The sequence below is a fragment of the Pterocles gutturalis genome, unplaced genomic scaffold, assembly GCF_000699245.1.
Source record: "Pterocles gutturalis isolate BGI_N339 unplaced genomic scaffold, ASM69924v1 scaffold21113, whole genome shotgun sequence".
Taxonomy (NCBI): Eukaryota; Metazoa; Chordata; class Aves; order Pterocliformes; family Pteroclidae; genus Pterocles; species Pterocles gutturalis.
The window spans coordinates 1-56,466 of NW_010123571.1; the positions used below are offsets into that span (position 1 = coordinate 1).

Below are 56,466 nucleotides of genomic sequence, written 5' to 3' on the forward strand. Positions count from 1 at the left end.
TGTGAGGGGAAATGGCGCCTCCGGGGTCCGGGGGAGCCCCGCGTCCTGTCACAGCCCGGCCCCGGGGAGCCCCGAGCCCTTCTCGGGGGTCTGCTCCCCGCTGGGTGCGGAGGTTAAACCCTTCGGGGCTTCCCTCAGCTTAAAGGTCCCAGCTGGGAGGGGAGAGTGTGTTTTAAAGCACTCTGAAGGGGAAAGTCCGCTGTAAGGCTCCGCTAAGGACGCGTTCAGAAGCCGGGTTTAAGTTGTTCACAGGGTTAGGGAGAAAAATGGTGAAATATTTACAGTTTCTGAGGTGGGTTTTTTTGCACCAAGTGGCTGAGGAAATGGGAGTTATCCAGCCCCGGTCCCAGCGCCGACAGAAACTTCTTGTGAGGGTAAAAAACTCAAAAATATTTTAAAAAAATCTATAAATACAGTGCAGTAGAAACACATCTTGGAGACTTGCCCGAGACGAGAAAGATTTGTTTGAAAATAAGAGATTTTTACATGAGGAGAAAAAACTTCATCGGACTTTGACTGCAAATACAAAGACAAAAAGTAACGATATGAACGGAGGGAAGGCCAGTGCCAGATAAATAAAAATAAAGGGATAAATATAATACTTTAAAATATCGATGAGTGCTCCAGGTGAAGATCGGTATGGGACAGTCTGGATGATGTTTGGTGTTGAGAAGAGAGGGATCAGGACAGTTTTAGTGATGCTTGGTGCTGCAAGGAATGGGATTAATATGCAAACATTTAATTTATTCAAATATCACCCAGATAAGTTTAAAAAAGCAACAAAAACAGACGCACGTTGGTCTGTAATTGGGATTAAGGGATAAAGAGCCCGGATCTTTTGTGCCAAATTGCATAACGCCTCTCTGGTTCGTGTCTTATTATATAATAAAACAGAAGTAAAAGGAGAGAAAAAGGGGTGCTTGATGCTGCAAACTCTCCTGAACACGCAGCACTAACAACAGCATGACATCTCGTTACCATCAGTGGTTTCCTTCCCTGCTCTTCCCTGTCCCATCTATTTAGATTTTCTATATTTTTGAGGGTTGGGACAGTCTCCTCAGTGAGTATTTCTACTTGGCAGTGTAAGATATGTTATAATAATTACTAAGAGTCCCCAGGGCAATTTGCTGGATTGTAGTCTTACAAAGTAATTACAGATGCAATTAAAACGGAGGACATTTTTGGCCTCTGTGCTCTGGTTTTGGCCTAAAATTGATTACACCTCACATTGCAAATAATCCCATTAAGGCTGAACGCGTGTGAAATAAATTGTAATTCAGCGCGAATGCAGAGGTGGAAATGGAGCCCGAATTTGAGCGGCCGAGTACAACTGGGTACAACTGCTGGGCAGATTGTGCAGGGCCAGTTCCATTTTTCTTGGCCAGAGTTAATTTATCTTGCCTTTGTGGTTTTTATTGCCATAATGAGTAAGTTGCAGTAGGGTGAATGGTTACAAACAGATGTGCTATGCAGAGGATTCCTGACCCACTGAATTCTCATGGCCCGAGGCGGTGTTTGCTTTGCCTCGGCTATGCTGTTTGTCTGCACTTTTTACCACCAGTTCTTCATTCACTGGAATTTTAAGGCAGTGGCAGGAACATGGGTCTTCAGTTATTTACAGTAGCATCTAGAATGTGTTTAAAACAGCATGTGCAATTTTACTTTATAATGGTTGGCTTAAAATTGTGGGTTTTTATCTGCAGGAGAAGGTCTGGCTTTCCCTTGTCTTTTATCTTCGTGCAGAGCTTTTGAACACTTCTAGGTATGATGATATAAATTCAATTGGTGGAGGGGATATGAAATTGAGGGTAAAGCATTGGTCTAACTCCTTTATCCCTTTCCATATGAATGCTGGTATTTTTCGAGAGGTGAGAAGTGCAGCAGGGTAACGAGATCAGATTCTCCCAGGGTAGTGATGGAGACGTAGATGGAGGTGTGTGGAGTGTCGTCTGTTCAACCTTCCTGTGCCAATCCGTGCCTCCCCTCTGTGCAGGAAAGGGTTTCGGAGGCCTGCGTCCCATCATCAGAATTGCACGATATGGATATCAGGAAAAGGTGGTTAAACTGGATCAAAACCAGACTGAACCACAGCAGCAGTTACTCTGGACCTTGCTAGTCTTCCTGTGGAATATCAAGGTGATTCCTGAGTTGCCATGTCTGTTCTTCTTCCCCAGCCAAACAGTGTTCTCTCTCTCCCATGGTTCATAATTTTTAATCTGTTTCACCCTTTCCTCAATCCCTGCAGCAGCAGCGTGTTGTCTTGAGGTAGAGGAGAGGGAAGAAGGTATCACAGAGGGTTGAAAAATTAGATCAGAAACTGGAAGGAAAAATGACCAAATGTTAATGAAGGCTGGCAGCCGAAAGCTGCGGCACGTGGAATCAATTAGCAGTCGAAGCAAACGGAGATCCGACCAAACCCTGTCCTTCCTAATTAGTAGCACTAACTGTGCTCCACAGGTGAGGTACACGTGCAGATGTGCTTCGCTTTTGTTACAGGAAGACACTGGGAATATTTAATGGGCAGACTGGTAGACTCCAACGTTAAGCATCATTTTGAGGGGAAGCGACGTACCAGTTACAGTCCATCTGCCGACAGCCCGCCCAGGATTCGATCTCTGTGTCTGTTTTGCAAACATATCAGTTGTGCTTCCGTAGTGATATTTAGGCTTGTCTTTAAAGTTGAATTCCTTCTGCAATTTGATTTCTAAATTTGTCAGGTTACTTGCCAGAGGATGGTTCGACTTATTGGCAAAATACTTTCCCTCCAAGGAATGGATGTTTTATTATTAGGTTTAGCATCTTTTGGCTCATCTGCTTTTTTCTTTTTTTTTTTTAATGTCTGATTGAATCCAGCTAAATGATGGGATAAAAGCATGGTAGATCTGAGCAAACAGAGGTATTCATGAACCACACAGGATTTGTTTTGATAACCCTATTTATGCTGTAGCTTTTAAACCAAACAAAAGATGTGATTTAAGCAAGAAACCTGAACATAAGCAGCAGCAGAGTTCATTCTTGACAGGTGTGAGGCAGATCAAAGCTCCCTCGTGTGCTGCTGTTCGGCTGGTGGCAGGACGGTGCAGCGCTGAGGTCCTGTTGGCACATCAGACGATCCCAGGCATGGAAAAAGTCGTGTGGCTCGTCTGTCTCTTTGCAGTGTCCTCAGTGGAGACAGGAGTTTCAGAAGGCTTGCGGCACATCAAACGATCCCAGGCATGGAAACAGTCACTGCTGTTAAAAGTCGTGTGGCTCGTCTGTCTCTTTGCAGTGTCCTCAGTGGAGACAGGAGTTTCAGAAGGCTTGCAGCGTTGTGCCGTGTCTTCCAACCTGCATCAGAATGGCTGTCAAACAGCATGTGGCAGCTCCTCTTGTGCTCCCGCTGCTCCATGTCTGTGTGTGACCCTTTCTTTTCTCTTTGCACGTAGTTTGCTGGGTTGTTATTTGGGTTTTTTTTGACTGCTTCCCTGTATTTAGTCCCCACAGTGGCACTTACGGTGTCGCGAGAAGCTGGAACGTGAATGGTGAGAATGCTGGAGCAGGGAGAAAATAACTGCAGTGAATTCACAGGACGAGCTGCAGTAGTTTCAGACTTCCCTTCCCTTGTTAATGCTAAACTAACAGGCTCTGAGGAGATACCTTGTTCCCTGTGCTGTGTTTGGAGGATGTCTTTATGGCTAGAGAGGGATGGCAGCGTGATGCAGGACTTGGGAACTTGCGCTCCATCCTGTCTGGTCCCACGGACGGGAGCCTGGGCTTCAGTTTCGCCATTGTGTTCACTTTGGGGGCGGGATATATGTAAGTTTGGTATAACACAGCTTTTCAAATGAGATAGCAGAGGACTGGGATGACCTGAGGTGTTTTGTTTGGTTTTTTTTAAGTGAAGTAAATACATAGGAAAAACGTCAGTCCCATAAAGGTGTATTTTAAAAATTTATTTATTTCAGACATTGCAAGGCCCTTGCCTGCTCAGCAGTCCTTTTCGTTGAAACCAAGTGCAGCTTTCTGTACTTCAGGCGGGTCACCCTTGGCTACAGATGGATTACGGAGAAGGAATTGCCTCTGAAATGCCTGGGGAGGGTCTAGGGCTGCCCTTGCTCACCCAACTGAGAGAGCACGCATGGCAAGATTGGGACAGTACTGGGTTGTTGGAGAAAAATAGTGTATCAACTGTGGTTTGTAACTCCGACTGTACTAAAGCTGACACAGGGATAGCAAAGCCCAAGGTATCGTTTATTTATCCTTGTTTTATAAATCCCATTTGGAAAATGCTGGTACTGCTGTGTGGATTGTGGGTGAGGTTTTTTTTCTCTCTTTTTTTTATTTAAGAGCTGGAAATTTAGGTTGTAATTTTTCAAGGTGAAAAGTTGAGTGATGTAGACAAAGTAGAGAAAGTGTGGGGTTCTGGGCATGTGTCGATGCTCTCAGTGAAGGTCTGAAGAGAGCACAAAATCCTTTAGGAAATCAAATAGGACTAAGCGTATACTTAAGTACATTATTGGATCAATAACAGCAATATTGCTCACGAAATCTGCACTTTTTTTCTTTCACCCGCTCCCCTTTCATGACTGTGATATCAGTCCATCTGGACTTGCTGAAATTTCTGATGGGAAAGGAGGGATGGAAAGTGGCTTATGTATGTGTGCAAGCTGTGCTTTTTCTCATGTTACCAGAAAAAGTTCTTCTCTACGTTTTTGTTTAATCAGTTCCTTGACTAAACACTTTTCATACTCGAGTGATTTTCTAAGAAGAGTCATTTTTGACCTGAACTTTTTCTGCAAAAGGGACAGCAGTATTTTTGCAATTTCTCATTGTATTTAACACAAAGGAGGCATGTGATGCTTAATTGAAAGAAGTTTGGATGTTTTTATATGGCCATCTGTGCCAGATTTTACTTTAATTCTTTCATTCTGTAGTAATGCTAAATCTGCAAATAACAATCTGACTGCATGCTATACCAAGCTATTTAGAAAACAAATACCAGAAGAAAAATCTGTTTGGTAATTTTTGTTGCGCAATTATGTACACAGAATACAGGCGCTCTGGCTGGTTCTGCCTCTTGACTTCAGCATCGAGTAGATCTGAAAGACAAGCCTGCACTTATTTGTAGTTTTTAAGCTTGCTTTGACAATTCCATGCACTTTTTTTTTTCCCTTTTGAAATACTTGACATGCGTTATTCAACATGGAACAAGGGCTGCTGGTCTCAGTGTGACACATGAAAAACTTACGGAGTAGGTCCTGGGGGTTCTGGAGTTAAGACTAGTCCTCTTAACATCAGTCTTCTGGAATTTAGATAACCAACCTTAGTTACTCCCCAGAAAATTGTGAATATTCAGAAAAGTATGATGTAGTCAAGTGGCTTCAGAACAGAAGCAAATTAAATAGTGCAGAGCTTTGGCATCCCTTCACAACATCTATCTGGGAGCCTACACCCAATGTGCAGCCCTTAGAGATGTCATCAATGTTGGAGGACAACAGAACGTTATGGGTAATGGAGTGCTCCTCTTCATTGTTTTCATTAACCACTTCTACTTTACGAGCATGTTTTAATGCAAAATTAATTCTTTGTGTCTTAGTTAAACATGTAAGTGGTATGACTGAACTTTTAGTTCTCCATTAGAAGAATCACTGCTTCTTCCCCAGCACTGCAATTTTTATGTTGTCACAAAATTGACTTTATGTTGAATCGCAAATCCTACAGCTTCCTTACAGGTTATTAGGTTTTGAGTGAAAATAGTAAATAGTTCTGATTACGAGTGATGGAAAGTATTTCTGTCTTGCATCTGTTGTTGTAGAAATCGTATCAGATTTAGAAATGGCAGAAGTTCCAACGTCTTGCTAGGGAACTCTTTGGGTCACTCAGCACCAAGCACTTTCATTAAAACTATAAAAATAAAGTTAAGATGTGCTTCTGTTCCTTGCTGTCAGTAAACGAACAGAAAGCGTTAACTCTGTGGATGTGGAGGTAGATTTTGTACCTTATTTTGAGTCCCTTTGTGTTGGGAATAGGTCGGAATGCTCTCTGAGTGCCTCGTTCAGCTCCCGCAGCAGAAGGGACAGGGGAAAGGCTGCTTTCCTGCTGGCTTCACCATGTCACATAACTAAAGAGAAGGGTAGCAAAGTGAGTATGATCACAGACGGGGACAGTGGGACTGGAAGCGAGGCAGCACCGCCCTCAGCCCTCACCATCAGCCGTGCTGCCGCTGCCTTGCCGAGCGCTGGCTGTTCCATGTGCTCCGTGGAGCTGCGCAGGGAGTGGGCTCGCGTGTAGAGCAGGTGCTTTGCAGAAGCCACAGCAAAGTGTTTTTCTTTCGACAGCTGAAATAAATATGTGCACGCGTGTGTGTGTGTTTGACACAACTGTGTCAAGACACCAAAAGGTAGCAGGTTGTGAGCTACAGTGCTGCTTTGGGCTTAGTACTAGGATCAGCTGCTGGGTTTAAACTCACAATTTTGCTGTCTGATCTTATCAATGGATTTCAGTCGCATTGCCGTGATGCCTGTTTATTTGTCTCCCTGCACAATACCACCTAAGCATAATCCATACATTAATGTGTACTTAGGGCAACACTGGAAGGGCTATATTGTACAAATGAACATTGCAAACTCCTGAAAACCAAAGTAGTTTATCTTAGTGGTCCTGCGGCAGAGCTAAGACAAAGTGTTTGCTTCTCCGCTGTTCCAGCCCATGCTGCAAGCCCAAGGCATCCTCTCCTTTCCTACCCCATTTCCCCCCTCTAATCTTTCAGAGCGATATTCTCCTTGCTTTGTAGTTACAATTTTTCTTTCTTGTCATTAGAAACAAAAATTAGTAGGAAGTACAATGGGTGGAGCCTGGGATTCCTCAATTCTGAATTTTATCTTTTTTTTCCCTTCACTGACATAGTGAAAGCACTTAAGGCTCCTTCATGTCATTAAATGCTTGCTGGTGGCTACAAACACTTTCTTTTGAGGCATTGGCTCCTTCGTGTCATTAAATGCTTGCCAGTGGCTACAAACACTTTCTTTTGAGGCATTGGTACAGTTCCATTGCAGTCTCTGAAAGTTCATTTCAGTCCCTGACTGATGAGGTTCCTGGAGGTGAGGCTGGTTTTTTTTGGTAATGGTGTTAGTTCAGCCTTGCAAAGTATTACTTGCCCGAGGTGAGTAATAGGCTTTGATGGGTAAGTGTCATTAAATGCTTGCCAGTGGCTACAAACACTTTCTTTTGAGGCATTGGTACAGTTCCATTGCAGTCTCTGAAAGTTCATTTCAGTCCCTGACTGATGAGGTTCCTGGAGGTGAGGCTGGTTTTTTTTGGTAATGGTGTTAGTTCAGCCTTGCAAAGTATTACTTGCCCGAGGTGAGTAATAGGCTTTGATGGGTAAGTAAAGTATCATCAGTCATCATCATAGCAAAGGACAGGCAAATGATTTTTGTGCCTGAACTTGTAAGTGTTCGAGGCAGTTCCTGAGACCAGATTAGTGGTGCCCTGCGGGAAGTCATGAAGTTGTTTTTTTTTTTTTAGTTTCTGTTTTAAATTGCAGTTCAGTTCTCCACTAACGTCATAAGAGTGGCTGGCAGATCTAACGCGTTGGGTGTCAGACACCGCTGCCAAATCTTCGAAGAAACTGGGGATGGACAGAGCTCTGAATGCCAACTCGCTTTGAGTGCGTATATGTTACACTGAATTAAATGACCGGCTTTGCTAGGGTCCCCGCTCAGTTTCGGGGAAGAAAGGTGATTTGTAAGACGGTTATTCCCAGAACAGCACGGTGTCAGATGGTTTTCTTGATGCCAGCTGCTTCTCAAATGGAATTTTGCTGCCTGGAACATGGAGGCTTAGCCAGAAGGGCTGCGAACTTCAGCGTTGTTACTTGATTTACAGTCTTTGGGTTTATTGCACCGTTGTGTTTCTCACATTTACCCTCATATAAAGACGCTAAAATCCTCATGTCACTGGAAATCAATCTGGCAGCATCTGAAATGGGATTTCTGGTGAAATGTTTCTCTTCCTGTTAGGTCTGATGGTGCACAGAGAAATACAGTGAACCCCCATCCACCCATTTAGCCTTCACGCTTTTATTTGTTTGTATGAACTTGCGCCATTTTTCTTTCTCTCTTTCTTTTTTTTTTTTTTTTTTTTGCCTTCTCTCTAAGGCAAGATGGATGTTAAAAGCCAAAGCTGGTTTTCTGTAGTAATGTTGAAGCAGTTTCCCAAGGCTGCACTGTGGTTCAGTGGCAGAAACAAGATCAAAACTTGAATCTTTCTGACCTCCTCTGCCTGTGGATTCCCGAGCTAAAGATAAAGCACACAGGTCTGGGTGGCAGCATATTGATTATGAACCATTATCTCTGCCAGTGATGGGAGTCATTTGTCATTTCATAAATCTGAATCTATGTCTTGGGACCGAATGACTCATCTCAGTTTTGCTAGATCTTCTTTTGTGTTAATATTTCTGAGTCTTAAAATGTTAGGATGAAAAGTAATCACAAGTAGGGACAAATGGGCAACATTCGTGCTTGACTGTGGCTCTCCAGAATACTTCAAGTTAGTTTCTGCCGTCTTTTTAATTGCACAGTTTGCTTCCCTTTATTGGGCTATCTTGGTTTTATTGTAGATTTTACTGATAGGGAGCATTTATAAGAAAAGTAATTTCTTTATTATATTTTTCTCGGAGTTTATTACTAGATTTATATAATATAGAGATGAAAATTGCCCGTTATTGTATCCAGTCTTCTCTGGTTAGTACAAGATTCTTTTCTACGTGGTGACTTTTGATGGTTTTCCTAGTCCAGTTTTAAATAAATTCTACAACTTAATTACTTCTGTCCAAGTATCTTCCAAACCCCTTGTCCCAGAAGGACCTCTGTAAATAATCTTGGTGTTCGAGCTTCTTTGTTTTTCAAGCCTGAATGCAAAGAATAACATCTCAAAAGTGATGGCTTTGCCCTTGCTGAAACTGGCATCAAAACATTGGCCACAAACAAGTGTTCATAGACGTACAAGGCTACATCAAATATTAATGTATGGTTATGATACCCAAAGATATTTGGTATTGCAGTTTAAAAGCAGGACAGACACTTGTAACCCAATTAAGGTAATCATAAAGCGCTGTGATGCTGGAATTAGAGCTGCAGGGATGCTCAAACATCATCAATTATCCTGCCTCAGATCTGTGGGTTTGCCGTTGGCTGAGTTTAACTTACACTCCTAACCTGTAGGTAGAAGGTCTAGCTTGTGCAAGGCTTCAGGTCAGGAGTGGAGTTTTGCCAGCCCTAACGCAAGCGCTCAGCAGTTAAAAACCAGCCCCAGCCGTGTGTCTTGAGGCACTTTCCAGTGCTCAAGGAGAGAAGCCATCTGCCAAAGGCAGGCCAAGCACATGGTCCTTGGATGATGCCCACTCTTACTCCGAGTTAAGACCTCAGAGTGATCTTGTTGAGCTGGAGTGTTCACATTTCAGAGCAAAACCCCCACCTATGGGCGGTTTCGACCCATTCCCATGGGAATGCAGTTAGGCCTGTCGGTTGGGCTCTGCTTTTCCAAACTTAACATCCCTGCTTTTGCTCACACTGGAAAAATTAGTAGAGCTGACAGTTGAAGGGAAGGTTGTGGATATTTTTTTTTTTTTTAAGCAAGCAGTTATGTTCACAGGGTGAAAATATTCAGGTTATGTTTCAAGGGCAGAACATACAGTTAATTTCTGGTCAGTGTTTGGTTCATGTCTACTACAAAAATAGTTGAATAATTGAATATGGGGAGCCCATATAGCAGCACAGGTTTTTTGTTGAGTCTTCTAGTGGAGCCCATTAGTTTATTTGCTGGGACACAAAAGCAATATGTGGAGCTTAAGCCTTTGAAGAGCTTTATAGCGTTTCTAGCATAGAGCCTTGGCATTGTAGCAGTACAGAGGGACCCGCAACAGCCGTTAGATGCTGCTGCTCCCCCAGATTTGTCACGTGTATATAGTGGATGAGTTTGTGCACACACTTGTGTATTTGTGGTTCTGTAATTTTAAATCCTGGTGCTGCTAATGTCCGGACCAAAGCTCCTACTGAGTCTGGAGACTCCAGGATCTTGTCAGTGAGCTGTAATTGGCAAAAACATCATACGAATCTAGTAACTGTTAAAACTTACTGGTTTATCTTTTTGTCCTCAGACTGCACATATGCTTAATGCTCTTAATTTTTGATTCATAGTTATTTAAGTATAGTGGGCAAAATTCAAGTTTGACATTTTCCTATCTTTTGAAACTAGTATTGTTCTTGAAAACCCTTTGTGAAATGTAAGCAGCAGGCCTGTTTATTCTGTGCCTCTTGTTTTGTTTTGTTTTCACACCCTAGTTTTCTTTCTTATAATTAAATAAAGAGCCTAAAGACTAAGCAGAAAGATGGAACAGAATATCTCGGAGACAATCATCAGCATCCCGCCAGCAGACCCTGAGCTATTGAATGCCTTAGACTGGAAAGACGGCATTGGTACCTTGCCTGGTAGCAACATACAAGTAAGAAACTGAGGAACACAATACATGAGTGGCCACCATGCTTTTGACAGTGCAGAATATTTGCAGTAGATTCTGGAGTTTGCAAATAAAAGTTGTGCAGAGAAAACACTTAAATAACTAGGTTGGCATTACTAAGGAAGTGGTGAAATTTTAGTAACGTTTCTAAAAGCCTGGTGATACTCCCTCTCTAATTTCTCACTCAATTGATTTCTAAAGGCAGGAAGTATTTTAAGTAATTGTTTTCTGTTGATAGAAGTTATGGGTCTGATCTTGCTAATTCTCAGCTGTGTCCATACAACATACTCAGGCAAGAAATCCCTATAATTTCAGCCCAGCATGAGAAAGACATTTTATCTGAAAGACAAATGTTCTCAGTTTGTGGGGTTGAGTCTTTAGGTTCTTTTCACATCAATGGTTCTTTTTTTGCAGCTTTTGACAGCTGTTTATGTGTTACATATTCGTGATAGTGACGAATTCAGCTCTGGTATAAATCAGAACCAGGATCTGATGGTCACCACCATGGTGTTCTATGTTAGGTGAGGGAGGAGGGTGAGTGTAATTCTTCCTGAATTACCTTCAGCTGTTATTTCACTTAGATTGCACTTGTGATGGCTGAAAATGAATACACAAAATTGCCCTTAAAGCTGCAAGTTCTGAATCTCTGTGGGGAAAAAAATCAATTTCAAGTGAAATAAATTGGAGCTGAAGGGACTCGAGAGCTTTGAAAAATCAGATTGTTGGTATCACGTCAGGCATTCAGAATCAGGACCCCCATCTTCTGGAAGTGTTTACAATCTTCCCCTTCCTCTCCTCCTCCTCCTCCTCCTCCCTTTGTGCAGAAATGTCTTCTACATGGGCTGTCAGACCTCGCTGAGGCTACGAGGAAAATGTTTCTGTGCGCAGATGTCGAGAGAACATGGATGACCTTGCATGCTTGGAGTATTTTGAGATCAGTGGTTTACGCTCCTGTAAAACTGGCGTGGAATTGGGTCCACTGACTTTCTAGGAGGTCCTTTGGATGATTATTTTACAGTGGCCTACCTTTGCCATATATTTAATCAAATTCATTGTAGTTCTGCTTCTTCAAAGAGCTTAGCGATGTATTGCCACAGGTTTTCTCTTAACCAGCAGTAAAGTTCCTTTGCAGAAAGAGCTTCACTTTTATCGATTCCTTGCAATGGTAGAGAATCAACAAATGTTATTTATTAGAGTGGAATACACCAAATAATGTTGTATTATTTGATATTAGATGATCCAGTATAAGAGCACTGAGTACTGTGGTGGTAGAAAAGTGTAGCTGGAACATGATAATTAGTTACACAGGAAGCCACTTCATTCTTAAGATGCCACACGCTTTCTTTTTTTCCTGCAGAAATGCCAAACACTTTTTTTTTTTTTTTGCTTTTGCTATTTAATTTTTTTCACCTCTCTTCCTGTTATATTCCAGTTTGTGCATGCACAATGAAATACATTTTTCCTTAATTCCCTTTAAAAAAAATTCTTAGAAAGAGCAGGTTGTTTCTGGAGGGTTTGTGTAGATTTTGTATCGGCAAACATGCTGCATTGAACCCCTTTGTGGAAAGGAAGATGCAGCCCTGATAGTAAGTTACACATCTCCAGAACTAGGAATGAGGGATATTGCCTTGAAGAGTCTGGGGATGAAGCTGGAGGTTGGCTCCATGGATCAGCCAGTCCTCAGCATTAGGTCAGAGGCTGCTGATAAAGAAGTTGGTGGTTTTTCTAACACAAACTTCTGTTTTCTGGAGCCCAGCTGGGCTTCACCAGCTCATGTGGCTGCAGGTACACCATCAAATTATTAAAGGAGGAAATAACAGCCTGCTGTCTGCACTGGTTTGGGCTGAATCAGAACTGTTAATTCATATGCACGAGTGTCTCTAGCCCAGAGACTAATCTCCTAATACAAAATGATGTTGGCACCCTTCCCCACTTCCAGCTGCGCGCTCTGCTTTGCGCTCGCTCTGCTGCTTAATGGCACGTAGAGCTCTGGAGATGCTCCTTCCACCGACCTTCATGGCGCTGAGCTGTCCTTACCAGCCCCCAGCAAGGAACCCCTGGGATCTGCGCTGTTGTGCTGCTGCTCTGCTGGCATTTGCGAAAAGCAATGGGATTCTTCTCTGAACCAGACAGTCTCCTCAGGAAACTTGGTCCACTTAGAGTTATAATTTATTTGAAATGGGTTGTTTCTCTTCATCCTGAAATTAAAATGATGCTCTGTCTCTTCAGTGCTGCAGAACTGAGCTTTTTAGAAGCAAGTCCAGCATCTTTGAAGCTTTAAGAAATACAGGCTTCAGACTGAAAAGAGGGAAGAGGGGGAAGAACATTTGGGATGAGGCTTTGATAGGGTGCTGCAGGCAGGGTCCTGAGCCCAGGAAGCATGCAGGAGTAGAGGAAGAACTGTGCTGCTCAGTGCAATCAGGAGCCCTGCTTCAAAGGTGAAGCAAATGCTTTTAAACTGGGTTTAGCAGGTTTGAGGAGAGAGCGGATGGCTGAGAAAAGATTTCAGACTCTTAAAGTGCTATGAATAAAAGCTTTGGAGCAGAGCTTGCAAATGCAGCCCACCTTTGACTTGTTGCTTTCATTCTGGAGTTCAGTAACTCTGTGTTGCAGGCAGTAAGGAGATCAAGGAGTGAGTAATCTGTAGAGCTATTTGCTCATCAGAAAGATAATTTTTTTTTTTTTTTGGTGCTCGGTTGCCTTTGTGGATCTGGGCTAATAAAAGATGCACATTGACACCATTTGGCACACTTTAATAATTTTATCTGGACAAATGAAGTGTTCCTTCATAGCCCAAGAAAATTTTTTAAACCAAAAAGGATAAGCGTCTCTGAAGTCTGCCACATATCATTCCTCTTCCATAGCTGCCCCATGGTGTGAGTGCTTCGCGCTGTGTCTAGAGGGTTTTCTTGTTCTGCATCTGACTTTACTCCTGGCCTGCAGTAGGACAGGCAGCGTGTGCAGGGTTGGTAGAACCTCCATGGGAGCATCGCCGACCGCAGCAGCTGAGGAGGGTTTCTTAAGGCTCCAAACTTGGAGGAGCCAGGACCGGGAGCTCGGACACTGTGACTCCTGGCCGTATGGGTACATGTCACCTCCCCACCTGTGCTGCTCGTGGCTTCTGTTGGGTGTATTTTTAGGTCGTTCCGAAACGGTTGGTTTGGACTTGAGACTCTCCCGTCTGTCTTTGGATCAGGGCACCACTGTGGCTTTCACTAACAAGTGGTACTGTGCACGGGGGCAGCTTGGCAAACGAAGAAAGGCTCGTTATTTCTCAGCATCTGCTGTTCTTGAACACTATTGCCTCTGCCTGTCTCCACATTCCTCTGCTCCTCTGGGAAGTTTGTTTCCCACCAGACCGTCAAGTGTCATTGAAGAGAACCACTCGGCCTCTTGCAGCTCCAGATGCTCGCTGCATTTATGCAGCCCTGGCTGTCACTGGGGACCCAACACCAGCTGGGGGACATATTGGACAAGTTCTCCACTGGAATGTGACCTTTCTGTCAACAGCTGGGTGATCCCTACTTGCACGGAGATTTTAGGGGAGTTGCTGTACGTCATAATTGCAATAAATGTAATTGTGCTTTGTTGGATGAATCTGAACCATCAGAGCGGAGGTTTGGGTTACACTGTTTTTCTGAGGGTATTTATTCTGATGTGTTTGGCAGAGGTCTGGGTTTTATAAGTGGGGGGAGCACATCCAAAGCAGGTAGAATTAACATTGTTTTTCTTCCTTGACAACAAAATGTGTGGTTGGGGTTTTTTTGTGGCCCGTTGGTGGCGTTTTGAGGAAGAGTTGTGTTGAGTGTTTCTTGCTTTTATTGTTACTTATTTGAACGCTTTTTAATGTACATAAAACCATTTTTTTTTGTCCCATACCTAGCTGCTCCTCAGGGAATCCTATTCCTTTCTGTCCTCCTTCCTAACCCATTTACTACTGCTCACTCGCTTGCTTTCTTCTGTTTCCTGCAGTTCAGTTTAAATGAGTTTGGACTGCTAGAAATCATTACTGAAGCAGAAGCAGAAGCCATAAAAACTCTTTCAGCCTCAGCAGTAAATGCCAGCCCAACCAGCTTTGCTCCTGCCGCCACCAACGCTTCCGCTGCCTCTAGTGCTTATTTGGAAGGTGAGCTTTTTGCCGTGGAACAGAATACACACTTTCTCAAAAAGCTTCTAGAAACAGGTCTAACTGAAATGCGTGTTTGAGTAGCGCAGTGCTCCCTGGCACAGCGTGTGGAGTGAGTCACTGTCTTACTTTGAATATTTTAGGAGTATTTAGAGTGAAGGTAATTACTGCACAGTCATAACAGTACCTGGTGCACGCATTGTGCTTGCTTTTGTGGAAGGTAAGTGTGGTTATACAGAGGATCTGGGATAGATTTGTCGAGGTAGGCAAACATCCCTCTCACGCTGAGGTTTAATGTATCCTGGGATCTCTTTCTCTGGTGATTCTGGGAAGTTGGAGCCCCTTCTTTCCAGGGTAGGGAACCAGCAATGACATCGGTGGTTCTCTGTAACACCGGTGCTGCACTTGTCGTGACAGCAATGAAGTCGGTGCCTGTATTAAACTAAACTGCCTGTTCTGGGGCTTTGAGACCAGGATGGTCTGGTCATACTACCTGATTAAATACTCTCAGCCTCCAAACCAGAGCGGTCACACCCACTGGGCAGCATCTCGGCTCCATCTGACTCCTGAACTGCCTTTGGGATGGTGCAGGGTGCCCTGGGCCAGAAGTGCCCCGGGGCACTAAAGATGCATGAGGCCAAGTGGCAGGACCTGGCGCTGTTTGATTTAGTCGTATAGCCGTGCCTTCGCTGGCCATGCCGGCAGGAGTTTCCAGCGTGATTCCTTTCTCCAGTTGCATGTATTACACAGCATGGAGCATGAATGGATGGCACAATGCTGAGTTTTAACAGGACAATACAAGCCTGTTACTGGGTATGGACATCAGTGTAATGGCCAAGAAATATCTCAGTTCTTTGCAAGACCTGTTCTTACTTGGTTTATCCAGCAGCCAGTAGCTCAAACCAGAATATTTATATGATAACCTCTGAGCTCCTTCATTCCAGACTGCTGGGTTGCTTAAAGCTGGCCAGCCTCACTTAGGATTTTGATGGAACTATTTCTGTGTCTGGGTAGGAAGGCTTTGTGCCTGTCTTCCCTGCTGGCGTTTCTCATCTCCAGTTTCCTTGTAAGCTCTGCAGATTCACTTACAGGCATTCTCTTACGCTGCTGCTGATTGTGGGTCATTCTCCCCATCTGCGCGAGCTGAGGAGATGTCAATCCATCAGGCAAGGAGCTGACACTCACATGGACACATCAGCACTAAGAATTTTCCCCACCCTTCCAGTGTATTCCAGAGATCAGTTGAGCAGAGCTCTTCAAGCGCTCTTGGTTCTTTCAAGTTTTCGCTGGTTTGTCTTTTCCCTGCCTGGAATCATTGCTCCCTGATGGCACAGGGAGAGGCGTTAAGGTGTGGTACAAGCAGGCGTGCATGCACTCTGTGTGCAGGTAGTCTCTCTGTCCAGTTCCAGGCAGGACCATCTGACATCCATACTGGGCTCTGGGGAGCAATCAAATAGAAATGAAAAACGTCAGTCGTCTTAGCAGAATGAGTACAAATACTGGAGGCAATGAAAATGGCTTTAAACAAAAAGCAAAGTGACTCATATCTCAGTGTTTTGGATTGTGTGGTGTGTTTTTTTTTTTTCTTTTAAAGTGTTTAATGGTGCATTCAAAAATGGACTGATCAAACCAGTGCACACAAACGGTGCTGCTAAATGCAGAATGGGAATGACGCTCATGCAGGAGCCCCTGTGCACAATTTGCACTGCAGGTTACTTGAGCAAAGTATGCGTCGGGATAGTGTAGTCACCTGGTAATGAGGACCACTGCGATTGTGTTTTGTTAAAATATTAAACAGAAATTAATTTGCACTGGGAAGAACTCAGATCACAGGGGAAAGGAAACATAAATGGTACATTCGAGTTATTCCTTACATTTTCGTGCTTTCATTCAGATGAAAGTTTGATATATATCCCTTGCTAGATATAGAAATAATTGTTTCTCTTCTCCCATCAATAATGTGCTATTTTTAGAGGCTGCCTATGAAGGATTTTCATATATACAAAATATATATAAAGGCAGAAGTTTTTAAACTTAACCGACTGTATTAAAAGTACCCAAACGAGATGGACTAGTTAGACGTTTGTCTTTCAAGTTAGAGGGTTACAAGGAATAAAGAAATATAAAAATGTTTGTAACTGTGTCCTGGTTATAGCCTTGAGATTATATCCTCCTTTTTCACTTTTACAGGGGGCAGGGTTTCTCCAAAATTAAAATATTACCAATAAAAGGGGTTTTTCATTAATGAGGTGGTACACTCTTAATACTTACCGCACAATGGGATACTGAGCGTCACTTACTGAAAGTTTGTAAAGGACTTTGACAAAACTAATTGCATGAAAGGTGTTTTAAGATTTTAATTTAATAGTTGTCTTTTTTCTTTGCTTCTACAGTGCCCACAAAATACGTGCCCTGCTCCGATTTCCAGACCTCTGAGCCAATGGATTGCTTTGAGAACGGAAAGTTTGGGACTCAAACAGGCTCCCAGCAGCACAGGGACAGGTAAAGAAACCCCAGGTTGTTTAAAAATGTTTAAAGATAATATTGTGTTAGAGAAAAGCGTTGCTGTGAGTAGAATGAAATCCTCAGAGCAAGCCTTACTGTGGCAGGGCTGAAGCAGAGCCACCTGCACGGCTCTGCTGATGACCTTCCTGCTGCCCTTGAGGCTCCTGTGCCTGGCAGAGCAGAGCTCCTCTCTAGAGCTCCATCTCCATTGTGGAAATGCTGGTTTTGTGCTTGATGCCTTGGTTCCCCGTCCTACTACAAGGATGATAGCTTAACTTTCTGTAGAGTTGTAAAAAGGCTAAATTAAAAACGAGCTGCTTTGGTGGGGGGGGATATGCCAGTGCTTTGGAGTGATTTTAAAAGTATGTATCCTGCAAACACAGTTCACTTCTTTAGGTTCTCAGCCCAGGCATCCTCATTCTTCTACAGAGGTACAGAGACACTGGGAGTACTACAGGAATATTGTTGCACTTTTAATTTGATTTTTATTTCAATTCTGGATGTTTAGTGATACCAGAGACATTCTAGGTGATTGCAGAAACAGGGGAAATAATAGATATCTCAATACCAGCAGTGGCTGTCAGGTGAATGAGGCTGAGAGACCTGTCAAACGTCTCCGAAGGAAGAGAAGACTGCTTCTGGAGTCTGAGGATGATGATGAAAATGCAGATGAGGATGAGGTAAATGTGGCTGCATGTATTTTCTTTAAAGAGAACAGTGAAGAGTGGGGAGCATTCTGTGTCTCAGATTTCACTGTGCAATGCAGAGTGAGCTGATGGAGGTGGTTCTGTACCGTTGAGCATGCTCTGGGTCTGATCCAGATTTACATCGGTAATGAGAGCGTCTGTTCTGGAGTCTGGGGAGTCATATGGGTGAATAGCTCACGTGAACTCAAAGTCAGGATTTCAGATTGTAACTTTATAGGTGTAGTTAGAGCCCTGTGCACCGAGTGTATTTCACAGTAATAAAACACATGCCTCCAAAAACACTTTACCGACAATCAAGTGCTATTATGTGATTTTGAAGATTAGTGTCGAACGGCAGAGTTTGATTGCTTTTCATTGTGTACCTGTGTGTACGCTCACTACACTGCTAGAAACCTTTATTAATGGCAGGTGAACAGAAGTACCTCAGCCCTGACCTGGTCGTTTTTTAACTTTCATTAAGCATCTTGCTCCCTTGAGAGACCCTTTGTTTTGCAAGCCTGCACTCTGCTACCATGTGCGTAGCGTCTCAGGCCCGAACCACTTTATTTATATCCACATATGGGGTGGGTGTTTGTTGGTAATGCAAGCTGAAACTTCTGATGGCACGAGCAGTTCGACTCGTCTTGTTGCTCAGCTTTTCTCTGTGATGTGTGCAAGATGTTTTGAAGTCCATACATTTTCAGAAGTACTTGCATTCTGGCTCTTCCCCCTTCTCCTCCTCCTCCTCATTTGAAACTGCCCCTGTGTCTCTTCTGGGGCATGTTTGGCAGGCAGCTTTGCATTTCAGGTTTGCCTTTTTTGGTTCTCTGAAAAGTTACATTGGGTGAGTTAACATGAGTTTAAAAACCTCACAGAAGAAATGTGAATGGCAGTTGGCCTCGCATGACCACATTTTCTGGGGTGTTCATCTATGACAGTAGTTACTTGAAGCTTTTGCTTCCTTCAGGGCTTCATAGATGATTTTTTTTCTGTATCCATTCCCTGGCATAGATGGACATAAGAACCTCTGAAAGGAACAGGAAAATGGAGCATTACAGTGAGGTTGCTTACGTGAGCAGTAAATCCTGCATTGCAGAAAGCAAATCCTGTGTATTGCAACAGAGATTTTGGTGCTGCTTTTCAGTGGCCATATTCAAATGAATTGGAGTAGCATATATTAAATAATTTGTAAAGCGCTCTGGGATACTGCAGGATCAAAGTTATATACGTAATGTACCCTACTAATGTTCTTGCAGAGTTATTGAAAAGAAAATGATGCTAGCTAATAGTCCTGTTAGTTACATGTTACATCCTTGTTGTACCTGCATTGTGAGATGATCAAAGAGGGAGGAACAAAACAGTATTGCTAAACTTTTTTTTAACATATCTGTGTCTAGGAGAAGAATAAATCAAATAATATGAAAAGCCGCAGAAACAGTAAACCAATAAAACAAGGTGAGCTAAGCTCATAGTCTCTTTTCTTTAATGTTTATAGATTTTTTTTAGTAGCTATTATAAAATGAATAATAGTAAACAGAATAGGAGAGGACAGTAGAGCTCATTTCACATTCAGAACAGCTTGTTAGGTACATAACCCTCTTACCACAGTCAGCTTCTGAAATGTATTAGCCAGAGTATACTGGATTTGCCTGCGTGAGGGGCACGGTGTAGAGGAGCTGGAAGGAGACAGCCTGATCCAAAGCTCACTGGAGACAATGAGAATCTTTTTTCCATTGACTTCGGAGAGCTTCATACCCACAGACTACAAATGTTAAACAGAAAATAAGTTGTAAGCAACATGTTTGATTGTAGACTATTGGTTAGATTTTTTACATACCTCAAAGGAGCTAGCATATGTAAACTGGGGGGGACATTTTTAATATGGATTTAAAATGTAGTTTTCTGTGTGTATGACTGTGATCCTACTAGAATGAATCCAAGCCCCTACGCAAGTTGTTGTTTTCATCATCTGTGTGCTGGTAGCTGCCTCTCTAGTAGATGCATTCTGGTATTAGCAGGTTATAAATGTATGTGTATATATATATGTATATAAAAATATCTTGTAAGCTGAACAAAAATTTACTTGTTTTTTCATTTGTTTTGTTTTAGGTTTATTTCAGCTGCAATTATATGCCTCTCTGTGCTGTCTTTTAGTTTATATCTAACCCCTTATTCCTCTGTGAAATATCAGGAGAAGGAATTATTTCCCAGAATTTTAAGTTATTACATCTTGTCCAAACTTTATAGTGGCAACTTTCCATGGGCAGCTTGCCAGCAATCCGAGTGCCACAGTTCATTTGACCTGTGATATAACACATTTGTTTTTTTTAATGAGAAATGAGCACAGTTTTCCTACTGCTGGAATTCACACCTTGCTCAAAAGTTGGGTAACACTGCCTCCTTTGGGGTACAACAGCAAAACAGCGTTGGCCTGTACGTGGGAGGAGAAGAGAGGGCAGAGCGGGAGGCAGCAGAGAGAAACATTCATTTTTCTCTTTGTTTTTGATTGCTTAGTTGTTCCTGCAAAGAAGAAGGTATGGAACTGGGTTTCCTACTTAGAAGAGGAACGGATGCCAGCTGCTCCCCTAAAACTGTTCAGAGAGGTTGGCAGCTTTTTCAGCTCTCTTGCTATGTTTTTCTCAGGCAACATCATGGAATTTACTAACTCAGTAGTAGGATTGGAGACAACCCCCGAGCCAGCGGTTCCATTTATGAGTTGTTTCGGTGCAAGCAGGCAGTAAAACCCCCACATGTTTGTTTCCAGCCCTGAAGCACAGTGGAAACAAGCATCTGCTCTGTGAATCTCATCCCAAACCAGGGTGTAAAAAATGCTGGTTAAATCTCACTCAGAAATAAACAACGGCTGTTCCGCGCTGCTTTGGGTAGCTCTGGATAGAGGGGCTGTTAGGCAATCTCCCAGCAGCGTTGGAGAGGGACAGCGTAATGACTTTCATGTGTCCTGCGCTTCGTCTGTGGTTGTACAACACCCCTTCCAGCCTTCCTCTGTAGAAAACCGCGGCGGTTAGCTCCATGAGTGTTGTAGACTGTCTCGATGAGGAGTGACTGTTCGAGGGAGGGTGGAAGTTGTGTTCGTTTGTAGTCTGATGCTCTGAAGGTGGGAGAGGATGAGTTGAGCCTCGGTGAAGCTGCTTCTGCACTCCAGTGCCCCAGCCCACGTTAAAAGTTCAACTCCCAGTGAGCTCTAAAAAGCCAAGGGAAGGGAAGTCAGGTAACTGCAGGGGATGCAAAAAGCCATTTGCAATTCCAGTTCAAATTTCTCCTTAAGCCTTTAACTAGACTTCAAAAGTTTAATTTGGATTAAGACTGCAAATAAATGAAAAACACAAATTTTTCTGGAATGACTGTGTAAGTGGGCTCCAGATCCAACCTGCCTTGTCCCTTGTACCATTTGAAGATGAGAAGTTACCTTTTGGAAAGCCTGGACTGCTGACCTCCTGTGATACAGGCAAAATGATTTTAGCTTGCCTGGCTCTTTGTTTCTGTCAGCCCTCCTACACTGGGCTGTGAAAGGGATTATTTTGTGTTTGAATAGAGCTCATTTCTGTGTCCTCTGAAAGATCTGTTCATAGCTAATTGCACCGGGCTCGGTGTTTTTAAGAGATTAATTAGAATAACAAGTAAATCAGAAATGTGGTGATCATGCCATTATTGATCTCTGTACCTGCGCCTGTCTGTTCAAGCAGCAATCACTTAGTGATGGAATTTTCTTCTCTGAGATGAAAATTTGAAGCCTTCAGTATATCTGATGACTGCTCTGCAATAGTTTTTGTCTTTAGAAATTCAAAATAAATATTTCCTTCTTCCCCTCCCCTCACAGTATCAGTCATTCCCCCAAGGCCGAAATGGATTTAAAGTCGGAATGAAATTGGAAGGGCTGGATCCTGAACACCCCTCTCGATTTTGTGTTCTCACAGTGGCTGAGGTAGTTGCTCTTCCTATCTTTGATTCCAAAAGTCCTGTGTACATTTAGGATTTTTTTCAATAAAAAGTAGAAACATAAGAATAATACTACTTTAGTTAATGAATGGTTAGGAGGAGTTCAAGGGGACACTGAAGGAATAGTGTTATGTGGTTACGGTTCTATACCTGAAGTATTACTGTCAAATTTTTGCAATTGTAGCTCACAATAGTAAAACTATTAATTGCATGTAATGAATAAACATGAACAGTCCAGTTAGGCCCTAAGACTTAATATAAGCAAGTCAAAATGTTTTTATGCTTCTTCAGTTCTGTGAAATCTGTGTTGATCTGGTATCGACATAAACGTTCTCTCCATACTTCAGATACTGCTGCACAGCAATATGTGCCTGAGTATGGAACGGGAGACCAGTGAAGTTACACTGACCAATTTTATTTTCACCTTTTTGAAGTGAGGAAAGAGGACTGTGGAAGCTGGGAGACATAAATGAGGAAAAATTAGAAAACTAGACTTTTGAGAAATAAATGAAATCTTAAATTTACTTTTATCTGTAAATCCAAATACAGAAGGAGTGTTTGGTGTTTTTCTTTAGCTTCTTTATAACCCTTTATGATAATCCGAGCTCCCTCATTATAGGTACAAGGGTACAGAATGCGATTACACTTTGATGGTTATCCAGAGGGCTATGACTTCTGGGTTAATGCTGATTCCTCAGACATCCATCCTGTTGGCTGGTGTGAAAAAACAAGTCATAAGCTGCTCCCTCCTAAAGGTATGAAAAAAAACTAGAATGGTGTACAAGAAACCATAATTTCTACTAAGAACTAGTTGCCTGGCTCTGCGTGTTTCATTTTTAGTATGATTTCATTGTGGAACTTGTTTCTGAGCAGCTTAAAGGGAAGAGGTGTAACTAAGATAGTGAACCACAAAAGAACAAAACAGCTTCCTTTTGATATTCCCAAAGATTGATGTTGTTAGTCAAATTAGAAACTCTTTATTGGATGAGCGGGTAAAGCAGGGTGTCTCTTTGTGATTCAGAACTTGCTGCTTTCCTGCATTCAATTTCCTAGAAACATTTGAAGGTTGAGATTAATGATTGGACATTACACTGAAAAAGAGAGAGAGATGTTTTAGCTGAAATGCATAACCCCTGAAGATTGTAGAAGGGCAGTTATCATGCAAAGTTCATATTCTTCCCAGATAATTTCCATTTCTGAAAAACCAATCTCAATGTAACGGGGTAAAACAATCTCTTTATCGCTCTTCCTAGGTTTCAAGGAGGGAGAATTTAATTGGAGTTCCTATTTGAAGAATTGCAAGGCTCAAGCAGCTCCAAAAGGCCTTTTTAAGAGCCTCAACAGTGTAAGTGGTGATATCGAATACACGATGTCTCAAATAGGTCTGATGCTAAGTGAGTTTTGACCAGAATATTTACGTGTTTCTAATGTGCTCGTGTCAGAGGTACAGCCATGGTACAATCAGATGCAAGCTGTTTCCTGCTGTGATTTATTTCTAAGACGGGAAACTAGTACAATTTTTCTTCCTTCCCCCAGTCAGTGGCTTTCCAGAGAGGGAATTTGTATTTCCCTTCCTCCTTAATACTGGAAGAAAAGATTTACTCTACCATTTGTTAAATATATTACAACAGTCTGTTTTGCTGTGTCCCTACAGTCAAGATATTTGTGTCACTTTCCTCTGATTTAATAATTTCCAAAATAATTTCTGGTTTCCACCAGCATGCTCATGTGCACCATGGGATTCATTATGAGGCTGTGGATCTTGAGCATTTTTCATCCTTCACCCACTGTTGCTTTGTTTTCGGTTGTTAGCCTCAGTTCCTGTATAACACTCACTTCCATTTTGTGTCACTCAGATGACACACAGTCCGTGGTCTGGTGGATTTGACGCTGCAGATGGACAGAGCGCTGACTTCAGTAGGATCAGGGCCTAACCGCAGCTCTGCGCTGCTTCTGAGTCAAGTATTTTCCTTGAAGACTCTCAAACTTTTCCACTAATAAGACAGGACCTGCAATCCTCACGCTTATCCTCAGCTGATATTCTGCACTACAAGGCGTGTGCATCTTAACCTTTCAGTCTGAACCTGGAGATTCTGTTATTCAAGCTACATCAGCTCTTTTTTAGAAATAGTAACAATCATTGCCACAACCCAAGGAAATCTTGTCTGTAGACTTCTTGCTAGAAACTATAGTGTGTTTTGGTCTGTGGGTTTTGGGTTTGCAACCTGCAACAAATGAGTTTATGAGGGTAAGTTAAATAGCCTGACTAGAACATGGCTGATTTCCCTTTCCTGATATCCTGTTCCTCAGCCTGTCACACCCTCTGGTTTTCGTCTGGGAATGAAACTCGAGGCAGTGGACAAGAAGAATCCGTCGCTGATGTGTGTCGCAACCATCACGGACATGGTGGATAACCGCCTGCTAATCCATTTCGACAGCTGGGATGAGAGTTATGACTACTGGTAATGAGATTCTGTTTCTAATATATGTCTGCAGGTAGACTGTGGTTTATTTCGCTCTCCCATGAAGGGTAATATCTAATATTTAAAATGTAGTCACTAAAGTTGGGATCTTAAATCAGTTTTCAAGCATCTGAATAATTACTTTGGGTTTTTACAAAGTGCCAGTTGCCCAGTAGCTTCCCCTGGTGTGTGAGTGCTGGTCAGTTGGCTCAGAGCAAGACCAGCGGAGTTAGCTTGAACTGCCTGCAGAGCACTCGAGGTAAGAAGCGTTCGAGGTAATGCAGCTGGCTGACCTGCGGCAGCTCTGGGAATGTTCATGTTATCCATTCCTCTGGCAGAGCTAAAGGAAGAGTAATCTCCACTAGTGACACCACCTGGGATTAGTAACATCCTTTCCTCCAGGGCTCATAGGGGGTGTTGGCATGTCTCTGCAAACTTAAACTTAGTACATATGGTACTAAAGTCAGTAAAAATCTCTTCTGTGTGAGTTGGCTAAGGCCCTTTGAAAATAAAAATGATTGCCAACATTTAAGCTTTTAAGTCCTGACTTGTATTGCAGTTCTTCTGCATCTGAGAACCTTGATCCCCTGGCCTCATGCTGGGGCCAGGTGGAATATTCGTCAAGGAAACATTTTCTGTCTTTGGTCCATGTTTTCCAACCTACATGAATGGAGCAACTTTCTTTGAGTTTGTCTGTGAAAGCAGCACAAGGCACACGCTTATCAGAACAGCACTGATTCAATCAGTGTTCTGTGTGCTCTCCCCCATCTCCTTTTGTGTGTTTTTTTCAGAATAGGCACCTCTTTGGTGGTACGTTGGTCTTTTCTTTCATTGCCATAAATACATCATGCAGAGCTTTGTAACACCGCTGTTTCCATTTGCAGGACTTCAGATCTCGTTCTTTTACCATTTCAGCCCGTGAACCTTTGTTTTCATGCCACGTTTTGTTTGGAATTTGAAAATTTTAATGGGAAACACAAGCAAACAAAGCTTCAAAGTGCAGCTTGGATGAAAACACACAGGTTTCTTCCTAGATCTGAAAGACTGCTTTGGTCCCTTCCTCGGAGCAGATGTGACAAAAGGGGCCCATCGCCTCTTTCAGGGATTCAGAATATCTAAACATTCAATAAAATTGGGAACCAGGCAAAATACCACTAGGTTCAGCTAGAATGAATGGATAACGTGCAGTTCTTGGCAAAGACCATGTTCTGGTTAGGGACGAGGGTTTGTTTTTTGTTTCTTTGCTTCCTTTGCATTTTAGCTTGGATGATTTATGTCCAGGCTGAGCTGTGGTTTGTATGGTCCATGTGGTGGAGGCCTTTTGTTGTTTTTTTAAAGCACCGGACATTCTTCTTTGTATTTCCCTATCTTTTGGGGCAGCTTGAACGCCTTGAAAACTTGGCATTATAAAATCTAACGAGGTAATGCTTGTCTTTTCACCATGATCACACCCACTGAAAGCATCTGCTAACCCAGTAAAAGCATATCAGACAGCATTTGAAATTCTGCTTTTCTTTTTGCTTTAAAATTGACTGGTGCCAACTTTCCCACTTTGGTTCAGGTGTGAAGCTAGCAGCCCATATATCCGTCCTGTTGGCTACTGCCAAGAAACTGGAACCCCACTGACAACACCACCTGGTATGTTGAAAGTGAGACTTATTTTCTGCCTCAGTCAAAAAATCTGCAAGCTTTATCTTCCACATAATTACATATTTGCAAGTTACAGGTTCCATTCAATACTCTTTTTCTCTGCTGACTGAACAATATTATCGTTCATACTTTTTGCCACTGCGTTTTATTTTGTTTCATACCTATTTCAAAAAATGGAATGGTGTTTGGAAATTTGTAATTGAATTTGATTTCAGAAGGGAAAGAACTTTGAAGTATTTGCAGCATTTCCTTTAAGGTCAGCTGGAAGAAAGAGGAATCGGTATCATGATTTCATAGATAAGATGGAATTTCTGGAAATTAAAGAGTAGCTGAAGCCACATCTCTCTCTGCTGCGCTGGAATTCAGTAAATGAAGAGAATGTTGGCAAATGAAAAAGGACAGAACCTACAGGAAAATCAATGTTGTTTTCAGGCTTTGGAAGTGCTCATTCACCTTAAAATAACAAAGAAAAAAATGATGTCTGCTAGATTGACAGCCCTGGTGCCAGAATTTCTGTAATTATTGGGTATGGAGTTTAGTAGAGTAGGTGGCACTGCAAGGTCCCTCTGCGTTGAAGGAATTGGCCTCTGTGCCTTTGCTGCAGATGCAGAAGGGGTTGTAAACGCTTGCTCTTCAGTGTCACCACATCTGTTCCTGCTCCTGGAACGTGCAGCAAGGCTGTGGCGTGCGGCTCCCCGACTCATACCACGATCGCCTGTGCCCCCAGCAGAACTGCAGTCAATTCTGGTTTCTGTGCTGTGAGAACGACGTGCAGCAATTTGCAGACTGTCCTGTGTGTTTAGTCATTGCGCCCTCCTGCCAAAAGGAAACAATACTGAGGCTAAAAAATACTGAAATAGGAAGGGAAAAAAAGTAGTGCAGTTTCTTCAATGTAACTGCCAGGGAGAGACATCCCATTGTTTTTAGAATAGCACACCCATGTGTGTGGCTGAGATGATGGTCACGGCGATGGAACCTTTTATCTCCAGACTGCTGGTTTTACTCAGCTATGGGTGAGTAGGTAGCAGGAGACAAGAAGTTTCTACAATCTTGCAGGCACTCACACATAGAACAGTTAATAAAATAGGAAATTAATTTAGTGATGCTGTCACACATCAGAGAATCCTCCAACTAGCTCTTAATTGACAACTTTCTCTAGAGAATAAGCATTGATTAAGCTGTACAGAAATGAACTCTTCAGGCTTTTCAGGTCAGGGTTAAAGCCCTGTGTAGAAACCAGGGAAACTTGCAGTGCTGCTGTGTAAATAAACAGTCCGCTTCCCAGTGCCATCCATTGTAAGTGCTAAATTAACATAATAGCTGTTTTTTCTGTTGTTTGTAACAATAAATGTGGGGTTTTCTTCCTTAAATGTTAATTCTCTGTTTTTTTCAGGATACAAGGATTCCAAAGCCTTCTCATGGGAGAAGTACTTGGAAGAAACTAATTCCCAGGCAGCCCCAGCGAGAGCATTCAAACTGGTGAATATTTTTGATTGTCCTAGATCAGGAGGGAGGGGAGACCGCTGTTATCCACCCTTTCTTGCTAGATGCTTTATTTGGTGCTTCACCATGTCTGTGGCAAGAGGGTGAAACTGGGTTTTTTGCTTTGAGATCATCTCTCACTGCTGCTGAAACAAAACATACACTGGACTACAAGATTTTTCTTTAAAAAGTGCCATCAAAAGCTGTCTTGGAAAGGATTTTTGACTAAACATCTTCAGTTGCTCCATTAGCAGATTTAAGTGAAGAGCCTCCAGTCCCCACAGATATTGTAGCTTTCAGATGGATGTGTGAAGGGCAGCACCTTGCCTTGGAGAGGGCCTGGAGAGGAGGAAGAGCTGATCCTCTGCTGGTTGAACAGACTTTCCAGACTCTCCCTTCATGGGGGTCAGAAGTGGATATCGCTGGCCTGCAACTGGGGCTGTTCGGTGGGGACGGGAGGAAGGAGTGGGCTGTGTGTCTGTGTTTGAGGGGGAATGAGAAGTGTGCAGTTCCTCTATCAAGTGTCGCCTCCTCATGAAGTTTTAAAAACTTCTCTAAGATAGTTTCACTTGCAGTTGTGCAAATCCTTCTTCCCCTGGTTGGTGAGGTTGGAATTAAGGTAGAGCAAGAAGTTCCCATCAAGAGCTTCCATGTTCTAATAAAGATCTTGGTTCTTTTAGGGAGGAGCCAGCCAGCTGTGCCCCCCACAGGAATAGGTATACTGACAGGTGATAGAGGCTCTCCCAAACTCCTGGGTAAAGAGTAGGAAAGAAGGTACTCCTAGGAGTAAGGTCATCCTGCAGAGTAAATCTGAAGATGGTTCTCTCAACCTTGGGAGCCTGAGGTTTTGTTTCTTACATTGGAGTTCAGTGCATTTATTTGGAAGCTCACTGTGAGCAGAAACAAAACAAAAGGGCTTTAAAATAACTTCATTAAAAAACCTCCGTACTTTAAAGTTGATTTTTTTTTCATCTTAGCAGTTTCTTCCACACTGCTGGCTCACCTTGCTAAACTTTGCAATATGTTTCAAAACTTTCCTGTGCCATTTTGACACTTGTCCTGATTCTTTGGATGAAGTTAGCGCTGCAGGTTAATACCTGCTGCCCTCTTGTATATTCTGTTGGTAAGCTCTTTGGGACTGAGGAGGAAAAGCAATCAGGGAGGCCTCAGATAAGGGAGGTAAAAATCCAGCCAGACAAGTTAGATAATTGATAGATTTCAGCAGGTGTCCATTTGAAGTCCTTGGAGGTTGCAAGGTGGATGTCAGGGGGTAGGAAGAGGCTGGTTTTGCTTCCTTAGAGAACTGTGAGGCTACAGCTGGAGTTATCTGCAGCACAGCTGAACCCCAAAACATCCCTTGGATTAAAGTTTGCCGGAGTTGGGCCGACAGCATCTTCCATCGTGCAGCACAGCCTGTGAAGCACCTGGGAGCTGGTGTGCAGGATAGTGAGTGAAGCTTTTCTGTAGGATACATTTGTTGCCCCCAGTGTGGGCTCAGCCTTTTTTGGAGCCACGCTTGCAAAATCCCAACAGTGCTGGAAAACGGGAACCTTCAGAATGCAAGAGTGAAAGAATGCTGCAATTGGTCTTCTGCACAATAGGGGAACAATAGAAGTAGTTTTGTAGAGACAAATATTAGGGAAAAAACTTTTCATGATAAAAAATAAAACAGGGGAGTGCGACCTCCTTAAACCTCCCAGTCTAAAGTCCTCAGCAACCTGTCATTATGGCATTGTTTCTGCAGATTTTTGGAATATAAAATGTCTTGAGAAATGTCACCCAAAGATAACAGGGCTTTGCTCAGGACAGGGAGCCTTTTCAGCACTGGGTGATACCTTTTTTTGTATTTTGCCAAAATGGAGTGTCTTTCCAAGGGGTATGAGCTGCCTTGTCTACCTCTTCTCCTGTTTTGTGCACATCTCTGCAGCCATTGTTTTGCTCTTTCAGGTGTCTGGCTTTGAGAGAATAGTAGAAGGACCAATTCTGGCTCTTGTGAAACTCCAGAATATAAATTAGTGTCCAAGACTGTGTTTCGAAAATGAGACGGGGGAAAAAAAAAAAGGCATTTGATATATCAACAGTTAATAGAATTCTTTCAAGATCAAACCTCATTATTTTTCTGGCTTGGTTGGTCTGAAGTGCAAATACATGGCAGAGTAATTGATTTTTTTTTTATTATTATTATTATCATTCCAGCTAGCAATTACAGGAAATCAGTACATAAAAATATGGGTTGAGAGCCAGAACAGGCATTTCTCACTGAATTAGTTTTTAACAGTTTTCAAGAGCTCTCTTCTGTAGGCTGGAGACACTGGTCATCAGCACAAATAGCAGATCTTGTCTCTGGATTTCTGCCTTCTCCTCCATCCAAAAACGCAGGAGGAGACAGCTTGGTTGTCAGCATCACTATTTCAAGCCCGTTATCTTGGGCTGTCAATTCAAAAACATTAATGAGCTATTGCCAAAAAGGCAGCAGCCCTTCAACAAGGCTTGAACAAATAGCCTGGCTCATCTTCTGGGCAGGGATTTCTTCTCCAGCACCCAGGCTCCTTCCTCAGCGAAGACACACAGGGTTGGCTGGTGCAGTAAGACACTCTTACAGCTAAAAGTAGTTTACATTGGCTGGCTTCTGGGGTGTCGTGTGGCTGAAAGCCTGTGAATGAACATGTGTGTCCAGGTGAAAAGACCAAAGAGAAACCTGAGGTTTGGAGTCTGTACTCCCCTGAGCTCGGAGGTGGACCTCCTTCCCTGCCCCCAGCGACTGGCAGTGAGAAGGATAAGGAAGACTGTGAGGGAAGAGTGATTATAATAATCTTTTCATTAACCTGATGTTGTTCAAAGAGATGATTTATCATCCCTTGCGAAAATCCTGACCTTTGTTTGCAAAAGTGAAGAAGGACGTGTTCTGAGTGAGTACCCAGTGCTCCATAACCCCCAGCTGAGGAGGTCAGAGGAGGAATTTGCAGTCAGTCATTTAAAGATAAATGGAAAAATTGGTAAACGCTGTCTGTTACTCAGAGGTTTACTGCAAAGGGCACGCATCAGGTCAAAGGACATTCTGGAGTTTTTACAAAGCAGTTTGAGCCACTGGGGTTTGAGAGAAAGGGTAAGTCAGCACCTGCAGATGGGAGACTGCGTCGGCTGGAGCTGCTCTCGAGTCCCAGCACCGCAGTTCCTGGCAGTCATCATTAGCAGGCAGATGCAGTTGTCACAAGAAGTAGGTGGTACCCTGCTTGATGAAGGGAACTCTGTCATATCCAGATGCCGAGAAGGATGTCACATAGCATAGCAAAGAGATGTGTCATGCAGTGGTGTGGTTCAGGTGCGAGACAGTGGTGCACTGGCCACTGTCCTTGTCACCTGTGAGATATCTCTCTGCTGTGTTTGGGAGCTTTGCTGTCAGACTGTGGGGTCTGTGTGGTGGAGCTCGTGGCACTATCTGCCCTTTTGCCCTGGCTGTGAAATGCTCTTCTGCACTGAGAAAGCTCAGACTTCTTCTTGAGTAGTTTTGGGCTGCTGACAGACAGCTTAATCCTCTAGGAAACTCTGATTTTAAACTCTGAAGCAGCCTGCTGGGTGAGATCAGGGGCCAAAGCTGCAAAGGCACTTAAATGGTAGACAAAAACTTTGGCACATTTTATTCAGAGCAGGTGACTGGCTCTGAACGCCCAGACTTCTTAACATTCTGCTTACTCCTCCTTTACAGCGTCCTGCTCACGGATTCCAAGTTAATATGAAGTTAGAGGCTGTGGACAGAAGAAATCCCATCTTGATAAGAGTGGCAACAATAGTTGACAAAGACGACCATCGCATTAAGGTATGACCTTGCTTCAAAGAGCCCTTGTGCTGAGGAATAGAGTGATTGGCAGGACAGAAAAACCACCCTTTTAGTACGAGGAGCAGCAAACAAACGCCTTGCAGATGATCTCGCCTGCAGGCCTGCCCAACTGGAAATGATTTCTGGTGTTTTGTCCTGTTCAAATTTGATGGAATTGCCTGGTATTGTTAGTTACTGTTTTAGTGTAACTATTTTTAAATAATATTTGACAGCATGATTTTCCATCTCTTAGTGGTTTCTGTGGGATCTGTGCGACTGAAGGCAGCAGTAATGTTCTGTTGGTGGGAAGCTACCTGACAATTATGTTTTCCTAGGATATGTTAAAGAGAACCCAAAGCAAATTAAACTCTGGCACGTATAGGAAGAGGCTTCATTCTCCAGTAGGAATTTGTTACATAAATGCATTTTAACTAATTATTTTCACGTTAATACATTGTCAGAAAGATCCGGTGTGCTTTGGTGTCTGAGAGATTAAATATCAGCCACCTAAAGTGGAGGCTGCACTGGTGGAGGCTTCTCGGCCACAGGTCTCCTTCCCAAAGGGTGATTATATGGGCAGAAGTAGAGTTCGCTCTCCATCAGCCATTTGATTCTCAGTTTCATCACTCTGTTTGCAAGCAAAAGTCAAGTTCTGCCAATATTTAGTAGTAGCATGATGCTCAGTTCATACATTTGAAACTACCACATACGCAGCCCAGGAGCCTTCGAGCTGCAGTGATCCTTTGTGTTAACCTGACCTTGATCTGAGCTAACTATTACTAGTCCCTTCATCCAGAAGAAGATTCTGCAAAACTCACCGAACTTGTTGGCTTTTATAATGTTTTGGGATCCTCAGGAAACAAAACAATAAAATAAGCAATTCTGTTTGCACAGATTTACTCTTTGGAGTATGGAGTGTGCCGGAGCACCCCATGGTCTGTGCTTTCTTGCAGACCCTGTGGTTTGTGTCACCAGAGTCTGGTTGTTCTGTGAAACATAGACACAGGGGTCAGGAAAACAAATGGTTACGCTGAGCACAAAGGACAATTGCGCTTGTCTGAAAGAGTGAATGAATCAGCCCCAAGCTGAGCAAGGTGAAGCAAAGGGGGAAGTTGAAATAAAAGCTGAGTCATGTCCTTAACTGTATCTGTCACTGAGACTGTGAGCTTCTTTCAGATACATTTTGATGGTTGGGACCATAATTACGATTTCTGGGTCGATGCAGACAGCCCTGATGTTCATCCAGTAGGCTGGTGTGCAAAAACTGGACATGCTTTGGAAGTCCCTCTAGGTAAAGTAGATGACATCATGTTGTAATATTGAATCATTTTCCTAAGTGCAGCCTGCTCTTTGGATGCAGGAAGCATTTTTCAAATCTGTTTAACTTTTTTTTTTTTTTTCCTTCTTACCAGGTGCTGTTGGTCCAGTGGGAACAGTGGCACAAGCGTGTCCTACTCCAGGCTGCCACGGTATCGGTCATGTCAGGGGACCACGATACGGAACACATTATACGTATGTATACGAGATCTTCTAAGGGTTCTGCTGACTGCTGTCCATAATAATAATGCAGCAACAAGCACCTGCACTGCACTGAAATGATCTCAGGGTGTTTATTCTGGAGATGGTTATAGCTGCAATTGCAGCTCCCTCTTGTGTCTAAATGTGCTGTTTCATCATAAATTCTGTTTATACCGGTATAATCATTATAACTGCAATGCAATCCAACACAGATTAATTCACTCCAATTTCGACATTCCAGCATTACTGAAGGATTTTTTTTTTTGTAAAATAATATACCCAAGAAGAGCATGCAATAAGGCAGTTAAAGAGGGAGAGAGTGTGGGTAGGTTATTAAAGAGTGAGGAGAGCTAGCTCATTTTTTGTGCTCTGCCTTTTGATTTCCTATGTGCTCTTGGAAAAGGAAGGTTTTTCTTGATTAAACACTTTTAAAGAGCAAGAAAACAATCTCAGATGGGAGGTCTGAAGATCTAGTAGTATATAATGTGGCAAGGGCTTTGAACTTTTCAGAGTGTTTCATTACTCCCTTATGTCATGAAATATTGTTCAGATAAACTGGTTATAGAGGAAGAGCTCTTCTTGTCTTAGGGTGACTCTTTAAAAACATGACTTTGTTTTCTGATTCTGCCATGTAGTCCCCTGCTTTCTCGCACCTAGAGCTGGGTAATAACATCTCCTGGAGTGTTTCTGGCCTCACTTTTTCTGGGTTTGTTGATGGATATGTCTACCTGAGGCTGGTGAGACTGTATGATTTGAAAACATGCATTGTCATCTCTCTCCTCTCTTTTTTTGTCTTTTTTTCTAACACAGGTTAATTGGCTGCCCATATTCTGATGTGAACCTCAACAGAGAAAACTTGTTACAGGACCGCCTGAGCGGGGAGAGACCCTCTGCGAGCAATAGCATGCAGAAAGCCAAGAGGCTGGAGACCCCTGCCCCATTTCTGCTGGGAGCAGGAGAGTCTTCTCAGGAGGACTCTCCACAATCCAGGTAAGCCAAACCCTTTTCTTTGGGGAGCAGAACCATTTTACAAGGCTAAAAAGCCCAGGAATTGGCAGAGACGCAGCAGAGAGTTGAGTTCATCTGTCTGTAATATTGACCCATGCCCCAGACACTCTTAACACAGAGCAGTGCACTTTTATACCCTCATATGTCTTAATAGGTTTCTTGATTCCTTAATCCTGCTGCTCTGGTCACATTCCAACAAAGGAAATTGCATTCTGTCTCCATAAATTTTTTCCTTGCTGTTTCAATTTAAAATATATTCTTTTTGTTTCGTTTCCTGTCCTAAAACTGTCAAGCAAGGTTATTTTGGACTATTAAACTGTAACTGCAATCCACCCCGGAGTCTGCTGTGTTACACTGGTAGGCGTAATGACTATATCTGTATCACTTGGCAAACAAGTTCAGCTCCTTCAGATATTTTATTTTCTTACATGAAAATCTTGGAATTGCATATCACTGGAGCAAACTTAGTCCATGGACTACAGGAGGCAGTTAAAATATGTCATGGGACAGGCCTGGACGTGAAGGCTTTTATTATTGTCACCTTTAGTCTGTACAAATCCAGTCTCATTGGGGCAAACTCCAGCAATACTTTTGGTCTTTGTTGTATATGAAGGCTTCTATACATTTTAAAGTTCTGCTTAGTTTTACAACATTTTCAAGATATATTTGGCCAGAAAAAAGGAATCATTCTCTCCCCTCTCCGCCATACATGGCCAAAGTTTGCCCCCTGCCATCCCAGAAACGTGCAAAAATCTCAATTTGCTAATCTCAGCACCAGAATTTATAGCATTTAAATGGTACTGTTATCGTAAAGCTCTCTTGGGAGCTTTGGGATTCTCCCAGCATAATGGCATTCTAAAACTGTAATATATTTCTATTCTTCTAAGTATTTGATTTCCTGATAGTGAGAGGCCTGAATTCAGTATGCAGATCTGATAACACCCTGCTGCTTGCCCTTCCTTGGGCAACTGCGTAGCTCAGTTTATCCATCAGACTCAGTCATGGAGACTCTTAAGTGTTATCTGAAGGTATCAAGATTCAAAAATCTTAAATCTCTCATGCTTCAGTGGATTTCTTGTAGCTGCTGGGATCAGAGCCTCAGTCCACAGGGGCTGATTTATTTCATGTAATCTCTCTCAATCCACGCTGAAGAGTAAAAAAGCACTTTGTACTGCGCCGGTAATGATGATAGGGGAGAGGAAAGCTTCTGCCACTAGATGGTAGTTGTTGCTCCTGCTTGCAGGGAGCAGCCAGCTTTGCTCTCCTGTGGGAAAAGGGAACAGAGAATGTCAGCTTAGTTACTATCATTTATCTCTCTTTCCAGAAAATCTGCACAAGACAGTGAAAAGTCGTGTCAAAGCAGTGTTCACAGTCCGTTGGAACAGTCTGAAAACAACCAAGAGAGAGACTGGGTAGAAGAGGATTCCTCCACAGACATCAAAGCCAAACCAAAAAAGTAAATCAGATTTTTGTGATGGATTTCCAGGCAATAACAGTTGTGTCTCTTGATGCTGCTGCTCTATGTGAAATACCGATGTAAATCATAACTTGGAACAGCCCCGTTTGATCAAAGATTTGCAGCAGAGGGTTACAGAATGACATGGTAAATCTCCTCCTCTCCTCCCATTATTTTGGGCCCTCTCTTTCCTGCAGTAAACCCAAATCTGAGTTGTAGCCATGAATTTAATAGCACAGTCCTTAGCTTAGAGAGAGGAACCAGGGACGGAGCAGTGCTATTGCTTACTTTAAGAGGGAAAAGTTTTTGGTTCCTATAAATCCCATTAATCTCTGTATAGAGAAGAAGTTATATCAATTTGTGTATCGTTTGAAATGTTTTGTAATTGATGCTTTCAGGCTTGGGTGCTCTCACGCCTATATAAACTTCCAGCTGGTGAAACAGGAGAGCAATGGGAAAGGTTGGTTAAATTTTATTTCTCTTCTGTGTGTGTGTGCATATATGTGCAATATTCCGCAGTCACAAGGAGCATTTAAAACTTTACAGCTTTTTTGTCTTTGTTTCCACAGTCAAGAGAAAGCACACACTGGAGGTGATGGTAATTCTAGTCTTTCTTCCTTTAAAATGAGGAGGAAGGGTAAAATTACTCAGAAGTAAGAGGTTTAATACTTTTAATCCTAGCAGATAGCTTAAATTCCATCACCTTCTTCCTCTAGACCCCACTGGGTATTCAGAAACACAATTAGAATCGTTTTGGGTAGTGACTAAATTTTTTAAGGATCTCCTAAGGATGAAAAAGAAAAGGAAAAGTTAAATGGAAAATGGAAAAACAGCGCCTTTTTTTTTTTTCCCCTGGTACATGGCAGGTTAAGTTTTAAGAGAAGCTTTCCGATATCACTTTAGCAAACCATATGCTTAACTTTCAGATTTACTATAAAAAGCCATTTCAGAGAACTGAGCTGACCAGGCTTTTAGGAGGATTTAACATGGTAATAAGTCTCCAATCAAAAATAGCTAAGCAGACACAAACTGGGACAGGTGCCTAGCTTTTTTTTTTTTTTTTAATACTCATTTTTACCTAGTGCTGACTTCTGCAGTCAGAGCTGGAGAAGTCTGCCAGCTCTGAGCTGCAGTTGCAGCTGGCAGGGAAAGCTGTCTGCTCTCCCTTCTCATTCACCTTTAACAGAATGATGGCAATCAATGGGGGGAAATTCGGCAATAATCCACTGACCTGTAATTTCATGATTACCCAGAGCTTTCATCCTGTCCATATTTAAACTATTAGAACACTGCTTCCTTCTCAGAGGGAAAATAATTTCTTTAGATGGTGGTTGGGATGCTTACCCCTGAGGATTGCAGCTTAGTGAAGGAAAGGAGACAGTGCTAGCAGCAGTGCCCCCCCAGCAGGGACGTGGCAGTACATAAAACCGTGGGCACAAATAGGACCTCTGGTGACAGGGAGGTGGGGACAAAGCCAGCTGCTGCCCCTGCCACCAGGGAGGCAGGTGAGGAGTAGGTGACAGCCCTCCCAGGAGCAGTGTCCTGTGCCTTGTTGTTACCAGGAGGATCAGCTCCTGAACTGAGCAGTTCTTAATCACACTTTATTTTTTTAAATCCTTCTTCTTTGATGTCATTATTAGAAATAGAGACCTGTATTTGACTCTGTCCCACACCTTTAGGAGGTGGAGAGGAGGTAAGGTGACACAGCTGGGGACAGGGGAGTGACCTTTCACTAGGTGAGGCTCTACCTCCAGCGCTGCTTTCACTGTGGCTGGTGAGGAGCAGGTGAAACATGGAAATTTGCTTTTACTTTATGAAGCTGTTTTCCTTTCTGCTTTACATGTAGCAGCTGGCGCACCCCGCAGATCCTTACACACATCCTACTAACACCCGTTTGTGCTAACACTGAGCAAACCCGGCAGAAGTGAGCGGCAGCCGCACAGCGCTGGGCACGTCGAACCTTTCTGAAAGCCGGAACAAAACGGAAATTTTGTACAGTTGCCACGGGATGGCGCCGGGCAGCCTGCACACCCTGCACACAGCCTGGCAGGGTGGGGGGCGAGGGGACAGCACCCGTTAACTGCTGTAAATATCTCCCATCTTGTTTCCATCCTCTGCTTTGCTTCCTGTTGTATAACCAGGCAAGTCCCCGTAGGACCATGACTCTGCACTATTCAAGTGATCTCATTAGGGAGGGGTGATTTATTCCTTTTTTTTTTTTTTTTTTGATTTTTCAAGCTTCAGTCACTTGACACATGAGGAGGGAGTTGCTGTCTGGAGGTAAGGGCAGCGCTCCTGGCCGGGGGAGTCTCCTGGAGAGGCGGGAGCCCAGGCCATCAGCTGGCACGCATAGCTGTCTTCCTGAGCTGCCTACAGCTGGGAGCTGGAACGGTGCCATTAGTTTCCAGACGAAGATGCTGTTACCAGAACTCCTCCACCTTGTCAATAAAATGCTGCAAACATCTTCTCTGTTAGCAGCATGACATCATTTTCCAGGGAAGAAGCTAATGATAAAGCCTCCAGTCTGGCAATCTTATCTTATCTGTTGGTTTTTTTTTTTTCTTTCTCTGGAGGGTGGGAGGAATGCCCTGAAAGCTCAGCGTGCCCTGCAGTAGCCGTGCCTGGATGTCTGCTCACCCTGCCTTGCTTTTCCCTCCAGAGCGTGACCCTTCCTCCTGCTTTGTTGTAATTGCTCCTGCTTGAAGCCCCTCTCTGACTGGTCTCGTTTCCTTTTCCAGACCCTGATTTGGATCTCCAGCAGGCCCTCCACCAGTCCATCTTCATGCCTTCCCTGGCCTCTAACCCGACCCACCGCCTCCATCTCTGCTGGGAGCAGCACTGCAGGCTCTTGCCAGAGGTCTCGGGCCTCACAGCCAGACACGTGGCCAAATGGACTGTGGAAGAGGTGAGTTACCTGCTCCCTGCTCTCTGGGGGTGCAGGAATGACAGAGCCCCCCTCTTCTGGACTGCTCCTTGGAAGACATCTTTATTTTCTTTCCTTTCCTAGGCAATGCTTTTCTGTTTGCTTTGCATATGCCATAGCTGACTCAGCAAGAAGTTATACCCAAGTCCCTTTATAAGGGAGGGGATGGATCCCTCTTAACCCTCTGGTGTCCACAGCTTATTTCCCTGAATAGTATTCCCTCTCTTTCTTTGTTTATTTACCCCTTGATCTTTTAGTCCTTGGGCCTGAAACGTGATTCTGAGAGCAGATTCCATTTCTCTCTGATCTCCCTCCCCCTCTCCTCTGACTTTGCTGCTGGTTCACTTTTATGTCGCAGATAATTCCAAACTGCACCGTGCATGCCCACTCCTCCTGCGTCTCCCTGCCTGATTCCCCTGGAACAAAACTGCCCCCAGCCTGACCTGATTTCTGACAGAGGTGGCTGTGCAGCTGGGGATGTGTCTCTGCAGTCCTAGCTCTTAGATGTCTCCGGTAATTAGGTGGCGTGTGAAAAAGCCGGTATTTTTTGTGTGCTGAGTAGTTGGTTTTTGCCTCCATGCCTTGGGCATAAATAATAGTTGTATCTCCGCTCGGGAAGTGGTGACAGTTTGGATCCTGGCGCTTAATCGCAGGCCGTTTAATTCGAGAGAATTGTGCTGTAATGTTGTGCTTGCAAGGATGCAGGTAATGTGCAAAGCAGGGAGAAGGCACTGTTCTTCATGATGCACAGAGGCTCTTCAGAGACTTTGAAAAAGTGCATTTTCCCCAAGTGCCTCTTAGATTGGATAAATCTAATCTTGACTTTGCTTTGTGTGGGAGGACTGCTAGGAGTCTGGTGGGATTGCAGTGTCACAGGAGACAGGAACCACAGCAGTTGGGAAGAGGATAGAGCAATTAGTGTTGCTGTTGTAAAACTTGGTCTGGTTTTAGTTGTTTGGTTTTTTTTTTTTAAGTAGTGAAATTCTGTTTGAAATAAATTCATAGCAAGGAGGAAAAAAATATTTCTGAAAGATCTCCTGTTGGTATCCTTCTTTTGAGAAAGCTTCCTTGATTTTTCCAAAAGGTCTTTTAGAAAATCAATAAAGGCAGAAGCAGTTAATCCTCTGACATGAAAATCAGAATCTTTTGGATAAAACATGGAGGCTGGTTCATAGAAGAAGAGAGTTAGGACACAAGCCAAATTAAATTTGTCCTTTGCAGCTGACCTTTAAAGCAACCGCTGGGTAAATTTAACTGGGATGTTAGTTTGATAACAGATGGATGTAAGCAGGGGCCAGAGGGCAGGAGTGCAGGGCACTCTGGATATAGTGATTCAAAACCCAGAATACGCTGAACTGGAACAACTGACGAAGTTTTGACTGCCAGCAGGAGTGCGAATGGTATATTAAAAAGAGGAGTTGCAGCACCACAGTGGACTGGCTAAAGTCATTACAGGTTTTGTCTTGAATTTCAGTAAAGTGGATCTGGTTTTGCAAATTCTCTTCATCACAAATTCCCGTAGGAATCGATTTGGCCTTTGTACGAGCACTTGCAGGATCAGCGTGTGCAGTGAGATGTAGCCGCAGGTCTGGAAGATGAAAGCAGCAGGACTTTCTGGGTTTTAGTGAGTCCAAAGTAGATTTGATCTTTCGGCATTTGGGCTCCTAACATCTTCCTACAGGGCAAACATTTGCCCTTGGCTTGTGCTTTGAACTCTGCTGCACAAAGGAGACCATTCTGCTGATCTGAAACAAGGGAGTAAAGTTCTCCCTTGGTTTCAGACTGAAGAACTGTTTTTATTTTATAAAACCCACATTAAGGAAAAAAATGTTGCTTTAATTCTCTGTTGGTTGAGAACAGCTGAAAAGGCAGAGCAGCAGCAGCAGTATTTAGGAGCCCTCCAGCTAAGAAACTCTTGGTAATGCTGAACAGTCAACAAGAGTAGTTACTTTAATGCAGCTTTGTTATTTATTGAAAGCTTCCTGTCATGTTTTCAGAGCAGAGCTAGTGAAGGATGTTGAATTGCAGAAGAACATTAATATGTGCTGGAGCTGTGTTGTTCATTAGTTAAATTCTGCATCAGATGCTAATACCCTGTGGGGGGCCTGGCCTTGTGCTAATTGCTTGTGTGTTACTAAATCCCTGTAAAACCCCGCTCCTCTCTGCGGAGTCTCACGAGGTGCTGTCAGTTCTGCTGTCACTGGATGTTAAAGGGGCTGCCTTCCACCTTTACCAAAAAGGTACCGCAATACTGTGCTGATTTACCTGGGACTGCATCAGCGCCTTCCGTGGGGTTGCAGGGAGTTACTACGGTGTTCTCAGAATTACACAAAGCTCTTTCTCAACTCCCTTCTCTTTACCAACATGCAGTCATAGTGTAAGATGCTTCCACCACATCGCTCTGTGAGCACCGAGGTTGTTACCAGCAGGAAGGACAGGCAGGCGTTCACCTCCTCAGAGGAAAAGCCCTGATCTGCCCCGATCCCACTGTGCTCCTGACCTGTCCGGCGCCTCTCCCACCCTCATCTTGAGCCCCTCCAGCCTCCCCCTTTCCCTTGGTTCAGGGGCCTCACTGCCACCGCTGTGGGGCTGTGTTGGTTTCCTCTAGCCCGTGGTGCTACTGTGTTTTGGCATTGTGCGCCCGAGCCTCCCGTGTCCCTCAACCACCACGTCTGGCTTTGGGGACTCTCCTCCCCAGGCCGTGATGGGTCAGTGGAACCCAGGGTCTGGCTCACATCCTGGAGACCTTCTCTCCTGTATTGTCCTCTCACACCCTCCTTCCCTCTCTTTTCTCCATTTCTGGTAAACCCCGGGACCCCTGTTTGTTTCAAAGGCCACTGTTGTGGCGCAGAGTGCTTGCAGGTCCTTGCAAATGACTTCTGGGACAGATCAAAGGCCTGTCACTCAGTGTCCGTGACAATAGCCAGCAGCACTCGTGCAGGGAAGGACACAGGAGCAAGGCAAGCTCAGATCGTTCCCCAGAGATTTCTACCAGCCTCTCAAAACCATGGACCCTAAAGGGCACTTACCGTCTTGCCCCAAGGTGTCCAGCTGTCTCTTAAATTCTGGAAGGTACCAGACCCTGCGGAGGGATTTTCATTTGTGTTTGAATTATAAGGAGGGAAGGGGATTCAAAAAGGAAAGTAGTATTTTGTTATTTGTTTATAATAAGAGTTCGTACTTCTACAGGAGAAAATTTTGAGTCAGTGACCAATGAAGATGTGGATTTTAGGGGTTCCCTTTAAAATGGAACTGTCCCTACGAGTAGAAGATGAGGGCGAAACATGAGAGGGATGCTCTGCTTTCAGCTTACGTAACAGAAACAATGGGAGTCAGAGCTGTTCACCAAAAATCAGCTTCTGCCAGGGTAGAGCAAAACGGGAGGGCACACTCACAGCTCTGAGTGCTCAGAACTGGGGGAGGGGAGTGAATATTAGTGGTGGGATCAGCTGGAGATGCAGTGACACGATTTAGGAGAGAGTTTGACAATCCTGAGTTCAAGGCAAGCTTGTATTTGACAGTGACCCCTCCTAACTGTTTGTCTGTTTGTGTTCATGGAAGAAATGTCACATCTGTAAGAGCTCAGATGAATATGCCTCATGAAACAGAGACGTTCCTGCGAGGGAGCATCCAATTAGCATGAGATGTTTGATCTGATTATGCCTCGATATACAATCTCCCATGAACCAGTGAAGCTACAGCTGGAGAAGACAATACGTATTAAGTCATCCTCCACTGCGCTCAGGACTGCTCCTCGCGCTACTTAGTGTTATATAACATAATCCAAGGGCTGCTTGCATGTCTCCGGGGAGATTATTCCAAATGTTAACAGATTTCCTGCTTAGAAAGGTTTTCCCTAATGTGAAATGTAAAATTAACTTTTACTCATTTAATCCTGTTGGTTCCGTGGATCCTGTGCACCCACTATGGATTAAATAAAACCAGAACCCCTTTCCTTCCCAGCTCTGCTGCCTTCTCTATATTGGTAAACCAGCAGTACTCATTCGCTTGGTTTTTCTTGTCTCTTAAAGGGAAGTCATCATGGGAAACTGTCTAAATCCTTTTTTTCTCTTTAATTTTACTTTCCAGCAGTACCATAGAGAAAGTGAAGTTGTGGATGGGTTTAAAATAGTATAGTCATATATGGCTTTTAATCTGTAAAAAATATTGTTGATATTTTATAAAGATCCTTTTGAGCAATGGAGAAACTGGACTTTTACATATAAATGGTCAAAAGGCAATATAGAAAGTATTACAGGTAAGCAGAATATGCTTTGCAGGGGTGTTGCAGCAACAATGCAGTATTGGTTTTTATATATACCCTTCATTAATGGGAGAGTTAAGTATTAAAGTTTTAAAAACTTCTTGCATGTAGAACTCTCATACAGAAATAAGACCTTTTTGCCTGGTGCTATCCCATTTTAATAATCCTTCTTTCTCTTTTCTCAAATGTCATTCCAGGTGGTAAGCTTTATCCAGCGTTTACCTGGTTGCAAAGAGCAAGCATCTGTTTTCAGGGAAGAGGTAAGTCGAGTCTGCCCAAATCCTGTGCCGTGCCTGCGGTGGGTCTGATGGCAGCAAGGTGGTTTTGTACCCCGTTACTCTGGAGTTACAGTGCAGAGACATGCTCAGACTTGTCACTACAGAGCCTGTGGCATTTAGGAGCTGAATTCCAGCGTGGCTAATTGCATTCTGCTGCTTTAGATTTCCCCTGCAGTTCCGATCACTCAGCTTATGCTTAACATCCTGTCTTGGACTGTTGGGCGGTGGGTTTGGCATCGTTATAAAGATGTCCTGTTGGAACGGCACGATGAAGCTCTCATCTGCTCCCTCTAACGAGCACATATGCTTCTCTGGGTGAGGCTGGCACTCACAGGGTTGCCCAGGAATCGCTGGCTTCCCCCATGGGCTGAGGTGGGAGCAGGAGGGGAACCTTTCCTTGATGGTTGGGAAATCGGAGCATCTCCGGCGCGCAGTGTGTCCTGGCTTCGCTGCCACTTGTGGGGCTGGACTCTGTTCCCTGTTTGTGGTGCGTTTGCCATGGCTTCTGAGAAATCACAGCTAGCACAGGATGGTCCTTGATCACGGACACATAGGCTCTGTTGAGTGCTTTGGCTCCCAGTTACGTTGCAGGTATGACTTGGAGATTCTTTCTGAGCCCATGATTAATTTGCACAGACGTACCTCCCCTTCTGTCATCACGATTCTACCGCTCTGATTGTAAGAGCTTGAGGGAAGAGGCTGTACCTCCTCTGTTCCGTGCGGCACTGAGCGCACCCTCTGTACCGAGGAAAAGCGTTGCACGTTGTAGCGACTGTAAAGGGCAAGTTTTTAATAGATGACTGCTCCCCAGAGCTGGCTTCCTTTCAGGATGAATCAGGCTGTAGTGCATTTCTTGGGATTTATGTATCTAGATTTTGTTTTCCCTCACTTTAAAGAATAGGCGCACGCACAAAATATAAATCAAAAGAAACGGAGGCTTGCCAAAAGCGCTGTTCTCAAGGTAACAATATAGTGGAATACTGTTTAATTAATATAGCGGGAATGATAAGATTTACTTGAATGAACCAATCTTTGAGTGTAGATGAGTGTAAAAGGTGCATCCTGATTTCCAGTGAAGATGTATTCCGAGGTGAGAGTTAAGATGTAACTAGCGAATCTTCTAAGGAATCCAGCCATTCTCAATGTATTTTATTTCTTCCAGACATAATTTTAAACGGGTCCTGGACACAGTGACTGCTTTTTGGTTCAGAGTGAGGATAGCCATGTTCTATTTTAATACCTCACCTTCTGCAGCCTCCAAGTCCGATCCCCTATGCCAAATGAGAGGGGCTTGGGTTGTTTTTCAGGTTTATGCTCCAACTAAATAGCCAGTTTGAAATTAAAACCCTTTTAGCAGTTTGGCTTTGGCCAGAATTCAGCTGTGAGTGACAGGACTGCTCAACTCCACCCGCGTTGTCCATTAGCTGTAATCAGGCCTTTGAGTGCTCTCCGTTTAGGATAAATAAATCCCTTGCAGGCTTGTCTTGGCTGGGGGGAGAGGGATAAGTTCCTGCTTATATTAGGAACGAAGAGAACAAATTGTGCACAGAATTTTAAAAACCATCCAAATAAGATGGAACAAAGAAATGAATAATAAAGCCCAGGCACTGAGATTGTGCTGGTTTCTAGGTCCAGTTCAGGGAAGGTCTGTTTAAAATAAGCATCTTTGAGGCAATGCAGTGAAAATGAAGCATAGTAATAATATTGGACTCAAAAGCGTTTTGAAACTTGGGGCTGTTTTCCAGCGGTTTGCTGCTACTCTTGACTCTATTATTTAATTTAAGCAGCGGTCCATTTGTTTCAAGCTATTTTTAACATGTTCATTGCAGTGGTGTAGACTCTAGGCAGCTTGCAAATAAGATTCGGGGACGTTGTGTGGCCATCTGTGGACTGGGAGCACTGCTGTCCTTCCCAGTGTACATACTGGGAGGCTCAGTAACTTGCTAACAGTTAGAGAAGGGGAAACCAAATCTGGAAACCAAAGCTGGCTCCCAGCTCTGTGCTCCAGTGTATGTTTGCCCAAGTTTATTCAATGTATCCTCTTCTACCAGTTGTTGACATCCAAAAAAGTTCTGGTTAGGCAGACTACATAAACAGCAGAATTGTTGTTCTGGATGGGTTGAGAGTCCGGTGTTGTCTGCTGCGCTGGTGAACATCAAGTGAGAGGATGCGATGCTGTCAGGCCCTGTAAATGGACTTTAATGGAATGACTTAGAGAGACACATATTGTTTCTCTGTGTCCATTAATCTTTGGCTTCATCCCTGCAGCATTTGGGGTTTATATTAATTATATCTGTGTTGTCTCTCTGGATGTTTTTGTAAACCCAAGTAAATTTTTATCCTTTTCCTAAAATAGTAAGTTATGATTTCACTTGCTGCTGCCTAGAGCATCCTGTACTCTCACAAGGTGGTATGGTTTTCGCTTGCTTACTTTGAATCTAATCGAATATCTCCTTGCTGATGGGTTAGGAAAATGTGTATAAGTCCAAACAGAGGACATGTCTTTACTATGCCTTGTTTTGTATAGCACATGATCTCTTCTGCCATGCGCTAAGCTAAGCATTGGATGCCATTTCACAATAGCCTCCTGTTTCTCCTTTTAAACAGAGACTTCTCGTCTATGGGCATAGTATGTCCTCGTTGTGAGAGCAGACGGATGTTCACATCTCAGGAATTTTTCTCATCTGTGAGGGTGTTTGGCTTTAAATTTTACCCTGGACAGATTAACAGGGGTCAAAGAGTCTATGCAGTGACAGTATGCAGTGAATGCACTAGGAAACGGTGATTTTATATTTCTAATCCTCGTAGATCAGTGGAATATATTGATTCTTGTATAGCTGCCTTCTGAAGATTCATGTTCTGGATTTCCTGATCTAATTTCTAGCCACAGATTGTGAATAGGCTGTAGGATTTCTGACAGTTGGCTTTTTAGAGCAATTATAGTGGATATAGAGTCTAATGAACCAGCATCCTGCTCGTGGTCTCTCCATAAGCCTTGTCCACACTCTGGCTCCTCTGTTTCTAGACAGAGGGCTGCGGGATGAGGTCTGAGACCCGGGGAAAGGGCAGCACGCCTGGGAACCCCCCAGGGGCGTGGGTGCCAGAACTAGGGCGAAGTACAAGGTTTCAGTCTTCAGAGCTGTGTTCCTGCTTTCATTCCTCAGTTCAAAGTTCGTTGTTTAATTGAACGACCAGAAATGAGAATCCTGCCTGTTTCTTGGTGATAATCTTTATCTTATGTTGTGTTTCCAATCTCTAGCAGATAGATGGTGAGGCCTTCCTGCTCCTGAACCAGAGCGACATAGTTAAAATACTGAGCATCAAGCTGGGTCCTGCCCTGAAGATCTACAACGCCATTCTCATGTTCAAGTCTGCAGAAGACAACTGAGAAGAGCCCTTCGGCAGAGCCCACGAGGAGCTGACAAGGAACAGATCTTTAACTGGACTCAGATGTATTTTAAGTAGAACTTATTAAAAATATTTTGAGGACATAAAAATCCTGCCACTGTCTGGAATATGGGGCAGCTTCACTTCCAAGAAGAGGATATTATTATATTTTGTAATTGAATTTGGTTTTGATATTTCAATCTCTTTTTGAGATCTAGAAGAAACCTCCGGTTATAAGGGGAATCCAGGGTAGCATTGGCAGAGCTGCAATAGCAAGAAGAAAGCTGTGAGTAAAATGAGTGCTGTGTCCAGTGATAGTGCCTGAAAGAGAGACTGAGATATCACCAGCATGTTTAATATATTCTGTATGTATAAAAACTGAGAAAAGAGAGTAAGAAAATAGGGAAAAGGTGCACTTCAGAGCAACTCACCTGTATCCTTCAAGGCTGTGACTCCAGAGCTGACCTCTTCAGGACTGATTTTTAACTGCCAGTTTCTCCTCCTGATCCTGGTTGTTCTAATACCGTTGGCTACTGGGCTGCTTACACCACAGCGGAAAGGTAGTGTGGGCAAAGAGTGGCCATCAGTGGTGGCTTGCATCGCTCCTGGTAACAAGCAAAATGTTCTCGTTCATGTTACCGGAGAGCAGGAAGCAAGCCCTGTGTAGATAGGCTTTGGGTAGGCAAAGACCTCTCATAAAGATATCTCCCACGGGAGACAAAGATTTTAGCTGTAATTCTCCCATCAGTGCTTTTGTGCAACTGCTGTCTGGACCAGGAACATCTTACGGCAAGATGGCACAATCAGGAGCACTTGAGAATCTGATGGGTTCTTTCTTGTCCTCGTCACTGTCAGCCAAATGCCAGGAATGTGAGTTGGAAACACAGCAGTGGCCAGCATATACGTACTGATGCAAACAGATTTCCTAGAAACAGTTTGCTTTTATTTTTGAACAGTCAAAACTCACAACTGTGTAGTGCTTCAGCCTTTCCAGCCTCCAGGTGGACTTTGGTCTGTTCTCCCAAAGCGTTGGTGTGCTGTAGCAGCAGGGCACCGGCTCCTCTGCCTCTCTAGCAGCAAGGCAGGCAGAGCACACAGGGAGGTCTGACTGGAGGGGAACCAGGGTTTAAACAGACAGCAGAATGAGGTAAGAATTGCTTCCCAAAAGAGAGCACTCATCTGCGTCAGGGAGGAAGCAAAGCTTGTGGCTGCGTTCCTGCGCGTGCAGTCTGTGCTCTCCTGGCAGTCGGGGAGCGCGAGTGTTTCCTGTTCTGCTCCAAGTCAGAGTGTAGTTTTATGAACAGGCACCGAGGACTGCCGTGTCCTGGGTGGAGGATTTCCACGCTTACTTCCGGAGCCGTGCTTTTACAATGGAAGCCTGGAGGGAAGCGGGGAGCCCTGCTGGGACTCTGCTCAGTGTTTCCTTTCATGCCTGGCAGCGTGCTAGCTCCTGGCTCTTCCTCTGGCCACTCTCCCTGTTCGATATTTGGCTGTTCTGGAGTTTAGCTAGAACCATCTTAGCTAGGGAAGCCTTTTCAGCCCTTCATTCAGAGCTGCCAGGCTGAATCCCGTGTGCATGAACCCTTCCGAGCGCTGTGAGTGTGTTCACACGATGTTACCGAAGGCAGGCGGTGCCACCAGCCCCAGCCCAGAGTTGCATGAATTTCTCAGGGCGCTGCATGGCGAGATGTGATCCGTCCATAGGCACCTCGAACCCCCTCCTGTACTCAGCATCTCTGTCACCGGTGGTGTTGCCTTAGTCCCAGCCCTGCAGCTTCTCCGAGAGCCGTTGGGACAGAGTGAACACACTGTCCGTGACCCTGCGGTGACGCCGGGAATGCACTTGGTCTTCCTTCCCGCATCACTCCATGTCCTTTGTCCAACCCTCCAGCTGCTGGGAAGGTCCCTGTGACTTGCCTAAAGAACAAGGTTCCTTAAAAATTGTAAATAGAGCAGAGTCCATGCCGCTGAAGGTGTTCAGTCCTGGATTAATCTACAGAGCAATTTGTCTCCATACTTTCTATTTTTGTATAAGATGTTAAGGAGTTTAAGCCTTCCGCAGAGAAGACATGGGGTTGGTGGGATATTTAATAGCTGAAACATCAAATATCAGCCAGGCAACTGCAGGAGAGTAATTTAATGCAGTGTTAAGGACTAGACAAGATATGAATTTAATTTATTGAAATACATTTTTAGTATGATAACCAGGATATTCGCCAAAGAGCCACATTACTTTATCCTGCTCTGCACATCCAGCATCAATGTAAAGGCTTGAATTGTAAGTGGCATGTCCTGGATGCTGACACAACTCGCCTTCCAGGCAAAGCAAAATTGTTTCCTGACAACTGGAGCAGAGGATCTGTAGCTGGACTGTTTTGTTCCTGGCTCTCCACTGACTTGCTAAATAACCCTGAGCCCTTCTTTGCTCCACTTTCTCCCTCTGTGACACGCAGCCAGGTGGGGTGAGTGCAATTTTTCTTTGCTCTTGTTTCTAGCAAGCAGCTCCTGCCAGATTTTGCTGTTATACCTCCTTCCTTTGGGAAACCGCGTTGGGGGACAGCAGATTGCCTCCAGCAGTAAAACAAAATATAATATTATTTCATCTCTTTTACTATGTATAGATAGAGGATGGAGAGAATCAGTGAAACAAGCAATGAGATTCTAGGCACTGAAATTATTCAAACAGAAATCTTTAATCCTAGAGGCTTCCAAGCCAGCTGGATCAAAGAGGAAAATGTGTACTTGGAGTTTGTTCAGTGACAGCAAGAGTAATGCTTTCAGGAAGGAGGAACCCTTTTAGGGGTAGGAGAGGAGGAATGTGCTTCTTGTGCCTTTTTTTGTAATCCAATAATTGTCTTTGCAGAGCAAGCAAGAATGTGCACACATCTATTACCAGTTCCTTTTCCAAATATAGCTGTATTCGAATAAAATCAAGCAACTTCACAATAACACAAGAGCAAAAAGATTTCCAGTGTCTTCACTGGAAACGTTTAAAATTCCCTAATATTTACAAGACAGAAAAACAACTCAACCAGCTCATCTTTTAGCCCCATAAATTAGGAATTCATCGGTTAATGGTGCCGTTTCGCTTGCGTCGGGGAGCGCCGCTTTCACGTGTGTTTCTGCTGCCGGCCTCTGCCCGTATGAACTCCGCTCTGCCTTTTCCCCGTCCCGACCGAGGCTTGTGTCAAGGCAAGGGGTCCGCAGATGCCTTTGATTGTCTAATGCCTTGTTGTCTAATTTGAAACATGCACTTTGAAGCAGAAAGCCAAAAAGTTGTAGCTCTGTGGAGAACAAAGCTGAAACTGGTTAATGCCACCTGGTTTTAGGAGGCTTTTGTTGTCTGCTGAATGTCAGCAAAAACCAGCTGTTGGCCCAACTGAGCCCAGAAGTCACTAGAAATATAAATATATTACTGACAAGCAAGCCGGAGCTGTGACAACTTCCCGCAGGCCAGCAGTGCAATTGGGAAGTTTCAGTTCTCAGTTTAAATGGATCTTATTCCTGGATGTGTTTTTGTTCCTCTGTCCCTGTTTTTAAAATCCAAAACGATCAGATTTTTCTCCTTTTTTCTCCTCGGTAGAGAGTCCTGTTAAAATTTTTCTGGGCCATCGCCAATGATCATCCTTGTAATCCAGTAGCAGCAAATTTCTGCTCTGGGTAATGAATCACATTAACGTCGGACAGCAGCGTTCAGCGACACCGATAGCAAAACTCTACAACCGAAGGGGGAAAAAAAAAAAAAACCAAAAAAACTTCAGCCCAGGGGATAAGCTAGTTCAGCTGTAGAAGATTTCCTGCCTGCGACTTTCCTGCCCTGCTTAGGGATTTATACCACAGAAAGCTTTAAAGTTTTTGACATCCTCTCTGTCACGTGAGGAGCTCGCTTATTTTGGAAATTCCTCTGAACTTGAACTGGAAACACGTGCAGGGGAGGGGAGCGCGCACCCCTCGGCTGGGCTCAGCCTCTGAAATGTTTGCCTCTTTTAAACCAAACAAATACTTGAGCTTTTTGACACTAGCCATGACGTTGCAGCACTCCACCGATGCTTTCTTCTGGAAATGTGAATAAAAATTAATATAAGTTCAAACTTGACTCCTTCTTTCCGTGTCGGGGTCTGCCCCCGGCGTGTGCTCGTGGGGAGGCTGGGCTGGCTCGCTGCCCCGGACGGCTGTCACCGGGGCGGGTTTGTCCTCGGGGAGCTTTGTCCCCTTGTTTTCCTTCCCCCTAAACCTGGCAGTCAGAATGCAGGCAGCATTTTCGTCTTCTGTCTCTTTTCTCAGACAGAGCCAAGCCATATATTTGAGCTCACTGTGATTTGTACACAGCACGGCTTCTGCCTCGGCCGGCATTGGCTGCTGGGGCTGTGCCTGCTCCCCCAGTTCCTTGCTGACGGAATATTTTAATCCCTCACATTTTCCTATTCCAGACCATCCCAGGACTCTGCCATCTCCCTAAAGCAGCTTCCAAATCTGAGCGTTTAACTAAAACTAGCAAGAACTTGTTACCACTGTGAATCCACGTTAAAACTCAGCATTTTGGGGTCTTTGGGGCTGTTTTACCTTAATGCCCCATTGGAATTGGGAGGAACTTTCTTCCTTGTGTACCCCAGAACAAGTTTAATTAACTCACCTGGCCATGTTTCTGCTCTAATTGTAACTAGCTGATAATTGCAGAATGCTGTGCAATATGCCCTGGCTTGGTTTTACCCCTCTATCAGGTGGTGGAAGCTGTCTAGAGGCTGAAGCTGCACCTGCAGCACGTCACCGAGCTGGGGACAAGAGGGGACGAGGGCACAGATTCCCTTTGGTGGCTGAGATTAGCCGACCTTTTGAAACTAAAAATATTGGGGAGTTGGCCCCCAGCCATAATTTCTAAACTATCCCATCAGCAGGGTAAACATTTGCTCTCATTGGGATTTTTTCCTTCCAAGGTTTTTTTTGCTTCTATTTAAGCCTGGGTTTGTTTGCTTTTCTTACCGTGATCGAATTCCCAGCCTGGTTAGCTCGGATGCTTGTTGCATCAAATTTTGCTTTCACTTGCTCTGTTGGTTCCCTGGGGGTTCTGCGGCGATGCATGCTTGTCTGTGTCATTGCACTCGTGATAGCTGAATTTCTCCGGGGCAGGGCTTTTTGGTTTTGATGGAGAAGTCTTAACAGAGCAGGGTGCACTAATCACCCAAATGGCTGATTATATTTGTAGATTATTCTGCTCAGGCAGACATGGAATTTTTTGTCCTGAATCATATTTCTCCTTGGACAGGAAAAACTTATCATTTATTTTTTTGCCTGTGTTTAATGCTTGAGTTGTTCTGTGCTCAGCCCTGACCACGCTCCTTGGGGATGATTTTTCTCCCCTTGTGCTGAGGCTGTTGCACAATTCTCCAGTGGGGTTTGCACACCCGCTCGAGGGCTTGGAGGGGTTTGATTTAATCTGAACACCAAGTACGGTGGAAGGGATGTGCCACCCCATTGCCTCTTTCCGTCACCCTTCAGCCAAACATCTCCCCCCTCGCCAGCCTGCCTGCAGCCCTTCAGACCGGCTCAACCCCCTGGAGCAATACTCCTTGAACTCAGCCTGGCCCAAACTGCTCCTCAAACCCTGGTAATTACACTGAGCTTTGGCAGCTGGGCTTAATTTGCACACATGTGTGGGTGAAGCTCTTAGCCTCACCTCCAGAAGAGACCTCCTCCTCCTCTTCCTCTCTCCAGCAGCTCTGCTCCGCAGAGGACAGCGATACCCGGCTCTGCGTCGAGGTACACGCACAAACCATCACTTGTTGCCTTTCTTTGCTGGAAACATGATGTTTTCCCCTAAGGGACGGTGTGACCTGCCGTGCTCCTGGGGGTTTGTGTGATGTTATTGCTCACGCAGAGGTTTGAGCTCCGCTTCGAGGAGCTTGTTCGTTCTTGTTAATGCTGGTGTGAAAATTCATTGAAAGCCAGCGTGGCTGATGGGGGTAGAGCCCACAACGGGGAAAAGGAGGATCCTACCTGCCTCCACCCCGTGCAGTACGTTTCCTGCACGGTAAAATGAGGGACCACCCCCATCCTCCCCTCCTTCGCCCCATCTCTCGGAGGGTTTATGCTGCAGCCGTGCCCCGTGCTGGCATCCTCTGCCCTTGCAGCCGGGATGCTGCAGCCTCCGGAGGGCTGAGAGTGATGGGAGGCTGTTGGCTTGGCTGTGTGGTTTTGGAGTTTCAAAACTGGTGTTTGCTGGGCTGGGCTCTGTTCCCATCATCGAGTGGAACGGTGCGGCACAGGGGGGCTGCGTTCGGTGCGATGGCGGTGGTGGGTCGGGGTTTATGGTTGGGGTGGGGTGAGCTGGGTGCTTCCAAAATGGAATGATTAATTTTGAGCTACAAGTTTGAGCTGGAGTTGTGGTGCTCCTTCGAAAGGTTGGCTGTAGCCTCTATTCCCCCCATGTGTAACGTGCCCAGGGGAGGTTTTGGGGACTGCAGTGGGGGTGAAGGAGACTTCTACGTCTCCCCAAGGCTCACCCAGGGGAGGGAGCAGCCCGGGTCCCGGGTGCTGTGCAAAGGCTGCTCTGCTGAGCGTCTCATTAAATGAAAAAGAAGCCAAGCCCGTTCTCCTTTTAAGTGCTTTTGAACGCCGATTTCATTACACTTTTGCAGCGGGGTTGAGGTGTTAATTGGCATTTTATCCGGGCTGGGTTACCCTGCTCTTACCAGCGGATGTAAAAGGAGTGTGTACAGCACGGTGCCAGCTCTGACCTCCTCCTGCACACCCCAGGGTGGCCAGATCCTGCACCTCTGGGGATCCCCAGCAGGGTCTCTGCCTCGGTTTCCTCCACATGCATCTCATCTGGTCGCTTAAAACTCTCAAGCCCAGCAGCTTTTGCAGGAACTGCAAAGTCCAACATCACTGCACTGCTCTGACAGCCCAGCCCCGGCGGGGAGGAGGGATGCGGGGAACCTGTCCCCTCCATCCTGCACCTCTGAAGCCAACGGGCATCTCCCAGCTTCAGGACAAAGAGATAACAGTGGTCGGAGGGGCTCAAGGGCGAGGCTGGCTGTGCTCTGTCCAGGGGGGACTTTAATTGCATCCACTGCACCCAGCCATGGGCAGAGCTGCTGGTCCTTCCCCCAGATAATGCACCGGCTCCACTATTTATTGGCTTTGCGTGTCACTTCCCCTAATACTTTCTTACATCCTCGCCGCCAAGTACAGCCTCAGCTTATTAATTGCCCCGTGACGCTCTCTCCTCTCTACATAATTCACCACCAGACACTGTTAATGTAAGCAAGATTTCCCCCCCCCCTTTGGAGATGGATACATTTGCTGCTGGAACTTTTCCAACTGTTTCTACAAGAAACAGGCTGAAGATTCTGCACAAGCAGGATATCCGTGCCATGGCCTGGGAGATGCTGCTGTCGGGGGCTCTGGCATCCCCCCAGCAAACTCCTTCCCCACCGGGGTGACCGGCTCTTGTCTCAGAGCGTGGCATCCATGCCTTTGATGGCGTGGGTGTTGCATTTGCAGTAAGGTTTATCCTCAAAAACAAGGTGATGGTTTCACTAGGGTTGACCTGATGTCCCCAGACATCACCGGTGGTGGGTCCTTTTGGGTCAGAAAGTGGCTTTTTGCAGCAATGCTGGTTTAAGGAGCTTTTCCACCTGCAGAGCGTTGTCTGGGCTCCCCTTCAGCTCTGGGCTGGAGTTGTCTCAGATTACCCAAGTGTTCAAAAACCTCAGGAAAAGGTTATTCCAAACTCGAGTGGTTTCCATGGTTGGGGTCGTGGCTGTTCCGCGGGTCAGGGTTGCCAAAACGACTCCGCTTCGTGCCACGTCCTAAAACTCAACCGAAGCGTTTGTGCTCTGGGCTCGGGTGCCCGGGCACGCGGCTCTGGGTTTTGTTATCCCTGGCAGGAGCAGAGCGCAGGGAAGCTGTGGTATGTCTCTGCGTTACAAAGCAGGACCACACAACTATTCAATGAGTCTCTCTAGATGGTTTTCACACCATCTTGAACTCATCTCCCATATGGATGGAATTGGAAAAGGCCAGAGAAGAGGCTCAAATATAAATTTCCCTTTTCCCAAGCACGTCTCTGCTGCTGGTTGATGGCTGAGGAAGGTCTTGCTCTTTGGTTTCAATGAAAAACTTTTCAAGCATCTTCATTTCAGGTGAAACACAACAGTTGAAATGTTGATTTTTTTTTTTTTTTTTTTCACCATGAAACAGATTTTTTTCCCTCTGCCTTGCGCTGTGCCAGAGCCACACGCACTGAAAGAATTAACCTAATTAATCTTCAGCGCTCTGTAGCACCTTCTCCATTTTTCTCCCCGGGTTGTTTTTCCTTTTTCTGGTCTCCCTCCCCTACCCGTGGGGTTTCCCTGCCTGCTCGGCTCCGCTGCCCTGTGCAGCTCCCTCCCCATCAATCAATTCGATGTGATCGGCTCATTCTGCTGCTCTCCCACCATCAGTTCTCTTCCCATCCATGAACACCACCCATGTGTACATGACCCACAGGCTTCCCCTTCTCTTCATCCTCATCCCTCCTCTCTCCACCTTCCCAGCACCATCCCCTCTCCCAAAGCTCCCCCTGCATCCTCCTGGCCGCGGTGGGTTGGGCAGCAAAGGACTGGGGTCCCTTGGGCATCGCAGGGTGATCATGGCTTCTCCACCAGCTCCTCCAAATCCCGTAAGAAAACAGCACGAAGATGCTCTTGGACAGCAGCAACAGCTCCAGCAGCAACGCAGCTGCCCCTGCTCCCACCGAGACCCCTTCCCATGGCTGGAAAGCCTGGAATAAATAGGAACAAGCAGCTCCCAGTTCATCCAGCCTGAGCGAGACCAGGCTACGGGCAAGAGCATCGTCTCTACCCGCCACTGCAGCAGGAGTGACCCAAAATGAGTGGGAATCCCCCGGTGCTCGAAGGAGAAAGACTCTGCTATCGATGCAGGATGCTGTCGGGATCCTTGCGCTCCCATGATGCCCAGCTAACACCAGTTAGAGGCTGCGGGCTGGGCTGGGAGGATAAGTGAGCATCAGAGGTGTCGTTGGTGCGAGTGGGAGAGCGAGGTTGCAGCCTGGGCTGCATTGCTCATCTTTGCAGCATCCTCACAGCAGGTCTCCTCCAGCGACAGCGGCTCTGGGAATATCTTCCCAAGGGATGGGGAGGCCCCTTTCCCACCCTCCTCACTATAAATCACCCAAGAGGGTTTCCATGTCTTCCCCGACTTTTTTTCCCCAGGATTTTGCAAAGCTCGGTGCTGAGCGACCCGTTTGGAAGGAAACTGCCCTAAACTCCTTGTGACCCAGGCAGTAGATAAAGGAATCATTTACATTTCAAATAAATAATGCATTTTTGGCTCTGGATCAAAACATAGTTCTGTTCAATGTTATCAGTGAGTTTTTTTGGGTTTTGTTGTTTTGTTTTTTTTTTTATACCCAGGCAGTTTCTCTTATAAAATGTGCATGAAGACTTGATGTAAGCAGGGCAGGAAGCAGACTCCCACGATGGAGCTGTTGAAGCTTTTCTCGTGCCCTAAAGCCAATTCTTGTTTATGTCTATTTACAACCAAATTACATTAAGCACCCTGAGCGATGGAGCAGATAGCAGTGTTGCGTGTTGCCACCATATTTCCAGCTGGATACAGAAAAAAACTCTCCTACAAATGGAAAACCTTTATCAACTTGGATGTGGAGCTGCTGATCGTGGAGCCAAGGAATCTTCTTACAGGTGAAATTAAAAATCTGGGATTTGCTGGCTGTGAGCCCAGAAGGTCACAAAATGAACCCCATCCACTTGGAGCCGTGAAGAGCTTGTTGTGATAACCAGGAGGAACAGAATTAAACTTCCCAAAAAAACAATATCCCCCCCCAGCTGGAGACTTTTAATGGCCGGAGAGGTCAACCACGAGCTCTGGCTCCCACCAGCATCTTTCCAAGGGGTTGTGCTTGGCTATGGATGGAGCTCCTGGTGGGTGCCACTGCCCAGCGTCCTCCTGAGGAGCCTTCTGTCACCCAGGAGATGGGTGCGATGTTCTGCATGAGCCTCATCACTGGGATGAGCTGGGAATATGGGTTTTAAGTCCTTCTGGATGGTGTAAGATGGGTAACGGTGTCTTCACAGAGGAATGCGATGTAGTAAAGTGAATTCTCGGAGCGCCGTTTGATCTTCCAGAGCCTTCAGCCAGAGCGGTAGCAACGGCATCCCTCTAAGAAGACACGTCTGGTTAAGATCATCTACTGCTTCCTCTGCAGCGAGATTTAAAATAGAAGACCTCCCCTTCAAGACACGGCTTTGTTTAGCCATAAAATTGATTAATTACTGGAAGGGATAAAGAAAACAAAGTCTTGTGTTGATCCTGCGGGGTAAGACCTGCTGTGGCAGAGGTACTCTGGATAACGGATGGTTCTACCTTTGTTACCCTTTCACGCTCTTCTCTCGGGCAGAAGCCAAACAGCTTTGGACCACGAGGGAC

General features: G+C 44.6%; 1 protein-coding gene across 1 annotated transcript; it reads left to right on the forward strand.

Annotated features, from left to right (window-relative positions):
* The first annotated feature begins 17,064 nt into the window (after positions 1 to 17,064).
* LOC104460302 (lethal(3)malignant brain tumor-like protein 3) lies at positions 17,065 to 46,073 on the forward strand. The gene is made up of 19 exons (XM_010077964.1): positions 17,065 to 17,126; positions 17,701 to 17,809; positions 19,213 to 19,270; positions 20,330 to 20,418; positions 21,654 to 21,758; positions 22,392 to 22,527; positions 23,026 to 23,117; positions 24,083 to 24,234; positions 25,796 to 25,872; positions 27,278 to 27,363; positions 31,073 to 31,183; positions 32,360 to 32,474; positions 32,596 to 32,695; positions 33,512 to 33,691; positions 35,034 to 35,165; positions 35,564 to 35,625; positions 37,904 to 38,070; positions 42,550 to 42,612; positions 45,890 to 46,073. The coding sequence occupies exons 1-19, from the start codon at positions 17,065 to 17,067 to the stop codon at positions 46,016 to 46,018; spliced, it is 2,025 nt and encodes a 674-aa protein (XP_010076266.1). The 3' UTR covers positions 46,019 to 46,073.
* Positions 46,074 to 56,466: the final 10,393 nt, after the last annotated feature.

Bases quoted from the DNA above. Each gene is read 5' to 3' on its own strand.
- LOC104460302 (XM_010077964.1), top strand. From the start codon at position 17,065: ATGGATTGCTTTGAGAACGGAAAGTTTGGGACTCAAACAGGCTCCCAG. The intron at 21,759-22,391 runs GTAGTTGCTCTT...CCCTCATTATAG, and splicing joins GTGTTCTCACAGTGGCTGAG to GTACAAGGGTACAGAATGCG. The intron at 42,613-45,889 runs GTAAGTCGAGTC...TCCAATCTCTAG, and splicing joins CATCTGTTTTCAGGGAAGAG to CAGATAGATGGTGAGGCCTT.